Source organism: Nicotiana tomentosiformis, chromosome 3, assembly GCF_000390325.3.
Source record: "Nicotiana tomentosiformis chromosome 3, ASM39032v3, whole genome shotgun sequence".
In the NCBI taxonomy this organism is placed as follows: domain Eukaryota; kingdom Viridiplantae; phylum Streptophyta; class Magnoliopsida; order Solanales; family Solanaceae; genus Nicotiana; species Nicotiana tomentosiformis.
The window spans coordinates 5,629,641-5,701,729 of record NC_090814.1 but is presented as its reverse complement, the minus strand read 5'-3'; the positions used below and the strand labels follow the sequence as shown (position 1 = coordinate 5,701,729).

At 39.1% G+C, this 72,089-nt stretch overlaps 2 protein-coding genes, 1 non-coding gene and 1 pseudogene across 3 annotated transcripts; 2 read left to right on the top strand and 2 right to left on the bottom strand.

The window, feature by feature from the left end:
* Positions 1-30,856: 30,856 nt before the first annotated feature.
* Positions 30,857-31,919, bottom strand: LOC138907297 (uncharacterized). The gene is made up of 2 exons (XM_070197891.1): positions 31,342-31,919; positions 30,857-31,187 (listed from the first exon to the last, which is right to left on the bottom strand). Exons 1-2 carry the CDS (start codon positions 31,917-31,919, stop codon positions 30,857-30,859), a joined length of 909 nt encoding a protein of 302 aa, XP_070053992.1.
* Positions 31,920-39,547: 7,628 nt separating this feature from the next.
* LOC117276601 (small nucleolar RNA R71) lies at positions 39,548-39,654 on the top strand. Its single transcript, XR_004506866.1, has one exon. It is a non-coding gene; the product is annotated as a small nucleolar RNA R71 (small nucleolar RNA).
* Positions 39,655-46,234: 6,580 nt separating this feature from the next.
* LOC138907296 (uncharacterized) lies at positions 46,235-48,234 on the top strand. Its single transcript, XM_070197890.1, has 2 exons — positions 46,235-46,342; positions 47,869-48,234. Exons 1-2 carry the CDS (start codon positions 46,235-46,237, stop codon positions 48,232-48,234), a joined length of 474 nt encoding a protein of 157 aa, XP_070053991.1.
* A 4,614-nt stretch (positions 48,235-52,848) lies between these two features.
* LOC104095518 (tetrahydroberberine oxidase-like) lies at positions 52,849-54,585 on the bottom strand (annotated as a pseudogene).
* Positions 54,586-72,089: the final 17,504 nt, after the last annotated feature.

Here is a 72,089-nt window from a genome sequence, read left to right as displayed (position 1 = left end):
AATTTCACTTTCTTGTATTCTATCGTGTGGAATTGATTCAACTTGAAACATAACTATTTGAATTCCTTCCACGCATTTGTGTGCACATGTGAACGCTTGGTATCAACTGTGTATCGCTGGCTTGTGATTTCATGAACGAGGTTCGAGATGAGTATTCTGTGTTTTATTGACGGGCCAGTCTGGAGGAATTGACGCCGGCGTTAGACCGTAGCTTAGGCTCGGTAGTTTCGGTTGTGAGAACTTGTACATTCAGACCCCTATATCCGCTAATGTCCCCACGAGTAGAATTTGTTGCTCGATGAGCGATTGAATGGCTATATGATAAGTATGATGTGACTGCGAGATGTGTTCAGATGGGTTAAATATGATGAATAAAGGTTGCTTATGATTCAAGAGTTTGCTATTGGGTACTTGATTTCTATCTTGATTCGACGTATAGTCTCGAGTTGTGAGTGTATTGAAAGATCTTTCACGTTGTTAAATTATGGGACAAATTAAATTCTTATGTCTTATCAATGAGTTTGGAGTCAAGAAGAGTAAGTGATTGTGTATTAATTGTGGTTATGAATGGGTATTCCTAATGTTGATGGCTCGAGAAAGATGATCTTCGAAGAGGCTTAGAGTCGGTAATATTTTATTGGTTCAGGTGCGACGGAGATGCATTTTGATTTGATGTAACAATTGGGCAGCAAAGTGTGACGGGAAGTGTTTCGCAGTGGTTGAAGTACTAGCAGGTCAAGTAGGAGAAGTAGAGATTGAGAAGTTGCTCAAAGGAGATGGTTTAACCGAAGTAAGAGTGGCAGATTAGTATATGGATTCTGTGGTTGGGTAGTCGCGTACCTTGAGAAAGTGTAGAACGGTTTGGAATTATGATAGAATGTGATTTGGCCTACGGACTTTATTTGGAGTGATGATTGCTATACAAGGAAAGAATGAATATGCCACAAAAGAGTTTATTTGAAATAAAGAAGGATGTAAAGGTTTGATTATCATTTGAGGCGCAATATGACTTGAGTTTGGAAGGTATTGTTGAATTTTCAGTTGATGTCAATAGGGAAAGCGCAGACTTATACAAATGGTGGGCGAGCATGAGCTCAGGAGAATTTACTGATTACGTGGCCGTTGCACCTAGTGCAGCGTCGTTAAAATATGTCGGTAAGTTATTCCACAGGTGGGTTATCTCTTGTGAGCAGTTAGCGGTGGCGTGATGTTGATGAAGCTTCTGCGAGGAATATTACTTGCTAATTGATAAGAGGTCGAGTGTGTGACTGTGGCTAGTAATTCAGAATGTTCATGAAATGCTTAACAAAAGACTTCGAGAAAGTCTGGCGGGTTGACAGTGCGAGATCTTGGAAATTGAGAAGGGGAAATCCTTGTGGATGAAATTCCAGCATAAAGCTAAGCGGGGGAGCTTGCTATTGACAATTTCATGGTTATGTGTTAAATTTTAGTTTTGGTACGAGGCACACTTGTGGATTAGTTATAACTTGCAGAGGTTGAGATCGAGGATGACTCGAGTAAAGAAATTCCTGAATACAGGTTATATTGTACTTTATGAGTATATGAAAATCATGGGATGATCGAGTTATTATTGTTGGATGTAGTATGCACGAAGTATGAATTTGATTGGTGACGTTAGGGCATGTTACTTCTTTAAATATGGTAAAGCTAAGGGAGCACGTGTCTTTCGGCCCGTTCGGGTGGTGCAATTTAGATTTGAGCAGAGTGGAGGACTCTCTAGAAGGCTCTAATGGGTTCAATATTTATATATAGCAAGTGAGAATTTCTCCGAACTTGTGCATGGAAAAAAAGAAAAGAGATTTGCATATGATGGCGCCTGGACTTACGAAAATTCTGTATGACTATGGATTCTACATTTTTGTATGAGGAAGGTAAGAAGAACAATTTTAAATTCACATAAGGTATTTTCAGAGTGAGTGTTACAGTTGTGGTATTTATGGAGGTGCTTAAGAAGAATACAGCTGCTTAAGGACCGTAGGGCATTGTGGTTCTATGCTAAGGTTTGTGGGGTGAGTTGTGGCTAAAGATCGTGGCGATTTAGCAAGGAGAAGTATCAATCTGAAGACAAATTCGGAAGGGACTCAGAGAAATAGGACAGCTTGGTAGTAGGTTGGATCAGTATGGTAATATATATGATCGGTTCTTTTGGGTGCTTATGATGTGGGGGTTTCCTACAGGTGCTTTGTGGCAATACTCTTGGATTTGACGACCTGCGTGGTTGGGTTGAGTTAGAGAGATTCGGTTCTAATAGCTTGGTGGTGTGCAAATGGGTTTCGAAGAGTTCTTAATGGTTTTACCACGGTTCGAGGAGTATATTTCCTGCTGGCGTGAGGAATATGTTGCCTATTGGGATTTTCTCCGGGAGGAGATCAAATGGAAGGTTTCTGATTGATCGGGTATGTATTCTGCCTGTGACTCAGAGTGATTATGAGATTCTTGTACTCTTCACAGGATGGCATGGTAGACACGGTGTATTGTGTGGGGTTGTGATTTGCATGTGCAAGGTCATAGTTCAGTCTTGAAGGGAAGGACATGAATTCGTAGGTAGCATGGACGGTTTCAGGTGACTAGGTAGATGATATTACTAATCGGTATGGCCTGATAAGGATATACATTTCAGAAGGGGCAATGTGTTTTGATTCACAGATACTTCATTGGTATTGCGGCACTCTCCTGGTTGATCGACTGCTAATATTTGAATTTTTTTATATGGCACGGGAGAATTATAAAAGTATTCCCCGTGGGATGATCGTGTATGAAAGATGTGTTAGACATTCGGCAGTGGAGTTGGGATCAGATATGGTGATCGTGTGCTCTATGGATTTGAAGACTGGGAGTTCTCAGGAGCAGATTGTATCATGGTTGTGGACTGTGAAGTCGTGGCCGAAGCTAGCCAGATGATAATATGTGTTATGATTCAGTCATTGTGGAACATCAGGGTGTTATTTATCTATTTGTGGGTGACTAGAGCTGATTTGGGGGTCCATTGGTAGGCCCAATTAGGATGTGTATTCTACACCGAGTCGGATTGGTTGGTTCCATACTGTTATTGCTGAGGGATGTGTCATTCGGTTGATGTTGATCTTATCCGTGGTATGAAATGATTTGTGAGTTACTCTTCTATGCTACGAGAAGTTGTGTTTCATTGGTTATATGCACACATGGTGCGGATCTATTGGGGGCCTTATGGCAGAATTTGAGCGAGATGAGTATTTGGGTATTAAATGATCGATTGCGTATTGGTTATGTTCTTTCAGGCTTTGTGTGGCATTTTTATCATTTGCCTCTCCGTCGTTATTGATTTTGAGCAGGGTGGCTCGAGGTAGATAATATGGACCAACGTTTGGATGGGGGCACGCATTGCAGCGGAGTTATGTTAAGGTATGAACCTTAACATAACTTTGAGTCATTTTCCATGACTGAATACATTTGAATTATTGCGTATTGGCGCACGGATGGCACAGTTTGTGGCTCTGAGTTATATTGGTATGGCATGTTTGCGGGATAGTTTTGTTTAATAATATAAGGTCATTGGACCCAGAATGGGTACTGTCAGGTTTGATTACGGTATATTTGGGAATATGACATTGAAAGTCGGCTAAGAAAGGGATTATGGTTCTGGTTGGGGCGAGAGAGCTCCAGGACGTGCTGATCTGATAAGAGATTACGAGATTCTACGTGTTTCTTTTATTATTGACAGTGTACGAAGTTTTTGGGGTGATGTTTGGTTCGATATGGGGTTTAATGCTAGTACTTGGTTGGTTTTGGAGTAGTTACTATGATCAGGAATGGTGCCACGAGCATGCGAGTTGTGTAAAATATTAGTTGATTATATCCGTGGTTATAGTTATGGCTCGATGCAGCTCGTTCAGTCTTATACAATGTGTAGATGTGAGATTCGGGTCTTGAAAAGAATTCTGGATGTTAGAAATTTGGCACCAAGGTTTTTGGGCTCGGGTTAAATTAATGATTTTCAGTTATGTTGTGTGGTGAGGCCTATATAGAATAGGGTGACATAAGATCACCCCCGGGTATGTTCATGGTAAGATGGAATAGTGATTTGATGGCCTGGAAACAACTCCTGGCACGTTCGAGGACGAACGCATGTTTAAGTGGGGGAGGATGTAATGACCCGGCCGGTCGTTTCGAGAGTTATAGCCCCGTTTCTCCCATTTTTGCTTCTTTTTGTGTCCTTCAGCTATAATGTGTTATACTGGGTTAGTTGGTTTGGGTCCTGAGTGATTTCGGAGTGAATTGAGACACTTAGTCTCTAAAGTAGAAGCTTAAATTGGAAAAGTCAACCGGATGTTGACTTATGTGTAAACGATCTTGGATTTGAACTTTTATGGTTCTATTACCTCTATTAGGTGATTTTGGACTTAGGTGTGCGTCCGGAATGTGATTTGGAGGTCCGTAGTGGAATTAGGCTTGAATTGGCGAAAGTTGAAAATTTGGCGATTTTTGGTGGCCAGTGGAAAATTTCATATCAGGGTCGGAATGGATTTCCGGAAATTGGAGTAGGTTCATGGTTTCATTTTTGACGTGTGTGTAAAATTTGACATCATTCGGATATGGTTTGGTAGGTTTTGGCATCGTTGGTGGAATTTAGAAATTTAGAAGTTCTTAGGCTTGAATCCGAGGGTAATTTGGTGTTTTGATGTTGTTTTGAGTGATTCGAAGGCTCGACTAAGTTCATATGATCTCATGGGATGTATTGGTATGTTTGGTTGAGTTCCTGAGGGCCTGGGTGGTTCCGGGTGGTTAACGGAAGGTTTGGAACTTGGAAAATGCAGCAGAACTACAGCTGCTGGTGTTTTTCGAACCTGCGGAGAGGGAGCCGTAGGTGTGAGACTGCAGAAGCGCATGGGAGGTCAGAGATGCGGGAAGTGTTGAGTTGGACTGGAACAGTAGGTGCGAGACCTGGGCCGCAGATGCGGAAAGGAGGAAATTGGCTGGCTCCGCAGAAGCGGAGGGAGATGCGCAGGTGCACAAGCGCAGATGCGGAACCTGGGATTTTAAGTGAGTTCCGCACCTGCGATGGGATTTTCCGCATGTGCGGCGTCGCAGAAGCGGATAAGGTGACCGTAGATGAGGTTTCACTGGGCAGAATGTATAAATGGAGGTATTTGTGATTTTTGCTCATTTCCACCATTTGTATCTCGGACTTTAGAGCTTTTGAGGTGATGTTTGAAGGGGATTCAAGGATATTCACTGAGGTAAGTCCCTTGAGCCTAAGTACCCTCAACTTTGGTGTTTTTCCCATTGTTTTCTCATCTAATTCGTGAGGTTTTGAAGTGAAAATTGGGGGTTACGGCTTGGGATTTTGGAGCGCGTAATTTGAGGAATTGAGGGACCAAATGATGTCGTATTTTGATGAGTTTCATATTGTTAGACTCGTGAGTGATTGGGCTTTCAGGTCTTGTGATTTTTGTCGGATTTTAAGATATGGGCCCGGGGGTCGGATTTGAGTCAAATTTAGTAGTTTTCTTGTTAAATTGATTCCTTTAGCATATATTAATGGTATTGTACTGCTTGTGGCTAGATTCGGGATGCTCAGAGGCCGATTCGAGAGAAAAGGGCATTTCAGAGTAGAGAATTGCTCGGATTGACGTAAGTAACAGTTGTAAATCTGGTCCTGAGGGTATGAAACCCCGGATTTTGTGTCATGTGATTATTTTGGAGGTGATGCATATGCTAGGTGACGGGCGTGTAGGCGTGCACCGAGGGGATTATGACTTGGTCCGTCCCGTGAAACTGTAAAGTTGAATAAGTTGTTTTTAGCTATATGCTCTCTATGTGTTGTGGAAATTTGATTGTAAGTCATATTAGAAACCATGTTTAGGCTATATGTTGGTACTGTTGGGACCCACAGAGGTCATGTACATGTTGAATTGTCTGCTAAATTGTTGTTTTGTACTCAGTCACAGTTTACTTGTTTATTTTATCTCAGTCTCTATTGTTCATTATTGATGCATCATATTATTGTTATTTGGGCTGAGTATCATGACTATTGAGAGCCCGAAAGACTAGAGAGATTTATGACTAAGTGAGGCCGAGGGCCTGGTTGTGAGATATTATTATAGCACGTGAGTTGTCCGTGCAGATCCATATATTATTATACTATAGCACGTGAACTGTCCGTACAGCACGTGAGTTGTCCGTGCGGATTCAGAAATGATATTATAGCACGTGAGTTGTCCGTGCAAATTATAGCGCTTGGGCTGTAGGAGCCCCTTATGAGTCTGAACACCCCTAACACAGGTACCTACTGAGTGCGAGTGTGGAGTGCCGAGTGCTGAGAGATTGTGAGGCTGGAGTGATTGGGAGGACTGAGTGATGTTAGCCCGAGAGGCAGTATATGATTTCATCATCCATGCTCATAGTTGCTTGAGTCCTTGTCTGAGAACTGTTGAAAGATATTTTTAATTGACTTACTTGAACTTGATTTAAACAAGCTGATTTGACTTAAACTCTAGTTGCAAAGTATGCCGCACTTTACTAAATTTTTGTGATATGAATGGTACTTACATTTAGCTCATCACTACTTCTCAGCCTTTATTTACTTCTGTTGCTTAGTGAGTTGGTGTACTCACATTACTCCCTGCACCTTGTGTGCAAATCCAGGCATTTTTGGTCACGTTAGTGGCTGCTGATATTCCTGTAGCTGATCATTGGAGTTAACAAGGTAGTTTCCCAGCGATCGCAGTCCTGTTTTCTTCTTCTTTATCTTCCCCATAGTTGTATGTTGGATTTTTCCCAGACTATGTTAGTCTTATTGTTGTCAGACCAGGTTTAGTAGTTGCTCATGACTCAGTGACACCCTGATGTTTGGGGTTGTTCATTCCGCGTTTCTATTTTTGAGTTCAACCCTTGTTTCTTTTATGAAATTTTGCTATACAAGACATCTTTTGGCATATCTTTGAATGAATTATTGTAGTATTATGGGAGTCGGTTGGCCTTGTACCATCAATAGGCGCCATCAAGACAGGTTTGAGTTTAGGGTCGTGACACTTAGTTCTCTATGGGATTCGACTCCGGACTTTTAGACCGGATTATATTTGCAGCGACCGCTGTACATATTGCTAGGTTTCAAGTTTGAACTTTTATTTTATTTTATTTTGTTTTGTTTTTATTTTTGATTAGAAACACATGGCATCTTGGAACTATGAGAGTTTTGATGTTGGTAATTATAGTTTTGATCCTCCTTATGCATATTGTGGAGGGTGGTAACCACCCATGGCAAAAATTTCAAAACGTTCCTGAGAGCGAGTTATGTGCACCAACTCAATCTTATTTGTGGAATATGTGTGATGTGTATGGTGGTCAAAATAGTCATTTTCATGGCTGTGCTTATATTTCTTATCCTCCTCCAACCCCTTACTGTAATGGTTCTACTTTTTCTTATGAAGTTAATAGGAACAAAGAACCTGGGGATGCAGACCTGAAGGAGATCAATGATATGTTAAAGTGCCTTTCGTAATAAAATAATGAGAAACAACTTCAGATAGAAAGGCAAGAGGCAACTATTCGTAACTTGGAGGCTCAAGTGAGTCAAGTGGTTGAAGCTTTTATTGCTCAACAAGCCAATATTGGGGATCGTAGCGAAGAAGAGTGTGAATTTGAGGTGATAATGGAGGAGGTCAGAGTAGAACATCAACAACCTAGCCAACTACAATTTGAGGATGTCGATGTTGAAGACGTGAGACTAGAGCAGCCAAAGACATCGAGGATATAAATTTTCTTGACTCTAGTATCATTGATGTGAGGATGTTGAAAGTCCTGAAGTTCATGTGTTTGAGCGCAGTGGTCCTCACTCAAAAATAATTTTTCACATTGTGCTTGGATGATGATATGGAAATAGAGTCATCCGGGCCGATTGAGGAGTCAAAGAATGAGGAACACGGTGCCTACATTCTGGAATTTTTCTTGCCACAAAGACAGGACTACATACCTCATCTAAAAGCCAAGAAGTGTAGAATAGTACAATGGTTGCTTGGACCAATTAGATTTGTTCCTCCACTCCTGGAGCATAACCGAAAACTTGAAGCCAAATTGGGGGTTCAATTCATAAGCTCGAGGTGGAGGCAGAAAGTGGTTCAAATCTGTCGCGACGTTAAATCAAGCGCTTGTTGGGAGGCAACCCAACTTTACTGCTTTCTTTTATTTTTAGTTTTGTATAATTATTTTCTTATTGTATTATCTTTGTAGTGCCATTTTACTTTTAGGAATATGGGAAGCATAGCTATTGGAATAATGCAACATCAAACCATATGGTTTGAACTAAGTGTGGGGTGCTCGCACAAAGGAAAAAACCCGGGAGAAGTCTGAGTACCCCATGAGCTGCTAGTGCTTCGGCCTTTGGCCTATAGGGAGTTTCTTTTACCCTCTAATTATTTATGTTGTGCATTGGGGACAATACACAATTTTATGTGTGGGGTGAGGAGATTGTCTGGGTGACTTTCTATACTATGTTAGTTGCATTAGTTTAATTGATAATGTTTTTTTTAGAATTTGTTTTTCTGAACTTTTCTCAACAATGGATCTCCTAGACAGGTTTCTTGAAGGATTTAAAGTCTAAGCAAAAAAATACAAAATATTAGAAAATAGAAAAATACAAAAACATGTCTTTTTTTTTTCTAGGTAGTAGCAATCCCCCGTGGCTTTTTTTTGTGCCTCGGTTCTTTTTCATGGGATGTAACTTGAACCGGGTAGTCGTTTTAATTTTTATTTTTTTATTTTTACTTTTAAAGTAGTATGTAGGAAATAAAGGAGAAGAACTGATATGATTTGCATCCTTGGACTTATTTGATGGTTGCATACTTAGGTTCTGGCATGCGTTTCACGTTTCCTTAGTTTTAAATATATGATGATACCTTGGTAAAAATGAATAGCATGTGTTATGACTCTTATGGCTCGTTTGCTTGACTTGTGTTCACTTTGTGCTTTATGCTTAATATATCTCTTGGCTCTGTGAATACTTGTTTGATTGAGAGTCCGAATAAAACCGTCATTAGGGAGTCATGTGTCATGTGAGAAGTGAGTTCTTTGTATAGTCCATGTTAATGCATTTGAGTCTAGAATTTGCCCGAAATGTGAATTGAAGCAAAATCCTAGGTGTTGCTCGATTTGAAAAGTGATGTTAGGCTTTCTTTGATCTTTTTGAGTTTTGTTGCTTATCACAAATAAAATCATACCAAATTACCCTTTTGAGCCTATTAGCCTTTCTTTTGGCACTCGCATTACAAAGCCTATCCCCTTTTATTCTTAATTGAATCATTTTGATCCTTAGACCTCTTAAAGCACTTGAATTGTAGAGAGAGCACTAAAAAGAAATAATGATCAAACTTGGGGTAGCTTTTGAGTGGAACCAATAGAAGGAAGAAATGTGCACTTTGCTTTAAATGAAAATCCACTTGCGGCAAGAAGAAGAAAAAAGGGAAGAATAATAATTGAATAAATAAAGATTTCTTATTTTTGCTAGTGGATGTGATATGAAGTAATGTGTAAAGAAGAAGGAAGAATATTTTGGGGTGAACTATCTTGTGATGATTGAAGTGGATTGAAGGAATTGCGCTTAAAAAATTGAATATGTGATGTGTTAAAGTGCTTAGGAGGGTTAGCCACTATATCCTAAATATATTCTACCCGTTCCTTAGCCCACATTATAACCATAATAAAGTCCAAGTTGATTTGGACCGAGCATGCCTACATTAGTATAGATTTACATAATGGGCAAGCCTATGGTACTTTTTGCGTGCATGTGACTTCTTTGAGAGAGTGAGTGATTTTTCTTCATATGTAGGAGTCCTTAAACTATATTCGATCATGTGATTTGGATGTGGACTGCTTACTCTTTATTTTATTATGAGGGCACATGGTTTCACAAATGATAGGTAACATTATTAGACCTCTCTGTTAGATTAAGTATTCAAGCCTCGGGTGCATTGTGACATTGAGTTAGTTTTCGAGGCTAGGATTGTTATAACCATATTGTTCATGTAGTGGATGTTTTGAAATTGGGCACAAGTATGGGAAGTGTATTTTGACAGCATATGCTACAACTTAATTGTTGCTATTAACCATGGTCATAGGTGTAGTATGTTGTAAATGTATGGCTTGGGTCCGTGATGAGGAAGTGTTTAGTTGGTTGACTCGAGGGTGAACAACATTTAAGTGTGGGGTGTTGATGTCGTGAGATAATTCTATATATTTTGACATTATTTACCCTACTTGATTGTTGTTTGGATGATAATTTGTGCGACGATTGCGCTTAATAGAGCTTATTTCATGTGTAGGAATGCTTGGACATGAATTGGAGAAACGTTGCATGAAATGGTACCTCAGAGCTACAAAATGGAGCAATAAAAGAAGACGTGCAAGGCAACAAAAATTCAGTGCCATGGACAGTGCCTTACACAGTAACAACAATTCCATAGACAGTGCAAGGCATTGTCCAGGGCACTGTCATCAGTGCCATAGACAGTGCCTTGCGCCGAAAAGACATTGTACAGACAGTGCCTTGTACCGAAACGACAGTGTTACAGGCAGTGCAAGGCACCAACAATGCCATCCGAAAAAAAAAGTTTAATTCCTCATTAGTATTGGACATGTAAATTCGGCCCTTACCCTATAAATACCCCTAAAAGTTAGTTTTTGAGAGGTAAGATATCATTAGAGAGGTTAGACATCATTAGAGAGAAGACATCATTAGAGAGGGAATCGACCTAAGGAGGCAAGAACACACGGAGCAAGGCGGAGAATTCTTCTACGAGTTTTTCACTTTCTTCTTCCTATTTTCATTATTGGTTATAAATTCTAGTATTGTAGTTTTGCATACTATGATGAATAGCTAATTTTTTATCTAGGGTTTTGATGAAACCTTTTGTAGGATGAATTCTTGATACGTTTTGATATAATTGAGTTATTGAACTTTTCTATTTGTTCAACTGTGTGCTTATTTTAGAGCTCTCAATTAATTGAAGAGTACATATTTATTATGTATCAAGAAAAAGAGTATTGCTTGAAAAAAGTACATATTTAGGTGGTTGTTGAACAACGTCACTCCTAATATATATGAGAGATCAATACGGCGTGTTTAAAGGCGGGATTAGAGATAACGAAGCTTTGACGTGATCATAGAGAGCGGTGAAAAAGTACGAGCTAGCGTAATTCGAGAGAATATGACTAGTACATTATTGTAGTTGCTCGAGAGAGAATTACGATAAGTCGAGTGCTCATGATTAGTAAAGGATACTTAGCCGATATTATAGGAGACGTAGAGAGAAGGATTCCGACAATTAGGGAAATCATAACTCTGGGCCTTCTTAATCTTGTCCCCAAAACCTTAGTATCTTTAGTTCTTAATTTACTATTTTAATTTACTAGTTAATTAGTAAGAAAATGGAATCTTGATATTTATAAATTAGGAGTTATTCGAGCTTATATTCTTAGTGATACTTAACAGTTACAACAAAACCTTAGTTCTCTGTGGGATTGGACTCCGGACTTTTAGAGCGGATTATATTTGTAGCGACTGCTTATCCTTTTTAGGACTAGAGTTGGATCAAATTTTGTAATGTCATCAGTGGCTTCAACTTAGGACAAATCACCTGGATTAATGATAATTCCTCCAAGCTAAAACCGATACAAGAACCAAACAATCTCCATAGTTTTAAGGCTGTAGGAGAGGTTAGAAATAAATGTGACATGATCTCCTGTTATGGGCTTCTATAGCACCAGAACCTTGATGGCAAATGAAAACCCATCCTCCTTACTATATCATGAATAGTATCTTAGCATACCAAAGTAAAAAATGAGAAAAAGAAAGATAGTTGTATGGTTTCCTTGCTTTGGTGATCTGAGTTAAAACCAAAAGGGAGTGTTCGTGGTTGGTGATCAGGGGGGAAACCAATCTGATAAGTTTGTTGGACGATCGAGAGAAAACCAACCTAGTTACCTTGGAGGTGAACGTGGAAAAATGATACAATATAAGCTCCCTTATTATAACGACCCAATCGGTCATTTTGTGTAATTGCGACCCGTTTTCCCTTTTGATGCTTCACACGTGTGTGTTTATGCTTTTACGACTCACGGGGTTGATTGGTTTCGTTCTGGGAAGATTTCGGGTTGATTTAGACCCTTTTGGTTCTTGACTTAGCAGCTTAAGTTAGAAATATTTACCAAACTTTGACTTTCATGAAAATGACCCTGGAACGGTATTTTGATTGCTCTGATAGCTTCGTATCATAATTTTGGACTTGGGCGTATGCCCAGAATCGAATTCTGAAATCCGTAGGTTGATTTGTGTTATTTTTCTGAAATTTGGTAATTTGAAGTTTAGAAGTTTGACCGTAGGTTGACTTATAGGTATCAGGTTTGGAACTCTATTTTGGGACTTGGAATAAGTCGGTTATGCTATTTAAAACTTGTCTGCAAAATTTGGTATCATTTGGAGTTGAATTGATAGGATTCAGACGCTTAGTTGCAATTCTAGAAGTTCTTGAAATTTACTTTGAAATTCATCTATTTTAGTGGCCGATTCGTAGTTCTAGATGTTATTTTTATGTTTTGATCACGCGAGCTAGTTCGTATGATATTTTTAGACATGTGTGGATGTTTGGTTTAGAGCCTCGAGGGCTCGGATGAGTTTCAGACATGTTTTAGAATGATTTGAACTGAAAACAGGAATTTGGTGTGCTAATGCCTCTCGTGTCGCATTTGCAAACACTAGGTTCGCAATGGTGAGCTTAGCAGGGGGGTCTCAGGTATTGCAATTGCGATACCTGGCTCGCATTTGCGAAATAGCTCAGAAATTGGGTAGTTCGCATTTGCAACAAAAATGTCGCATTTGCGAGGAGGACAGGCTTCGCAGATACGAAGCCAATGTCGCATTTGCGACCTCCTCTTAGGCTGTCAGAGGCTGCATTTGCGAGGAATCCTTCGCAATTACGAACCAGTGTCGCAATTACGACATTTGCAACTGATCAAAAGGGCTGGGAGTCGCGATTTTTCAACATATTCTCTCGTTTTAGAACCCTAGACTCGGTAGAAGGCGATTTGCAGAGGGGATTTTTATCTATAAATATTAGATAAGTTATTCTAATCAATTTTAAACTATATTTCATGATTATATCTTAGATTTAACAATCAAATTTATGTGAATCAAAGAGGAAAATTTGGGAAACTTTGTCAAGTTTTTGATTTTTTTTTGGAGTTTTGAGAGTCGATTTGGACTCGGATTTTGAAACTAATCGTATATATGGATTTGTGGGGTTATGGGTAGTTGGAATCTACCGTTGGACCCAAATTTTGACCGGGCGAACTCCGAGTTGATTGTGGTTGACTTTTTGGAAAAAGTGTAAAGATCAAAGCTTTATGTATTGTAATTGTTTTCCCTTGCATTGTTTGATGATATTAAGTCAATTTTGATTAGATTTGAGCTGTGTGGAGGCGGATTTAGGGGAAAAGCTATTTTCGAGGGTTGAGTTGGGCTGGTTGAGGTAAGTATCTTGCCTAACTTTGTGGGGGGGGGGGACTACCCCTTATGATTTGGGATTGATTGTGTCATTTATGTTATGTGAAAGTCGTGTACGCAAGGTGACGAGTGGATACAGGGTTATATGTGGTATTTGATCGGTTAGAATATTTAGACTCTTTGCATACCTTTAATTGAATTGTCCTATCATATTTTAAATTCTCATTGTTAACCTACTCTTACATATGTTAGTGTATCCTTACATGCCTTATCTAACTTGTTTAGTACTTGTTCTAAATCTTACCTGTTGTTTTGCTCTTATATGACTAGTTGAAGTTATTGCATTCCTTATTGCCTTGTTACATCATTAATTGTTGAATTACTTGTAATTGAAGTTGTTATTTATGCAATAATTTCTTAGTGCGTTATTGGTGTTGAAGTTGTGGAAGTCGTTACCACATTGAGGCGAAGTTGTTAATTGTTGAGATATATTCCTTATTGAGCAATTCACATTCATTGTTATTTTTGATATTCTTATATACATTGTAGTTGAGCCATGGGCTATTGTTGTGGAGACATTGATATTGTTGATATTTTGCTAAGTTGTGGCATATGGGCACTTGTGTTGCGAGTTGTTATTGTGTTGTGATATTGATGCGCATGTGGCAGTGTAAGGATAGGGATTAATGTGCACGCGGAGGCATAAGGTGGGATTTATGTGTGTGGTTCTAGTAAGGGAATTACTTGACGCCACACGGTGGCATAAGGTGGGCTAAACTGCGTATAGCTATTTCGGGAAAACTATTTTCAAAACTATTTAAATGTAAGGCTCACGCGGCGGTATAAGAAAAGATTGTGATTGAAATTGAGAAATGTTTAATTCAAGGCGGTACCTCGGTTGTGATTCTTATTGTATATGAGGTGGTACCTCGTTTGTGATTCTTGTTGTTTATCTCATGTTGTAAAGAGTTATTGGTTAAACAGTTCTTGTTGCTTTCATTCTTCCTCGTCTTATCAGTTTTTCTCCGTATTTTACCATTGTGGTTCTCTTTATTTGTTTCCTTCTTGTTACCTTTATGCTTACAATCCTGTCATTAGTCTATGTTATTAACCTGCTTCATTATCACTTATTTCTATGTTTTCCGTTACTTCTCGTTGTTATGTTTCATTCTGTTTATTATGTCTTAGTAGGTGTCTTAACCTAGCCTTGTCACTACTCTACCGAAGTTAGGCTTGATACTTACTGGGTACCGTTGTAGTGTACTCTTACTACGCTTCTGCATATCTTTTTGTGCAAATCTTGGTACGTCTATAGTGCTGGACGTCAGTGATTGATTGTAGCTATTTTCCGAAGACTTCAAGGTATACCTGCTCGACGTCCGCAGGACTCGGATGCACCTTCCCTTATCTTTCATTCTGTTGTATTTCTTATTTGGACAGTGTTGTAGTAGATATTCCAGATTACTCTGTAAAGCCTATGACTCAGTTCCACCGGTTTTGGGGATAGTGTTGTTGAGATCCTATTTTGGAAGTTTATATGAGTTTATTAGACTTGCTTTAGTATTTTCGTTGATTATTTCTATTAAGTTATTATTAAATGTTAGGCTTACCTAGTCTTAGAGACTAGGTTCCATCAGGACATCCTAAGGTGGGCAATTGGAGTCGTGACAAATTGGTATCAGAGCTCTAGGTTCATAGGTGTTACGAGCCATAAGCAGGTTTAGTAGAGTCTTACGAAATGGTACGGAGACATCTGTACTTATCTTCGAGAGGCTACTGATAAGTGGGGATTTTGACTGCTTATTAACGCCTTTTAGCTTATATTTTAGTCCAAAAGCAATAGAATTGTGTTCCCGAAACTAATAAAATTGTGCAAAATTGCAGGAATGCTGGAAGTTTGGTCCCATGAGATGAAATCCGACTAAAAAAGGAGTGTTCCGAAGCACAAGGCAATAAAGGGCGCAAAAGCACAAATGTACGGACCGCAGAAGAAATTGCAGACAACAGAATTCCATCTACAACCCCAAACCAAGGAGAGAAGTTTAGCAGAACTTTGCGCAAAGTGCTGACCGCACATGAATTATGCGGCCACAAAACTAGGCTAAGAGTCGAAGATCAGAGAGTATGCAAAAAGACCAAGTCGAGAAGCCTCTGTGAATTGAGGACCGCACAAGAATTGTGCGGTCGCAGCCCAGAAATATGCGGCCGAAGAATTCCACTTCCTGCCAAATGAAGATATCTACGATCCGCACATGAAATTGTGCGGCCGCAGAACCTCCCGAGGGGTATTTTTGTCCGTGATTTTCAGCCTTGAAAAAATAGACGAGTTTCACAAATTTAGGTTAAGTTTGAACGTCTGAAGTACTGTAGCCGTTTCTCTTTACTACTTTAGGAATTTTTATATTACTTTGGTGTATTTACATTAGATTTAATCATTTTAAGCTTCTATTATAAGCTTAATTAGTTTTTCTTTCTTATTCTCTTCAAATCCTATTATGAGTAGCTAGACCTTTACTAGGGTTGTGACCCAACCCTAGTGTGTAAACCTTATGGGTATCTAATTTAATGCTTGTTTATGATTGGGTGTTGATTATTTAGCTTAGATCATGCTATAATTGTAGAATTAATGGTTGCAAATATTAGTTCATGCCTATTTGACTTAGTCTCTACTTGAGAAAGAGGGACCTAGTCTAGAATAACTTATCTAACAAGGAATTGGGTCAATTGAGAGATTGATTAACCCAATTAAAGGGTTCAACCGAGATATAGTAATAACCCGAATTGAGCTCTTATCAACTATTTTGGGTGATACTCATTTGATCTTGAGAAAGCCAAATTGGGAAAAACCACTCTCTGACCGAGAGGTATTGTGTGGGTAATATAGAGTTGAGAGCTATAATACACCCCAATCAACAAAACAAGCATAAACGTTTTTATCTCATTAGGCAAACACTTAGGTTATTGTCACAGCCTTATGCCGTTTTCCCATTTGGAAAAACCCTAAAAACAATTATCTCTAGTCTATTTTCTTTATCTTGCAATCATTAGATTAACAGTAGAAATAGAAAACAAATCCTTGTTGTGGAAGTGCAATCTAGATAATCCAATTGCTCAATTGAAATATATATCCCTAACTCCCATCCTCGCTCCGAATGGATTCCACCCCGACTCCTAGTTGGGTATTTATTATTGCATACGACCATTTCATATCTCTATTGAGTTGTCCTTTGGACTTGATCAATATTTTGGCATCGTTGCTGGGGAGTTAAAAATGGTGTTAGCTATATATTTGGATGTGTTTTTGGAATATCTTCTTTTCCTTCATTGTTATTAACTTGTTTGATAAATCGTAGGTACAACCATGACGAACAATGAGCTCGAAAATTTGCCTTTGAGCCTCAAGTTAATAGAAGAGGCCAAGTGCCTCATGATAATGTCCCTGCTCCACCTCCACCTCCACCACGAGTGTCTCCACACCCGGTGTTACCCAATGAAGGATATGCTAGTGCAATAGCCCCTCCCCGTATTAGGGCGGGCAACTTTCAAATAACCAATGTGATTCTCACTTTGCTAGAGCAACGAGGTTTCTTCACCGGTGCTCCAAGTCAAAATGCATACAAACAGTTGAAGGGGTTTGTGGACACGTGTTGGGGGAGCAAGCAAATAAATTTCTCCGAGGATGCATTTAGGCTACGATTTTTTCCTTTCTCTCTATGAGGATAAGCTTTAAATTGGTTGGAATGTTTGCCGAACCATTCCATTTACACTTATGATGAGTTGGCGTAACAGTTTATTTCTAAGTTCTTCTCTCTGAGGCACATGGCTACACTCAGGGATGAGATTTTGGCATTCAAGCAAGAGCCAAATGAACCACTATACGAGATATGGGAACATTATAGAACAATGGTTAAGGAATGTCCCAACAACGATATGGCGGAGAATATGATTCAACAAACTTTCTATCGTGGGATTAACACAACCAACCAATGTGTAGTGAATCAACTTGCCGGTGGAAACTTCATGACTACGCCTTATGCGGAGGTGTGTGAGATTTTAGATGAAATGGCGGAAACATCATTGGCATGGCAATCCCGGGCTAATGTTCCACAAGGTGATTCGAACGTGATCCACCTTCACAAAGAGTTACATGACCATGGGCAAGCCATTGCCGAATTGACTACCACCATGAATCAATTAGCAAAGGCTCAACTTCAACAAGTGCAAAATCCTAAGCAAGTCAATGACATGGAGGGAGTGAACATGATGGTGAACAAAAGACGGACCAAGGGTCCACAAGTGCAACATCGAGTGGAGAATTATGTGCAAGAAGATAGTGGTTTTGATCAAGATGATTCTTACAATGAACAAGAAGAGGAGGTGCAATATGTGAACAACCTTCAAGGGCAACGAAACAACTTTCAAGGCCCAAACCAACAACAATTGCGACCTCAAAACAATCAAGGCAATTGGAATTCTAACAACCAAGGAAATTGGAATGGAAACAATAAAGGGAATTGGCATAACAACAACAATCAAGGAAATTAGGGGGGGGTTACAATCAAGGTGGATGGAACAATAATCAAGGAAATCGGGGGTCGGGTTTTCAAAGGCCCCCGATGTATAAACAACCGAGCAACCCACCTACTTATCCTTCCCATGGTCCAAGTTCTTTAAACAATTAGATGGGGCATATTGAGAACATGTTCAAACAAATGATAGAAAAGAATGCCGATTCGGATGCCCAACTTGCCTCACACAACACATCATCTGCAACTTAGAAGTTCAAATGGGGAAAATAACTCAAGCTCTAAATTTTTATCCTAAGGGGCACTACCAAGTGACACGGTAGTAAACCCAAAGGATGTAAACAACACGGGGCATGCCATAGCCATTACTACAAGATGTGAAAAAAGGTGGGAAAGCACCCACCTCAAGTGAAAAGCAACTTGTGGATGATGAACAAGTGGTACAAGAAGAAGAGGTCCCGAACAATCTGGTGCAATCAAATGATGAAGTTCGGATTGATATTGAGGATAGTGTGGAAGAGACTCAAGAAGAGGTGAACCCATCTAGTGATCACATTATTGACATACCGGAGTCGGTAGTGCAAAAGGCTAAGAAACCATTGCCTAAGCCTCCACATCCATACCCTCAAAGACTTGCCAAGAAAAATGGCGAGAATCAATTCAAGAAGTTCATTCAAATGATGAAGAGTCTCTCAATCAATATGCCATTAGTTGAAGCTTTTGAGCAGATGCTCGGTTATGCAAAGTTTATGAAGGATCTCGTGACAAAGAAGCGGTCGATGAATTTTGAAACAATCAAAGTCACTCATCAAGTGAGTGTAATTGCGCATTCAATGGCTCCCAAGTTGGAAGATCCCAGTGCTTTCATGATTCCTTGTACAATTGAAAGTGCCGAGTTTGCAAAATCTCTTTGTTATCTTCGAGAAAGTATCAATTTGATGCCCTATTCGATTTTCAAGACCTTGGGAATTGGGCAACCAAGACCCACCTCTATGAGATTGCAAATGGCTGATCTTACTATGAAGAGACCTTTGGGAGTGATTGAAGATGTCTTGGTTCGTGTTGATAAATTCATTCTTCCAGCAGATTTTGTCATTCTAGATTGTGAAGTTGATTATGAGGTGCCGATTATTCTTGGAAGACCTTTCCTTGCTACGAGGAAGGCTCTTTGTGATGTTGAAACCATAGAATGCACTTTCCGGTTTAGTGATGAAAAAGTGGTGTTCCATGTGTGTAAGTCCATGCGGCAACCGAATAGCAATGAGGTGTGTTCTTTTGTGGAGTTGGTGACCGATGTTATTATGGATGACACAAGTGCTATGATCAATGTTGGTGATATGATGGAGGCCGTCTTGCTCAACTTTGATGATGACGAGATGGATGGCTTCATGGAATGTGTGAACTCTTTGCAAGGAATGGGGTCGTAGAATTATGCACCCCGAAAATTATCTTTGGATCTTGAAAATAGGAAAACTCCTCCTACAAAGCCTTATATTAAAGAGCCTCCTACCTTGGAGTTAAAACCATTTCCTCCACATCTTCGGTATGAATTTCTTGTCCCTTGTTTTACTCTACCGGTTATTCTTTCCCGACTAACGTGTAGGTAGATTCTACATTGGCGGTGCTACAAAAGAGGAAGAAGGCTATTGGGTGGACATTGGCGAATATATGGAGAATAAGCCCCGAATTTTGCATGCATAAGATCAACATGGAGGAAGGCGCCAAACCATCTATTAAACATCAAAGGAGACTCAATGAGGCTATCCAAGAAGTTGTCAAAAATGAGATTATCAAGTGGTTGGATGCCGGGGTTGTCTACCCCATCTCCGATAGTTCATGGACTTCTTCGGTTCAATGTGTCCGGAAGAAGGGGGGCATGATGGTGGTCACCAATGACAAGAATGAGTTGATTCCTACAAGAACGATGACCGGATGTAGAGTGCGTATGGACTATCGCAAGCTCAACAAAGTCACAAGGAAGGATCATTTTCCACTTCCTTTCTTAGATCAAATGCTTGATAGATTTGTCGGCCGTGCTTTCTATTGCTTTATTGGTGGGTATTTGGGCTACAACCAAATTTTTATTTCTCTGGAGGATCAAGAGAAAACAACCTTTACATGTCCCTATGGTACTTTTGCCTTCAAGCGGATACCATTTGGTTTGTGCAATGCACCGACGACTTTTCAAAGGTGTATGATGGCTATCTTCACGGACATGATGGAGGACTACCTTGAAGTGTTCATGGATGACTTCTCGGTGGTTTGATATTTTTTTGATGATTATCTTGCAAATTTAGATAAAGTGTTGGCAAGATGTGAAAAAATAAATTTGATGCTCAATTGGGATACGTGTCATTTCGTGGTCGAGGACGGCATTGTCCTTGGGCACAAAATGTCAATGAATGGAATTGAAGTTGACAAGGCAAATATTGAGGTGATTTCTAAACTTTCACCCTAACTTCGGTGAAGGGTGTACGGAGTTTCTTAGGCCACACGGGGTTTTACCGGCGTTTCATCAAAGATTTCTCTAAGGTGGTGAACCCGTTGTGAAAGCTTCTTGAGAAGGATGCTAAGTTCAATTTGGATGATGATTGCATGAGATCTTTTGAATTGTTAAAGTTCAAGTTGAAAACTACCCCCATTATCACCGCTCCAAATTGGAGTGTCCCTTTTGAACTCATGTGTGATGTAAGTAACGTAGCGGTTGGGGCTGTTTTGGGGCAACGCATCAACATAATTTTTCACCCGGTCTACTATGCTAGTAAGACCATGAATAATGCTCAAGTCAACTACACCGTTACGGAGAAATAGCTCCTTGCTATTGTGTTTGCAATTGAGAAGTTCTTCCCGTACTTGATGGGTGCAAAGGTCATTATCCACACGGATCATGCGGCACTTCCTTATCTTATGAGCAAGAAAGATTCAAAAGCACAGTTGATGAGATAGTTGCTTTTATTGCAAGAGTTTGATATTAACATCCAAAATAGAAAAAGGAGTGAAAACCAAGTGGCGGACCACTTGTCTCATTTGGAGGAGGAGGGGAGGCCACATGATGGCCTTGAAATCAATGACTTCTTGCCCGATGAGCAACACTTGGCTATTTCAATGAAAGATGTACCATGGTTGTCGTATCTAGCAAATTTCTTTGTGTGTGGAATCATCCCAGATGAGTTCTCTTCAAACCAAAGTAAGAAGCGCAAACGGGATTGTCAAGAATATTATTGGGATGAACCATACCTTTTCCGGATTTGTACAGATGGGGTAATTAGAAAATGTATACCGAAAGAAAACAAGGTAAAATTCTTGGGGCTGTTCATTCTTCTCCATATGGTGGTCATCATATTGGAGCAAGAACGGTGGCCAAAGTGCTAAGTTGCTAGTGAGCTAGTGAAAAGATGTGATGAATATCAACGGGCCGGTGGAATCTCAAAGAAAAATGAAATGCCTCTCACTACTATTCTAGATATTGATATTTTTGATGTGTGGGGTATTGACTTCATGGGTCCTTTTGTGAGTTCTTGTGGAATCACCTATATCTTGGTCGCGGTTGATTATGTTTCCAAATGGATTGAGGCCATTTCTCTACCCAATAATGTGGTGAGAAGTGTGGTGGCGTGCTTGAAGAAGAATATTTTCACAAGGTTTGGTACTCCGCGGGCCATTATAAGCGATGGGGGTCATATTTTTGCAACAAGACTTTTGACATTTTACTTGGCAAGTATGGTGTTACTCATAAAATCACAAGTCCCTATCATCCACAAGCTAGCGGTCAAGTGGAAGTCTCCAACCTGGAGATAAAGAGTATTTTTTCCAAAACGGTGAATGCTAATCGGACGGATTGGTCCAAGAAGTTTGATGATGCACTATGGGCTTGTCGGATGGCTTACAAAACACCTATCGGAATGTCGCCATACCAGTTGGTGTTTGGAAAAGCTTGTCATCTTCCTGTGGAACTAGAGCACAAGGCCATGTGGGCTCTAAAGAAGTTAAATCTTGATTGGGATGTAGCCGCTAACTTGAGGGTTGCACATTTAAATGAACTGGATGAGTTCCGGTACCATGCTTATGCAAGTTCGTCCATGCACAAATAAAATATGAAATATCTTCATGACAAATACATTTGGAACAAAGAGTTCAAGGTGGGTGATCTTGTATTGTTGTTCAACTCAAGGTTGAGGATGTTTCCCGGGAAGCTAATGTCTAAATGGAGAGGTCCTTTAGAAATTGTGGGTGTGACACCTTTTGGTGCATTGGACTTGAAGAACAAAAATAATGAAGTATTCCGAGTCAATGGTCACCGGGTGAAACACTATTTGGTAAAAGTTGGAGATAGCCACGTCGTGGCGGTCATTCATTTCAATTGATGGTATTCTGCATCGTGTCGCGACGTTAAATCAAGCGCTTCTTGGGAGGCAACCAATGTTTTTTTCTTCTTTTATAGTTAGGTGTTATGTTTGTGCTAACTTGATTTGAAGTGTGCTAAAGGTCTGAGGGTGACTTACAGGAACTGTGTACAAAAATGTGGCTAAGTGTTGAAAGAATTGCGGCCCGCAGTTGATTTGTGCAGACCGCACATTTATGGTTGTTGTAGCAAAAGTGTACTGCGGCCGCACAATTAGCTTGCGGACCACACAAATGAAAAGTTGGAAATGAAAACTCTCTAAAGTTTAATATGTCAGAGAAAAGGTCAATGTTCGACTGCAAGAGGAAATCTACGGCATCAATAAGAAATCTGCAGCCACATACAAAATTATGCGGACCGCAGATGAAGAATCAAAACCGAAGACCCAGGTAACCGAGTGCAGACCGCAATTGAAATTGTGCGGCTGCACTCGCCCTTCATTACCTTAGCAAAAACAAGTAGTATAAATAAAGGAATAGATGCGACTGAGCACAAAAATAGTACCCTCGTGCAATTTCTTTGTGAAGCTATCTGTCCACACACACAACATATTTGATCAGTCACTCTTCACACTCATTCATCTGGTATGCTTCAATTTCTTTTTAATCTTTTTCTTTTAATTTGTAAACTTTTAGTCATTTTTTAGGCCATTTGTAAATAAAATTCAATTGTTCGTTCATGTGGAGGTAAATATGTAGTGGGTTAACTAATACATTCTCTATGGGGATTGGGTCAACATATTTTCATGCCTCTATGTTGTTGCCATGTCAAAATTTGCATAAAATTTGCAAAACCTAGATAGAAAAACTGATTGTTCGTAGTTTTTGACTTCTGCGGCCGCACCTAAAATTGTACGGTCTGCAGATAGTGGACCGCAGATTTTCCATCGCAGTCACAAGACAACCCTTTTACTGTCATCAGAGAATCTACATGTTTTGCGGACCGCAGATTCTTCTGCTTTAAGCATGCTTTAACTGTGAACCTCACTATGTTTCTTGGTGTATACTTTCATATCTCCTTGTACATCAGAACATTGAAGTGCAACTAACAATCGCCTTTGCTTGATATAGATAATGGTTCAATCTAGAGGCAGATGCGACACTTTTAAAGGGAGGAGTAAACCTTTTAGGGGTCGAGGCAAGAGTGCCTTACCCCTCGGCCAACAAAGGACAATAACAAACAAAGCGACAACCGACAGAGGGAAAGGTGAAGATCTCTTTGAGTTGAGCTCTTATGTCTCGTCTAGGGAAGCATCAGAGGGAAACTAAGCCTCTGTTCAAGAGCAGTCAGCCGTATAGTCAAGGCCTCCAACTCAGGGATGAGTCGTCCTCATCTCATAGCACTTCTGAGGGATCGGAAAGTGCTAGTCAGGCTTCTGAGCCATCAGCTACACCTGTTCCTGTGGCACAAGATACTCCAGTTCAAGATATTCTCGATGATGGAAGAGGGGGTGATGCTACAGCTGCCGGTCTTGAAAGGTCAAACAAGATAGAAGTCTGGGAGGACCATTTTTTTAGCTTGGCCTCCTTCACCAACTTTCGTACATGGTGGCCAGTGAGGTCGCTTACTCTTGAGCGATAGTTTCAGCTAAAAGATTTGGAGAGGTACAACCCAGCAATGCTGAGACAGTTCAAGGAACGCAAGGGGTGGATGTGGTTCACCCAGAGTGTCGTGGATGCCAAAGAGTACCTTGTTCGTGAATTCTACGCCAATGTGGCGCAAATCAAAAAGGGGACAAATGTCACCAAAGTGCGTCACCTCAAAGTGAGATTTGATCAGAATACACTCAACAAATACTTGGGTTTTGAAGATGTTGAGCCAAATGAATATTTGGAGAAGCTTGAGATGGGAGATGCAGCCCGGCCTTGGTTAGCAGAGATTCTAGCAGCACCAGGGCCACCACCACTATTGATTACCGCTGGGGTTGCTATCTACAGGAGCACGCTGAGTTTTGAGACAAAGGGGTGGCAAACCTTTATTTGCAGCAGACTGGACCCGTCCCAGAATGAGACTTACCTTCTGATTCCTCAGGCAGTCTTGGTTTCTTCTATTATGGTCGGGTACCCTATCAATGTGGGGGCCGTGATGTCGGCCAACATCTCAGTAAATTCTCGGCAATATGACTCATCCTATCCGTATCCCAACACTATAACAGAATACCTCACAGATGCAAGGGTCGAGCCGAGGGATTATGACAGAAAGGTGAGGTCGAAGAAGTCTTATACTTAGTATTCACTGATGGATGTGAACAACCCGTAGAAGAAAGTTCAGGCTTCTACCACTACGGGCCAATCTGATGAGCGAGCTATGGTAGATGTTGATGCAGTTGTTATTCCATCCACTTCGGCCGAGCCTTCCTCCAGTGCCACAGCTATGCCTCTGCCATCATCCACAACCTCTTTTGTAGTTCATGCTACAGCTTCCACTTCGGCTTTGAAGCCGGTGCCTATGCCTACTGCCCCACTTTCTGCGTTGTGAGTCTCCTAGACATTGGCGAGCCTCAACAACTAGATGTAGATAGCAACTGCAAAGTTGTTTGACTTATTTAGTATTTTTGCAGCACAATCTACTTCTCAAGCACCTCAGTTTCCCCCGATAGTGGAGGAGACATTGAAGAAGATCCTAGAGAAACATAACACTATTATGGTGACCTTGGTGTAGGACGGGTCAGTGATCGAAGAGCTAGGAAAAGAAGTAAAGAAGATGAGAAAGTCTCAGGCCAACAAGAAGTCAGTGGACAAGCTCCGGAGATAGGTGACCAGGCTTGCTACAACCGGAGATCTTTCATTTGACATGCCGATTGACCCACACCATTCAGGCCCAGATCCTACAGCACCAATAGCACCGGTGGCACTAGCTAGCCAGTCTGAGGAGCCAGATCTTGTTGCCGACACTGCCGAGGCAGTGCATCAGATGTTCACTTACAAGAGCAAAACATACACTTAAATATGTTGGCTAGTCGAATATAGTAAAATATAATATCGTACCCACAAGGATTGGAGTTAAACAATATTATCGTACTTTGTAGCTAGATTGCTATCCAAGATGATCAGCAGTGTAGAATTATGTGATTAAAAACTAAAATTAACTAAGAATCTAAAGCTAATTGACGAATGCCAATCGAAATAAAAGTAAGCAAGGAAGATATCAATGGGAGAAAATAGGGGTTGATTGGATAAGTGTACGATAAAGGTCTGGGATTTAATTCTAGTTACTTCACTCCTAATGTTCAAGTGAGTCTCTCAAATTCACTCAATTATTAGTTCAAACATTTAGTAGAAACTCCTCTCTCGCTTAAATCTCAACCTCACAGTATGAACCAATTTAAGCTCGGTGAAGATATGCACGACTTCGTAGTGGAATGGTCTTTAGGAGAACCTCTTTCGATTATCCCCCTAACTAGGTTTAATGAACAATTCAACTAGCCTCTTTCAATTACTAAGAGGAATTAATGAATTCAACCAACAAGATAATGCAAGGATATCACAAGTTATGCCTCTCTTGATTACATGAACATGTGAATATAGATGCAACTATTAAAGCATCCAAAATGATTCAATGCATAAAACCTAGAGTTATAATCCGCAAATAAATATCAATACACCAAATCCATCAAACCATAAAGGGAACTACTCCATAGATATGGAGTAATTCATCACCAAAATGTTTAAAGTAAAGAAAAACATAAAACGATCCAAACTCGTGTCTTGAGTAGGATTGAATGATGAATTCCTAGTGCTTTTGCTTATCCACTTTCTCCTTAGACTCCTTAGGTCTTAGATGTGTCAAAAGTCCCAAAAATACCGTTTTTCCATGTATTTATACCAAGTAGGATCGGGCCCAGACGAAAATACATTCTCCCGCGCGAAATAGGAAAATACTCTGTAAAATTTGCAGAGGCACGGCGCATGGGGAAACGCGACATGAGGGTCATTAGTGGGGATTTCCATAGAGTTGATTTCTAATAGATGGCCGGATTTTACACATGCGCGGTTCCCCATGCGCCGCGCTAGTGTAGTTTTCTCAGAGTTCGACTTTTTGCTTCGATTTTGACATCTAGACTTGTTCCTCGACCCCCTAACACAATCCCGGCTTAATCACTTAGGCTTTTACTGAGACTTCAAAGCTCCAAATCACTCGAATTAGCTCCATAACATTTACATATCTCGAAATTTCTTTACAAGGCATAAAACACAAAATTAGTGCAAAATACTAGCGATTAAAGCTCAAACTCAATTAAAGTGCAGTAAATTAGAGTGCAATAAGAGACTAAAACATGAGATTATAGCCTACCATCAACACCCCACACTTAAACCATTGCTTGTCCTCGAGCAATCAAACTACACTTCATATTGACACGACCTTTTTAAACAACTCTCATAACTCATGAAACCAAGAATATTTAAAATATATTAAGCACAATAACGTAACATCATAGCCTCAAAATATGACTCAAAAGCACCACGCATTATTTATAACCCGCTCACTTACTCTAACACAGAGATCAACGACATTACCTTTCCTTCATGAATCAAGTGCCCTCACCACAATAGAGAGTCGTTCCACACACAATAGAAATTAAGAACAATTATGAACTCAAGATAGAAAAAATTCACTCACTCTCAAAAACAACATTCCTATGCCACAAACGATGAACCATAGGCTTGCTCGTAGTGTACTACTTAACTAATCGAGCACATTCAGTCAAAGATTAAGTAGAACTTTAATTGGTTGTAATGCGGGCTGCGGGATGGGTAGGATACATTTATATATAAGAGTGACTACACCTCCCTAAGCACTTTAATACATATATTTCACCTTTCAAAACCCCATACTTATGTCAAACCAAAACTCCACCTTCACATCAATATACATTAATGTAAGGCCCCGTAAAATTTTGCAAGGTAATTTAAGGTTTCGTGGTGCCGAAGTAAGCTTACGTGTTTGAGGGTTGTAGAAATTCTTCAGACTCTCTGCGGTACGAACTTTTTAGGTCTAACAGTGCACTAAGGAGTTAAAGGAAATTATTGGCAGAAAAAGGCGTTTCTGCGGTCCATTATGCAACTGCAGAACCACTCTGCGGGCCGTAGAATGGCCGCAGAGTGAGGCAGGACTGGGCAGGTTTGGGTGTCATTCTGCGGTCGACTATGCGACCGAAGAACTGTTCTTCAGGTTTATTATGCGACCGCAGAACAAGTCTGTAGGCCGCATAGTGACCACATACCCAGGCAGAGTTGCCCAGTTCCAGAGGTTTAATTTGAGGTTCATTTCACGTACCGCAGATGCATTATGCGGTCACATATGTGACCGCAGATCCTGTTCCGGATCTTTATTTTTGGTTTTTTATAACCCGACCCTACTTCGTTAAATAGGCGATATGTACCATTTTTTAAGCAAAAACCTGATATTTTGAGGGTTAGAAAGTGCCCTAGAGTGGGAGAGAGTTCTTCAACAATTTGTTCTTCAATTCTTGCTAGAATCTTGGAAGATTAACAAGGAAAACTCATTAGGTCTTCATCCTAGAGGTAATATTCTACACCCTAACCCTTCATTTCGAAAGTTAACTAGTAATGGGTAATTAGTAAGATAATTCTTGGGTATGGGAGTTGGTTATTTTGCATGCATGTGTTATCAAGGGGTGTAGGAAGATTGTTGAGCTAAAAATTGTAAAGAAGGAGTTGTGGGATGATGGAATCCTCCATAAAAGAACCTTGAAACCTTAATGCACACCTAGTATTTGATAAAATACTCAAATAAGGTAGAACCATGATCATCTTACTAATTTTGGTTCAATTTGTTACATTTCTAAAATAGATCGAAGTTGCTAAGATTTCTGAAATATTTTAGAGTTTAAGGAAGCTCAAGTACGGTATGTTGGCTAAACTCCTCTCTTATAATTGAATCCCACGGTATGTAAGTCCCGAGTTGTTCATTATAAAAGTGACTATTCCGAATAAGCTTGTGTTGAAAGATATATGTTCAATATGTATCCCAAATGCTTTTATCATGTTATGTTATCATTTGAGAATGTGTTCAAAGTATGGGCTGTGCATTAATAATGTTGCGACTTCAAGTCAAGCTCAAACGAAGGCTATTATGCCAAATTTTGTGAAACATCTCTAAGTGCCTAAGACTCTTAATTGCTTATATGTGTACTAAAAACCTAGAATTGAATTGTTGTTGTTGTTGTTGATGACGATGATGTTTGAAAGTGAAAAGGTGAGCATGAAATACCAAATACGGCCGACGTGCCAAAAATGATTTTATAATTGTGTCCATTAGTGCCAATGAAATGAAAAGATGTGAAAGAAGTATGAAATGATATGATTCGTATAAAAAGGTTGATGCCTCGAATGAGACGGCCTAGCCGATCGGGTCGTGATCGGACGCCATGCCGCACACATGGTGCTTATTGTGCTGGAAATTATATTTGTGGTTGATGTCTCTAATGAGATGGCCTAGCCGATCAGGTCGTGATCGGACTCCGTGCTAAAAGTACAGTGGTATTGGTATTGTGAATATTGGTATCGTGAATGGTGGCATATTGGTATTAAAGATCTCCCAACTTAAGATATGGAAATTAATATGAACACTATCTTGATCCTAATTTGAGGTCTGATGTTGTTTGTGGCTTCCACTGATATTATGATTGTTCTTCCTCGTATTATTTATTATTCTATTGAGAGCGTGTTTTGTCATTCATACTAGTACTATTCCATATGTACTAACGTCTCTTTTACCAGGGGTGCTGCATCTTCAATAGATACAAGTGGTTCCACAGCAGGAGACACTGATCAGTGATAGCGGTACACCCTCTTCCGAGCAGACTTGGTGAGCTCCACCTCATTTCGGGGTCATGTATCTTTTGTTCCTTGTGTATTGTGTTTGAGGTATAGTCGGGGCCTTGTTGCCGGCATTATCATAATACTCTCATGTATCGATTAGAGGCTCAGTAGACATAGTGTGGGTTGTATATTGGTGTTGGGGAAGTCAAACAATGTTATGTTGTGTTTGAATTACTTGTTCCATTTCAGACCATGAAAAATGTGTGTGAAATTTGAGACTTTAAAATGAAGTAACTAATGGTGATAATTTGGTATTATATACATAATCTCTTTAAGGTCTAATCAACGAAAATATGTATTCTCTTTATTCATAAGTGAGTTTGGGTAAAAAGTATCTAACAGGCTTCGCACTCCCCGAGTTCGGGGCGTGACAATTAATTCCCTACTTCTTTAAGCACAATTACATCAAGTTACCACTTATCAAAGAATCATTGCACAACAATACACCAATTTTTTCTTTCTTTTTCAATTCAAGTGGCTCTTACCTTTTCTAAAATAGTGCACCTTTCTCCTTATTTCATTAGTTCCACTCAAAAGCCAAACCAACCACCGCACACTTAAACTTTTACAAAGTTCATAATCAATTCAAGTGCTTACTATAGGTAAATGGTTCAAATAGATGGTCAATTCAAACAAATTGGTAAGAGTTGTAATGTGGTTCCTAAGAAACACGATTACAGACTCAAAGGGGTTAACTACGATACATAAAAATTAGGTGGGTAAAAGCTTATAACTGGCTCAGCAAAGAAATGCCTAAATCACTTCCAAGACTGAATAAAACTACTATTTCGCTTTGCAAACACACGGGGCAAGTTCTAGACATAAAATGCAATGCACAGAATAACACAAAACCTCACACACACATGGCACATAACTCATTCAGGATCGAACTATCAAGACACTCTAGTCAACGCAGTTAAGCAAAGTTAAGATCATACACTTTAAGGCACCTATACAAGAGTCAAAAATCAAGCCTAAGTGTCACAACTAAAGAACTCAATATTCTCAAGGCATAATAAATTTAAGAGATATTTCTTTCAATTCAAATCATAGCACAAGGTTTCCTACTATTCTACAAAATAAAAACTAACTACACCCGGTTCAAACAAAACCGTTGAAAAAGAACCGCGGCACAAAGAAAAACTAAGGGGAAATTATTACACTACCTAACAAAATAAAATCTTTTTGTCTTTTTCTTTCGACTTTAATCACTCAGGAAACCCGTCGAATGATATCCATCGTCGGAAAAAGTCAAAATTTTTAAATTTTTATGGTTTTTCTTATTTTTCTATCTCTAACTACCAAAACAACAAAACTAAATTACTAATACAGATATATACAACATACAATTTTCCCCACCCCACACTTTAAGTTGTGGCATATCCCCATGACACACAATTAAAAAGTATAAGGTAAAAGAAACTTCCTTGAATTTTCAGTCGGGGTCTGAGTCGAAGTCGGGCTCCATTCCATGCGCTTGAACCAATGCACATATCCATGCAGACAACTTCTTCTCAGCCTTCTTGGGGTATACCCCACACTTATCTTTTCCACTCGTTGCAACCTTTTCTTTCGAGCTCTTCAGTTTCTACTCAACACTTGCAACTGGCTTCTCCTTCTTCACCCCTGTTTCTACATTCATCTCAAATGTCACAATCTCCTCACCCACTCTAAGCATGAGTCTTCTCTCGTGCATGTCTAAGGTTGCTCTACTAGTTACTAAGAATGGCCTTCCTAAGGTGAGAGGGACCTCATTATTCTCCTCCATATTCACTACTATAAAGTCTACAGTAAATACAAACTTATCTACCTGCATTAAAACATCTTCCACTATCCCCTCGGGTATCAGAGTTGTTTGGTCAACAAACTGCAAAGATATTGGTACCGACCTTATCTCTCCAATCTCACTCTCCAGCTTCCTGTAAATAGACAAAGGCATTAGATTAATTGAGGCACCAGAATCACATAAAGACTTATCAAATTTAATAGAGCCTAAAGATCAAGGTATAGTAAAACTCCCCAGATCTCCACACTTTTGTGGGATTTGTTTTTTGCAAGATTGCACTGCAATGCTTTGTGAGCTTGACTACTGATGTTTCTTCTATCTTTCTCTTCTTTGTCAGGATTTCCTTCAAGAATTTTGCATAAGATGGCATTTGGGAGAGCACCTCTGTGAATGGTAAATTTACATTAACTTGTTTCATCATATCCAGAAATCTCACAAATTGCGTGTCCAGCTTCTCTCTATAAAGCTTTTGGGGAAAAGGTAGAGCAGGCATGTGCTTGCTCTCTTCGGATTCATCCCTTCTTGAATTCTCTTCCTTCTTCTTTTTCTCAATTCCCTTCTTGCCTTTCATCTTCTTATCAACTTCATCTTCAAGCTGCTCCCCACTTTCCTTTTTAGGTAACACCTCTTTTTGGACTGGAGTGGGCTCTTTGACTACTTGTCCACTTCTCAGAGTTACAACATTTACCGTTTCCTTGGGGTTTCTTTCAGTATCAGCTGGCAGAATACCTGGGATTCTCTCAAATAATATGGTTGCAATTTTTCCCACTCGCTTCTCCAAGTTTCTCAAACTAGTTACAGGTTCTTTCATAGCTGAACCATGAGCATCTAATCTCTCATATGTCTTGACAATGAAAGACTTCATTAGATCTTCTAACCCAGGTTGAGTGGATTATTGAGGTTGAAACTGCGGCCTCTGCTGATTTTGGAAGCCTAGGGCTCTTTGTCACTGGAATCTAGAGTTGTTTTGTTGCCATGCATTTGTAGTACCCCCAGGTGAACTCCACAAAACATCGAGGTGCTTTTGACCCATGCATTGAAGTTATAATTTCCCACACCATTTACTTTCTTAGTTGAGGCCTGACACTCATGAGTAGGGTGTCCTCTTCCACATATATCACAAGCTGCGTGATTCTCACTTTGTATTGAAGCTAAGGTCAGCTTCCTTATCTCTTTCGCCATGACATCAAGTTGTACCTGCACAGATGTGTTAGCATAAACCTGGTGAACACCATTTGCCCTTCTTCTTTCAATAATTTCAGAGGGCCACTGATTTGCATCTTCGGACAATTCATCCAGAATAGTGACTATCTCCTCTAGTGTCTTTTTCATCAAAGGGTCTCCAGCTGCATTACTCGATGTTTTACGTGAGGCCAGTGTCAAAGCATCCCAAAAATCCTGGAGTTGCATCCAGAGTACAATTCCGCTATATTGACACTTTCGAACTATTTCCTTAAACCTCTCCCAGGCTTCAAACATTGTTTCAGTATCTTTCTAGAAAAAGTTATGGATCTCTCTTCTAAACTTGCCCGTCTTAGCTGAGGAGAAATGTTTATCAAGAAATTTCCTGGTCATCTCCTCCCATGTTCTAATTGATCCCTGAGGCAAGCTTCGAAGCCACTACTTCGCATCATCTTTGAGTGTGAAGGAGAATGCCCTTAAGTAAACTGCATCTTTTGAAACACCATTATATTGAAAGGTGTTCATAATCTCCTTGAATTCCATCAGATGTGCGTTTGGATCTTCGTTCATCTTCCCTCTGAAGACACAACAATTTTGAAGAGTTTGGAGCAACCCTTGCTTCAATTCGAAATTGTTCGTTGCCACTGGAGGTGGTCTAATGCTTTATAATCCTTGGTTGTAGACCGGTCTAGCATAATCACCAAGTGGTCTCCCATCCCCGGGAGGTATAATTCTGAACTGGTCTGCACCCACGGGTTGATTCTGAGCAATTCTCCGAGCCCTTTCCTCTTCATAAACAAGTTGTGCATTTCGAAGAATTGTTTTATCGGCATCCCTTGTATCTTTTTCTCTTTGCTGGGCTGCCTCTCTTGTAGCCAAATCAACACTATCATCATCTCCTGCCATAATCTCTTTGGTTGAGGATTGCCCAACCTTCTCAGTATTCTCGGGGAGATTTCTTTCCTTTCTCAGTAGGATTGAATGATGAATTCCTTGTGCTTTTGCTTATCCACTTTCTCCTTAGACTCCTTAGGTCTTAGATGTGTCAAAAGTCCCAAAAATACCGTTTTCCATGTATTTATACCAAGTAGGATCGGGCCCAGACGAAAATACATTATCCCGCGCGAAATAGGAAAATACTCTGTAAAATTTGCAGAGGCACGACGCATGGGGAAACGCGACATGCGGGGCATTAGTGGGGATTTCCATAGAGTTGATTTCTTACAGATGGCAGGATTTTACACATGCGCGGTTCCCCATGCGCCGTGCTAGTGTAGTTTTCTCAGAGTTCGACTTTTTTGCTTCGATTTTGACATCTAGGCTTGTTCCTCGACCCCCTAACACAATCCCGGCTTAATCACTTAGGCTTTTACTGAGACTTCAAAGCTCAAAATCACTCGAATTAGCTCCATAACATTTACATATCTCGAAATTTCTTTACAAGGCATAAAATACAAAATTAGTGCAAAACACTAGCGATTAAAGCTCAAACTCAATTAAAGTGCAGTAAATTAGAGTGCAATAAGAGACTAAAACATGAAATTATAGCCTACCATCAACACCCCACACTTAAACCATTGCTTGTCCTCGAGCAATCAAACTACACTTCATATTGACACGACCTTTTTAAACAACTCTCATAACTAATGAAACCAAGAATATTTAAAATATATTAAGCACAATAACGTAACATCATAGCCTCAAAATATGACTCAAAAGCACCACATATTATTTATAACCCGCTCACTTACTCTAACACAGAGATCAACGACATTACCTTTCCTTCATGAATCAAGTGCCCTCACCACAATAGAGAGTCGTTCCACACACAATAGAAATTAAGAACAATTATGAACTCAAGATAGAAAAAATTCACTCACTCTCAGAAACAACATTCCTATGCCACAAACGATGAACCATAGGCTTGCTCGTAGTGTACTACTTAACTAATCGAGCACATTCAGTCAAAGATTAAGTAGGACTTTAATTGGTTGTAATGCGGGCTGCGGGATGGGTAGGATACATTTATATATAAGAGTGACTACACCTCCCTAAGCACTTTAATACATACATTTCACCTTTCAAAACCCCATACTTATGTCAAACCAAAACTCCACCTTCACATCAATATACATTAATGTAAGGCCCCGTAAAATTTTGCAAGGTAATTTAAGGTTTCGTGGTGCCGAAGTAAGCTTACGTGTTTGAGGGTTGTAGAAATTCTTCAGACTCTCTGCGGTACGAACTTTTTAGGTCTAACAGTGCACTAAGGAGTTAAAGGAAATTATTGGCAGAAAAAGGCGTTTCTGCGGTCCATTATGCAACTGCAGAACCACTCTGCGGGCCGCAGAATGGCCGCAGAGTGAGGCAGGACTGGGCAGGTTTGGGTGTCATTCTGCGGTCGACTATGCGACCGAAGAACTATTCTTCAGGTTTATTATGCGACCGCAGAACAAGTCTGTAGGCCGCATAGTGACCACAAACCCAGGCAGAGTTGCCCAGTTCCAGAGGTTCATTTTGCGGTTCATTTCACGTACCGCAGATGCATTATGCGGTCACATATGTGACCGCAGATCCTGTTCCGGATCTTCATTTTTGATTTTTTATAACCCGACCCTACTTCGTTAAATAGGCGATATGTACCATTTTTTAAGCAAAAACCTGATATTTTGAGGGTTAGAAAGTGCCCTAGAGTGGGAGAGAGTTCTTCAACAATTTGTTCTTCAATTCTTGCTAGAATCTTGGAAGATTAACAAGGAAAACTCATTAGGTCTTCATCCTAGAGGTAATATTCTACACCCTAACCCTTCATTTCGAAAGTTATCTAGTAATGGGTAATTAGTAAGATAATTCTTGGGTTTGGGAGTTGGTTATTTTGCATGCATGTGTTATCAAGGGGTGTAGGAAGATTGTTGAGCTAAAAATTGTAAAGAAGGAGTTGTGGAATGATGGAATCCTCCATAAAAGAACCTTGAAACCTTAATGCACACCTAGTATTTGATAAAATACTCAAATAAGGTAGAACCATGATCATCTTACTAATTTTGGTTCAATTTGTTACATTTCTAAAATAGATCGAAGTTGCTAAGATTTCTAAAATATTTTAGAGTTTAAGGAAGCTCAAGTAAGGTATGTTGGCTAAACTCCTCTCTTATAATTGAATCCCACGGTATGTAAGTCCCGAGTTGTTCATTATAAAAGTGACTATTCCGAATAAGCTTGTGTTGAAAGATATATGTTCAATATGTATCCCAAATGCTTTTATCATGTTATGTTATCATTTGAGAATGTGTTCAAAGTATGGGCTGTGCATTAATAATGTTGCGACTTCAAGTCCAGCTCAAACGAAGGCTATTATGCCAAATTTTGTGAAACATCTCTAAGTGCCTAAAACTCTTAATTGCTTATATGTGTACTACAAACCTTGAATTGAATTGTTGTTGTTGTTGTTGATGATGATGATGTTTGAAAGTGAAAAGGTGAGCATGAAATACCAAATACGGCCGACGTGCCAAAAATGATTTTATAATTGTGTCCATTAGTGCCAATGAAATGAAAAGATGTGAAAGAAGTATGAAATGATATGATTGGTATAAAAAGGTTGATGCCTCAAATGAGACGGCCTAGCCGATCGGGTCGTGATCGGACGCCATGTCGCACACATGGTGCTTATTGTGCTGGAAATTATATTTGTGGTTGATGTCTCTAATGAGATGGCCTAGCCGATCAGGTCGTGATCGGACTCCGTGCTAAAAGTACAGTGGTATTGGTATTGTGAATATTGGTATCGTGAATGGTGGCATATTGGTATTAAAGATCTCCCAACTTAAGATATGGAAATTAATATGAACACTGTCTTGATCCTAATTTGAGGTCTGATGTTGTTTGTGGCTTCCACTGATATTATGATTGTTCTTCCTCGTATTATTTATTATTCTATTGAGAGCGTGTTTTGTCATTCATACTAGTACTATTCCATATGTACTAACGTCTCTTTTGCCGGGGGTGCTGCATCTTCAATAGATACAAGTGGTTCCACAGCAGGAGACACTGATCAGTGATAGCGGTACACCCTCTTCCGAGCAGACTTGGTGAGCTCCACCTCATTTCGGGGTCATGTATCTTTTGTTCCTTGTGTATTGTGTTTGAGGTATAGTCGGGGCCTTGTTGCCGGCATTATCATAATACTCTCATGTATCGATTAGAGGCTCAGTAGACATAGTGTGGGTTGTATATTGGTGTTGGGGAAGTCAAACAATGTTATGTTGTGTTTGAATTACTTGTTCTATTTCAGACCATGAAAAATGTGTGTGAAATTTGAGACTTTAAAATGAAGTAACTAATGGTGATAATTTGGTATTGTATACATAATCTCTTTAAGGTCTAATCAACGAAAATATGTATTCTCTTTATTCATAAGTGAGTTTGGATAGAAAGTATCTAACAGGCTTCGCACTCCCCGAGTTCGGGGAGTGACAATTAATTCCCTACTTCTTTAAGCACAATTACATCAAGTTACCACTTATCAAAGAATCATTGCACAACAATACACCAATTTTTTCTTTCTTTTTCAATTCAAGTGGCTCTTACTTTTTCTAAAATAGTGCACCTTTCTCCTTATTTCATTAGTTCCACTCAAAAGCCAAACCAACAACCGCACACTTAAACTTTTACAAAGTTCATAATCAATTCAAGTGCTTACTATAGGTAAATGGTTCAAATAGATGGTCAATTCAAACAAATGGGTAAGACTTGTAATGTGGTTCCTAAGAAACACGATTACAGACTCAAAGGGGTTAACTACGATACATAAAAATTAGGTGGGTAAAAGCTTATAACTGGCTCAGCAAAGAAATGCCTAAATCACTTCCAAGACTGAATAAAACTATTATTTCGCTTTACAAACACACGGGGCAAGTTTTAGACATCAAATGCAATGCACAGAATAACACAAAACCTCACACACACATGGCACATAACTCATTCAGGATCGAACTATCAAGACACTCTAGTCAACGCAGTTAAGCAAAGTTAAGATCATACACTTTAAGGCACCTATACAAGAGTCAAAAATCAAGCCTAAGCGTCACAACTAAAGCACTCAATATTCTCAAGGCATAATAAATTTAAGAGATATTTCTTTCAATTCAAATCATAGCACAAGGTTTCCTACTATTCTACAAAATAAAAACTAACTACACCCGGTTCAAACAAAACCCTTGAAAAAGAACCGCGGCACAAAGAAAAACTAAGGGGAAATTATAACACTACCTAACAAAATAAAATCTTTTTGTCTTTTTCTTTCGACTTTAATCACTCAGGAAACCCGTCGAATGATATCCATCGTCGGAAAAAGTCAAAATTTTTAAATTTTTATGGTTTTTCTCATTTTTCTATCTCTAACTACTAAAACAACAAAACTAAATTACTAATACAGATATATACAACATACAATTTTCCCCACCCCACACTTTAAGTTGTGGCATATCCCCATGACACACAATTAAAAAGCATAAGGTAAAAGAAACTTCCCTGAATTTTCAGTCGGGGTCTGAGTCGAAGTCGGGCTCCATTCCATGCGCTTGAACCAATGCACATATCCATGCAGACAACTTCTTCTCAGCCTTCTTAGGGTATACCCCACACTTATCTTTTCCACTCGTTGCAACCTTTTCTTTCGAGCTCTTCAGTTTCCACTCAACACTTGCAACTGGCTTCTCCTTCTTCACCCCTGTTTCTACATTCATCTCAAATGTCACAATCTCCTCACCCACTCTAAGCATGAGTCTTCTCTCGTGCATGTCTAAGGTTGCTCTACTAGTTACTAAGAATGGTCTTCCTAAGATGAGAGGGACCTCATTATTCTCCTCCATATTCACTACTATAAAGTCTACAGTAAATACAAACATATCTACCTGCATTAAAATATCTTCCACTATCCCCTCGGGTATCAGAGTTGTTTGGTCAACCAACTGCAAAGATATTGGTACCGACCTTATCTCTCCAATCTCACTCTCCAGCTTCCTGTAAATAGACAAAGGCATTAGATTAATTGAGGCACCAGAATCACATAAAGACTTATCAAATTTAATAGAGCCTAAAGATCAAGGTATAGTAAAACTCCCCAGATCTCCACACTTTTGTGGGATTTGTTTTTTGCAAGATTGCACTGCAATGCTCTGTGAGCTTGACTACTGATGTTTCTTCTATCTTTCTCTTCTTTTTTAGGATTTCCTTCAAGAATTTTGCATAAGATGGCATTTGGGAGAGCACCTCTGTGAATGGTAAATTTATATTAACTTGTTTCATCATATCCAGAAATCTCACAAATTGCTTGTCCAGCTTCTCTCTATAAAGCTTTTGGGGAAAAGGTAGAGCAGGCATGTGCTTGCTCTCTTCAGATTCATCCCTTCTTGAATTCTCTTCCTTCTTCTTTTTCTCAATTCCCTTCTTGCCTTTCTTCTTCTTATCAACTTCATCTTCAAGCTGCTCCCCACTTTCCTTTTTAGGTGACACCTCTTTTTGGACTGGAGTGGGCTCTTTGACTACTTGTCCACTTCTCAGAGTTACAACATTTACCGTCTCCTTGGGGTTTCTTTCAGTATCAGCTGGCAGAATACCTGGGATTCTCTCAAATAATATGGTTGCAATTTGTCCCACTCGCTTCTCCAAGTTTCTCAAACTAGTTCCAGGTTCTTTCATAGCTGAACCATGAGCATCTAATCTCTCATATGTCTTGACAATGAAAGACTTCATTAGATCTTCTAACCCAGATTGAGTGGATTATTGAGGTTGAAACTGCAGCCTCTGCTGATTTTGGAAGCCTAGGGCTCTTTGTCACTGGAATCTGGAGTTGTTTTGTTGCCATGCATTTGTAGTACCCCCAGGTGAACTCCACAAAACATCGAGGTGCTTTTGACCCATGCATTGAAGTTATAATTTCCCATACCATTTACTTTCTTAGTTGAGGCCTGACACTCATGAGTAGGGTGTCCTCTTCCACATATATCACAAGCTGCGTGATTCTCACTTTGTATTGAAGCTAAGGTCAGCTTCCTTATCTCTTTCGCCATGACATCAAGTTGTACCTGCACAGATGTGTTAGCATAAACCTGGTGAACACCATTTGCCCTTCTTCTTTCAACAATTTCAGAGGGCCACTGATTTGCATCTTCGGACAATTCATCAAGAATAGTGACTATCTCCTCTAGTGTCTTTTTCATCAAAGGGTCTCCAGCTGCATTACTCGATGTTTTACGTGAGGCCAGTGTCAAAGCATCCCAAAAATCCCGGAGTTGCATCCAGAGTACAATTCCGCTATGTTGACACTTTCGAACTATTTCCTTAAACCTCTCCCAGGCTTCAAACATAGTTTCAGTATCTTTCTAGAAAAAGTTATGGATCTCTCTTCTAAACTTGCCCGTCTTAGCTGAGGAGAAATGTTTATCAAGAAATTTCCTGGTCATCTCCTCCCATGTTCTAATTGATCCCTGAGGAAAGCTTCGAAGCCACTGCTTCGCATCATCTTTGAGTGTGAAGGAGAATGCCCTTAAGTAAACTGCATCTTCTAAAACACCATTATATTGAAAGGTGTTCATAATCTCCTTGAATTCCATCAGATGTGCGTTTGGATCTTCGTTCATCTTCCCTCTGAAGACACAACAATTTTGAAGAGTTTGGAGCAACCCTTGCTTCAATTCGAAATTGTTCGTTGCCACTGGAGGTGGTCTAATGCTTTATAATCCTTGGTTGTAGACCGGTCTAGCATAATCACCAAGTGGTCTCCCATCCCCGGGAGGTATAATTCTGAACTGGTCTGCACCCACGGGTTGATTCTGAGCAATTCTCCGAGCCCTTTCCTCTTCATAAACAAGTTGTGCATTTCGAAGAATTGTTTTCTCGGCATCCTTTGTAGCTTTTTCTCTTTGCTGGGCTGCCTCTCTTGTAGCCAAATCAACACTATCATCATCTCCTGCCATAATCTCTTTGGTTGAGGATTGCCCAACCTTCTCAGTATTCTCGGGGAGATTTCTTTCCTTGCTCAATTGTCGCAGTTGTTTCTCTATTTCTGGTTCATATTGTAGTAGTTCCTTCCCAGAGGATCGAGTCATGCACCAATCTAACCTGTAGTCTGCGCACAGTCAAAGAACACCAAGGGTAAAAATGAAAAAAAAAATAGAATAAAACAAAAAAAGAATCCTGAATTAGCACTACAAACTATTTCAAACACTATTGATAGCCAATCCCCGGCAACAACGCCAAAATTTGACGAGCGCAAAACACACACTTAAATATGCTCGCTAGTCAAATATAGTAAAGTATAATATCGTATCCACAAGGATTGGAGTTAAACAACATTATCGTAGTTTGTAGCTAGATTCATATCCAAGATGATCAGTAGTTTAGAATTATGTGATTAAAAACTAAAATTAACTAAGAATATAAAGCTAATTGACGAACGACAATCAAAACAAAAGTAAGCAACGAAGATATCAATGGGAGAAAATAGAGGTTGATTGAATATGTGTACGATAAAGGTCTGGGATTTAACTCTAGTTAATTCACTCCTAATGTTCAAGTGAGTCTCTCGAATTCACTCAATTATTAGTTCAAACATTTAGTAGAAACTCCTCTCTCGCTTAAGTCCCAACCTCACAATATGAACCAATTTAAGCTTGGTGAATATATGCACAACTTCGTAGTGGATTGGTCTTTACGAGAACCTCTTTCAATTATCCCCCTAACTAGGTTTAATCAACAATTCAACTAGCCTCTTTCTATTACTAAGAGGAATTAATGAATTCAACCAACAAGATAATGCAAGGATATCACAATTTATGCCTCTATCGATTACATGAACATGTGAATATAGATGCAACTATTAAAACATCCAAAACGATTCAATGCATAAAAACTAGAGTTATAATCCGCAAACAATATTAAAACAGCAAATCCATCAAGCCCTAAAGGGAACTACTTCATAAATATGGAGTAATTCATCACAAATATGTTTAAAGTAAAGAAAAAGATAAAACGATCCAAACTCATATCTTGAGTGAGGATTGAATGATGAATTCCTTGTGCTTTTGCTTCTCCACTTTCTCCTTAGCCTCCTTAGGTCTTAGATGTGTCAAAAGTCCCAAAAATATTATTTTTCCATGTATTTAAACAAAGTAGGATCGGGTCCAAACGAAAATACCTTGTCCCTCGCGCAATAGGAAAATACTCTGTAAAAATTGCACAGGTGCGCCACATGGGGCGACTCGCCATACGGGCAGTAGTTTTCTCAGAGTCTGACTTTTTGCTTCGATTTTGACATCCAGACTTGGTCCTTGACCCCCAAACGCGATCCCGGCTTAATCCCTTAGGATTTTACCCAGACTTCAACTCTCCAAATCACTCGAATTAGCTCCATAACATTTACATAGCTTGGAATTCTCCTACAAGGCATAAAATATACAATTATGCAAAACATTAGAGATTAAAGCTCAAACTCAATTAAAGTGCAGTAAATTGGAGTGTAATAAGTGACTAAAATACCAGATTATAGCCTACCATCATTCACCAACCCAGCCACACCCAGAGTTGAGGATGATGAGATTCAGTTGGATGAGACTGAGGGTGGTGACATTGCTAGGGATGTAGAGATGTCCAAGGATCCATAGAGAGTTTTCTTCACTCTTTCGCCTCTTTTAATCTTGTTTTGTTAAGCATTAGGTACAATGCTTATCTTTATTCGAGGGGGTGAAGTTTATTGCTCATATTTGATTCATTCTGAGACACTTGGCCTGTAATAACTTGAAATTATTCTCTTTTTTTCTTATTATGTATATATTCTCTTTCTTTCTCTCATTATGTGCAGTCATTCTATCTTCAGTAGTTTTTGCTTAGTAGCTTCTTTATTTTTGTTTATTTATTAGTTCTTTGTTTGATTTAGTAGCTTCTTTATTTGATTTAGTAGCTTCTTTTTATATTTTAGTAGATAATAAGACTTTTATTTTCTTAATGCCATGGTTCTTTCAAAAGGTAGTTGTTGTGTGAACCAGGTGACTCGTCCCAACGATGGATGGCGTGACAACCTTCTTAAGGGAATGAGTCTGTTTTTGGTGTTTAGGTAATAATAGTAGTTGTAATGAATAAAAAGACCTAATTAAGTCATGCTCGAAGAGTCAAACATGCTTCAATTGGTACCAACACACTTAACTATGTGCTTATGGTTAAAATAAGGTTTCTGAAAGAAATAACTCTAGTTAGTGACTTCGTGACTCTTGTGTTGACTTTGGCTCATCGAGTGGTTTAATTGGACCATAGTGATTTTTAAACTTGAATGTGGTCGTTTTGGGCCCTCGACTATATCCTCTTTAACAATCCGGTTGTGTGAGGGGTGAGATGAATTGTTGCTAGTCCAAGTATCCGTGCGAAGAGTCTAGAACTTTCCCTGAATGTGTTTCAAGGCGAAATCCTAAGTTTGCTTGGTTTTAAAAGTTATTGTAGGCCCTCCTTGGCCCGTTTGAGTTTTCTATTTCTAACCAATGTCATTATGCCTAGTCAACCCCTTTGAGCCTCTAGCCTTTCTCATTTAATAACCATGTTACAAGTCTTTACCTGTTTTGTCGTGACCCTCTCTTGGCACCCGAGCTTTCCTTAACACTCATGTGAAAAAAATGGCTAAAAACATAAGTTTGGGGGAGAGACGAGGAACTTGAAAAAGGTATCAAGGCACAAAAAGAGAGAAGAAATGATCTCAATGAGAAGAGAAGGCACGAAAAGAAAAGAGCAAAAAGAAATATGCAAAAAGTGAATAAGTGAAAGGGTTGAAGGGATTCAAAAAGAGGTCATGATCCCAAACATTGAGAAATCAAAAAGGGAGAAAAAGAATGAAATGATCAAGAAAGAGTGATGTTAAGTCTCTCTAGTTCCCAATGAAAAGAAAGTGCCTCTAAGAATTGACAAAGTGTGAGCCGAGAAATGAAAAAATGGAGTGCTTAAGGAAAGGTGTAACCACTCACCCATACTGTATCCAACCCTAATACAAAAGCCTTCATTACATCCCGAAAGAGGTACTACTTGATTTCAAGCCGAGTGAGCTTACATTAGTGGTGATCTACATGAGGGGAAAACCTATGGTACTTGAAGTCGTACTTGCGACATTCTCTTGAGAGAGATGAGTAAACCTTTCATAAATATTTGGATTGAGTGCTAAACTTCAAGTGAGCTAGGCAAATGGAAAGTAGAGAAGGAAGAGTTTAGAGTCCACCATGACCTACATGATAGAGCAAGAGTCCTTGATGAGTAAAGTCAACTCTTGAAGCTCGAATGTCCCATTAGAACTATATGTGCAGGAATATTTAACTTGTTGCCTTGTTGATAATACATGAGTAGTGTGGGTAATTGTTGGTCCCCACTGATGTGTGGATAGCTCACCTTTGACTCGCTGAAATGTCCATTAACTTTTGGAGGTGGGAACTAATTTATTTGTTTGAGGACAAGCAAAGATTCAAGTTTGGGGAAGTTGATAAGTGGGGATTTTGACTGCTTATTAGCACCTTTTAGCTTATGTTTTAGTCCAAAAGTAATTGAATTGTGTTCTCGAAACTAATGAAATTGTGCAAAATTGGAGGAATACTGGAAGTTTGGTCTCTCGAGATGAAATTCGACTCAAAAAGGAGTGTTTCAAAGCACAAGGCAATAAAGGGCGCAGAAGCACAAATGTGCGGTCCGGGGAAGGAATTCTGTGGCCGCAGAATTCCATATGCAGCCACAATCCAAGGAGAGAAGTTTAGCAGAACTTTGCGCAAAGTGCGGACCGCACATGAATTGTACAGCCGCAAAACTGGGGTAAGAGTTGAATATCATATAGTAAGCAAAAAGACAAAGTCCAGAAACCTCTGTGAATTGCGGACCACACAAGAATTGTACGGGTGCAAAAAAGTTGCCTTGCGGCCGCAGAACTCCACTTCCTGCTAGATGAAGAAATATGCGGTCCGTACATAAAATTGTGCGGCCGCAAAACCTCCCTAAGGGTATTTTTGTTCGAGATTTTCAGCCTTGTATAAGTAGACGAGTTTCACAAAATTAGGTAAAGTTTGAACATCTGAAGTTGTTGTAGCCATTTTTCTTTACTACTTTAGGAAGTTTTACATTGCTATGGTGTATTTACATTATATTTAATCATTTTAAGCTTCTATTATGAGTTTAATTAGTTTTTCTTCCTTATTCTCTTCAAATCCTATTATAAGTAGCTAGACTTTTACTAGGGTTATGCCCCAACCCTAGTGTGTAAACCTTTTTGGTATCTAATTTAGTGCTTGTTTATGATTGGGTGTTGATTATTTGCCTTATTTCATGCTTTAATTGTAAAATTAATGGTTGCAAATATTAGTTCATACCTATTTGACTTAATATCTACTTGAGAAAGAGGGACATAGTCTAGGATAACTTAGCTAACAAGGAAGTGGGTTAATTGAGAGATTGATTAACCCAATTAAAGGGTTCAACCTAGAGATAGTAATAACCCGACTTGAGCTCTTATCAACTGTTTTGGGTGATACCCATTTGATCTTGAGAAAGCCAAATTGAGCAAAACCACTCTCTGACCGAGAGGTATTGAGTGGGTAATGTAGAGTTGAGAGATATAATACACCCCAATTGACAAAACAAGCACAAACAATTTTATCCCATTTGACAAACACTTAGGTTATGGTCACAACCCTAGGTCTTTTACCCATTTGGAAAATCCCTAAAAACAATTATATCTAGTCTATTTTCTTTATCTTGTAATCATTAGATTAATAGTAGAAATAGAAAAAAAATCCTTGTTGTGGAAGTGCAATCTAGATAATCCAATTGCTCAATTGAAATATATACCCCTAACTCCCATCCTATGTCCCAGTGGATTCGACCCCGACTCCTAGTTGGGTATTTATTATTGCATACGACCGTTTTATATCTCTATTGAATTGTGCTTTGGATGTGATCAACTACAGAACTGTTAGGAAAACTCCACTTCTTTGATTCCTTATAGTGCGAATTGGTTGACTTCAAAATCTAAATCTTTGACTTTCTATTCTTTAATAGATGGTGAGGACACGTACTGATGGATCTGACGATCAAACACCCGCGCTCCCTGCTAGAGCCATGAGAGGCCAAGGTCAGGGCACGTGGTGCAGCTAGAGCACCTGCCCGAGCTGCGGTAGAGGAGCCACCAGGAGCTCCAGTTGGGGGAAAGGCACCTGAGGCACCTGTTGCCACCCCTGCACTTCAGGATACCCCAGTACAGTTCTTGAGCATGTTTAGTACTCTAGCTCGGGTGGGGTTGATTCCACTTGCACCAGCCACATCTCAGGTTGGGAGATGAGCTCAGACTCCCGCGGCCCGTACTCTAGAGCAGCGGTTCCATGTTGATCAAGTCCCAGAGGTTATGCCAGCACAACCTGTTATTCCAGTTCAACCTGAGGGTAGGGCAGTGGCATCTGAGGAGGCATAGCTTAGACTTGAGAGGTTCAAGAAGTATCATCCTCCTACATACAGTGGCTTAGATTCAAAGGATACATAAGGCTTTCTAGAGAAGTGCCACCATATTCTCCACACCATAGGTATTGTGGAGACGAGCGGAGTTGCTATCACTACATTCCAGCTATCAGGAGCAGCATATTAGTGTTGGAGAGTTTACGAGGAGGTTAGCCTAGCTGATGCAGCTTCACTTACATGGACTCAGTTTTTAGAAATATTCTTGAGAGAGTTTGTTCCCCAGACCCTTCAGGATGTATGGCGCGCAAAGTTTGAGAAGCTGCGCCAGGGTACTATAACAGTGTTAGATATGCTGTCAGATTCAGTGATTTGTCCTGACATGCACCTGCCTTGGTTTCTACAGTCAGGGAGCGAGTCCGCCGATTCATCGAGGGACTCAACTATGTTATTAGATTCAGCATGGTTTGATAGTTTGAGATAGATACCCCGTATCAGCAGGTGATAGAGATCGCACGGAGGTTGGAGGGTATGCGGGGCTGTGAGAGACAGGACAGGGAGGCCAAAAGGCCTTGTGGTACTGGAGGATTTAGTGGTGGCCATGCTGCAGCTACAAGCCGTCAGACGCAGACATCACAGGTATGGTTCCGGTTTGTAATAGATATGTATCAGTCATATTTGATATGGAATCCACTTATTCATGTGTCATATTACTTTGCTCCGTATTTGGATATATCTCGTGATTCTTTGAGTTCTCATGTTTATGTGTCCATGCTTGTGAGAGATTCTATTATTGTGGAACTGTGTGTATCGGTCGTGTTTAGTTGTTATTGGTGGTTTTGAGACCAGAGTTGATCTATTGTTGCTCAGTATAGTAGACTTTGATGTTATCTTGGGCATGGACTGGTTGTCGCCATATCATGCTATTCTGGATTGTCACGCCAAAACAGTGATATTGGTTATGCCAGGCTTACCACAATTGTAGTGGAGGGTACTTTGGATTATGTTTCTAGCAAGGTTGTGTCATTTCTGAAGGCTCAATGGATGGTTGAGAAGGGGTGTGATGCTTATCTAGACTTTGTGAGAGATGTCAGTGCTGATAAGGGTTTCATTCGGCCTTGTGTGTCACCTTGAGGTGCGCCAGTTTAGTTTGTGAACAAGAAGGATGGCTTTATGCACATGTGTATTGATTATCAGTAGTTGAACAAGGTTACAGTGAAGAGCAGGTGTCCATTGCCGGGCATTGATGACTTATTTGATCAGCTACAGGGTGACAACGTGTTCTCGAAGATTGATTTGCGGTCAAGGTATCATTAGTTGTAGATTCGGGATTCAGATATTCTGAAGATTGCCTTAAGGACTCGGTATGGTCACTACGAGTTCCTTGTGATGTTATTTGGGCTGACCAACGCCCCACGACATTTATGCATGTGATGAATAGTGTATTCCAGCCATATCTTGATTCATTCATCATTGTATTTATTGACGACATCTTGGTGTACTCCTGCAGTCCAGAAGATCAAGAGCAGCACTTGAGAATCGTGCTCCATAATTTGAGAGAGAAGAAGTTGTATGCAAAATTCTAAAAATGTGAATTCTGGCTTGATTCGATGGCGTTTATGGGTCATGTTTTGTCGTGTGAGGGGATCTAGGTAGATCCGAAGAAGATTGAAGTAGTTCAGAGTTGGCCCAGACCGTCTTCGGCTACTGAGATTCAGAGTTTCCTTGGTTTGGCCAGGTATTATCACCGTTTTGTAGAGGGTTTCTCATTCATTGCTGCACCTATAACCAGAATAACCCAGAAAGGTGCTCCTTTCAGATGGTACGAGGAGTGTGAGGCGAGATTTCAAAAGCTCAAGACTATTTTGACCATAGCCCCAACGTTGGTGTTGCCTACGGATTCGAGGTCTTACACTGTGTATTGTGATGTGTCACGTGTTGGGCTTGGCGCGGTGTTAATGAAAGACGGTAGGGTGATTTCCTACACGTCTCGGCAGTTAAAGGTCTATGAGAATAATTATCCGATCCACAACTTGGAATTGGCAGCTATTGTTCACGCATTAAAAATTTGGCGACACTATTTGTTCGGTGTCCCTTGTGTGGTCTATACCGACAACCGAAATATTTAGCATTTTTTCAAATAGAAGGATCTTAATTTATGGCAGCAGAGATGGTTGGAGTTTCTTAATGACTATGATATCACTATTCTATATCATCCCGAGAAGGCCAATGTGATGGCCGATGCCTTGAGTCGAAAAGCAGAGATCTTGGGCAGTTTAACATATCTACCGGTAGCAGAAAGGCCACTAGTGCTAGATGTTCAGGACTTAGCTAATCAGTTTGTTAGATTGGATATTTCGGAGCCCAGCTGGGTTATTGTTTGTGTGGTTTCCCGATCTTCCTTATATGATCGCATCAGAGAGCGTCAATATTATGATCCCCATTTGCTTGTCCTTAAGGACACAGTACAGTACGACGATGCTAAGGAGGTTTCTATTGGAGATGATGGTGTGTTGCGGATGCAGGGATGATTATGTGTGCCTAATGTGGATGGGTTGCGTGAGATGATCCTTGAGGAGGCCCACAGTTCGCGGTACTCCATTCATCCGGGTGCCACTAAGATGTATCAAGATTTGAGACAACACGATTGGTGGAGGAGAATGAAGAAATATATAGTGGAGTATGTGGCTCGGTCCCTAAATTGTCAACAAGTGAAGTATAATCATCAAAGTCTTGGCGGTTTGCTTCAGAGACTTGAGATTCCCGAGTGGAAATGGGAGCGTGTTACCATGGAATTCGTTGTTGGGATCCCACGGACTCAGAAGCAATTTGACGCGATATGGGTGATTGTGGATAGGTTGACCAGGTCGGGTCATTTTATTCCGGTGGTGACCACCTACTCTTCAGAGAAGCTAGCTCAGGTCTATATCCGTGAGATTGTTCGACTTCACGGTGTGCCGGTATCCATTATCTCCGATTGAGGTATGCAGTTCACATCGCATTTTTGGAGAGTTGTGCAGCGTGAGTTAGGAACATGAGTTGAGTTGAGTACATAATTTCACCCCCAGACGGACGGGCAGTCCGAGCGCATTATTCAGATATTGAAGGATATGCTTCGTGCCTGTGTTATTGATTTCGGGCATTCTTGGGATCAGTTCTTGCCACTTGCGGAGTTTGCCTACAACAACAACTACCAATCAAATATTCAAATGGCTCCTTATGAGGCCTTATATGGGAGATGGTGTCATTCTCCAGTTGGTTGGTTTGAGCCGGGAGAGGCTAAGTTATTGGGCACGGTTTTGGTTCAAGATGCCTTGGAGAAGATCAAGTTGATTCAGGATTGGCTTCGTACAACCCAATCTAGATAAAAGAGTTATGCTGATCGGAGAGTTCATGATGTTGCATTCATGGTTGGATAGGGATTTTTGCTCTGGGTTTCACCCATGAAGGGTGTGATGAGGTTCAGGAAGAAGGGCAAGTTGAGCCCTAGATAGATCGTTCCTTTTGAGACCCTTGAGAGAGTCAGTGAGGTAGCCTATAATCTTGCATTGCCACCTAACTTATCTACAGTTCATCCGGTGTTCCATGTTTCTATACTCCAGAAGTATTATGGTGATCTGTCTCATGTTTTAGACATCAACTCAGTTCAATTGGACAAAGATTTAACTTATATTGAGGAGCCAGTGGCTATCTTGGATAGACAAGTCCAGAAGTTAAGATCAAAGAACATTGCTTCAGTGAAGGTTCAATAGAGGGGTCAACTGGTCAAAGAGGTGACTTGGGAGACCGAGCACGACATGTGGATTCGTTATCCTCATCTATTCATCACTTCAGATATGTCTTTATGCACGTTCGAGAATGAACATTTATGGTTTTATGATTACGGGATTGACTGGTTTTATTTCGAGAAGATTTTCGGTTGATTTAGACCCTTTTGGTTCTTGACTTAGTAGCTTAAGTTAGAAATGTTGACCAAACTTTGACTTTTGTGAAAACGAGGGCTCCGATAGCTTCGTATCGTGATTTTAGACTTGGGCGTATGCCCGTAATCGAATTCGAAAGTCTGTTGTTTGATTTGTGTTTTTTTGCCGAAATTTGGCAATTTGAAGTTTAGAAGTTTGACCGTAGGTTGACTTTTAGCTATCGGGTTCGAAACTTGATTTTATGACTTAGAATAGGTCTGTTATACTATTTAGAACTTGTCTGCAAAATTTGGTATCATTTGGAGTTTTATTGATAGGTTTCGGATGCTTAGTTGCAATTCTAGAAGTTCTTGAAATTCATGCGTTTTGGTGTTCGATTCGTAGTTCTAGATATTATTTTTGTGTTTTGATCGCGAGAGCTAGTTCGTATGATATTTTTAGACTTGTGTGGTTGTTTGATATGGATCCCCGAGGGCTTGAATGATTTTCAGACATGTTTCAGAATGGTTTGAACTGAAAACAGGAATCTGGTGTGCTGATGCCTCTGGTATCGCATTTGCGAATACCAGGTTCGCAATTGCGAGCTTAGCAGGGGGTCTTAGATATCGCAATTTCTAAGTAGCTCAGGAATTGGGTAGTTCGCATTTACGACAAAAATGTCACATTTGCGAGGAGGACATGCTTCGCAAATGCGAAGCCAATGTCACATTTGCGACCTTCTTTTAGGCTGTTAGAGGCTCCATTTGCGAGGAATCCTTCGCAATTGCGAGGGTTCGCAATTGCGACATCTGCAGCTGATCAAAAGGGTTAGGACTCGGGATTTTTCAACATATTCTCTCATTTTAGAACCCTAAACTCGGTAGGGGTGATTTGGAGAGGGGATTTTCATTTACAAATATTGGGTAAGTGATTCTAATCAAATTCCAACTATATTTCATGATTATATCTTAGATTTAACATAAAATTTATGTGAACCAAAGAGGAAAAATTGGGATTGTCAAATTTTTGAAAAATAAGAATTTGAGTTTTGAGAGTCGATTTGGACTCGAATTTTGAAACTAATCGTATATATGAACTCGTGGGGTTATGGGTAGTCGGAATCTATCCTTGAACCGGGGTTATGACAGGACGGGCCTCGAGTTGACTTTTTGGGAAAAGTGTAAAGATCATAGCTTTATCTATTGTAATTATTTTCCCTTGTATTGTTTGATGATACTAAGTCAATTTTAGTTAGATTTGAACCATGTGGAGGTAGATTTTAGGAAAAAAACTATTTTCGAGGGTTGAGTTGGCCTAATTGAGGTAAGTATTTTGCCTAACTTTGTGTGGGGGAACTACCTCTTAGGATTTAGGATTGATTGTGTCATTTATGTTATGTGAAAGCTGTGTACGCAAGGTGACGAGTGGGTACAAGGTTATATATGATATTTGACCGATTAGAATATTTAGATTCTTTCCATGTCTTTAATTGAATTGTCCTATCATGTTTTAAATTCTCATTGTTAACCTACTCTTACATGTGTTAGTATATCCTTACATGCCTTATCTGACTTGTTTAATACTTGTTCTACCTCTTACTTGTTGTTTTACTCTTATATGCCTAGTTGATGTTATTGCCTTGTTACATCCTTAATTGTTGAATTACTTGTAATTGAAGTTGTTATTTGTGAAATATCTTTTTAGTGAGTTATTAGCGTTGAAGTTGTGAAAGTTGTTATCATATTGAGGCGAAATTATTAATTGTTGTGATATCTTCCTTATCGAACAATCCACATTCATTGTTATTGTTGATATTCTTGTATACATTGTGGTTGAGCCCTGAGCCATTATTGTGGAGACATTGATATTGTTGATTTTTTGGCAAGTTGTGGCATATGAGCACTTGTGGTGTGAGTTGTTATTGTGTTGTGATATTTATGTGCATGCGGCAGTATAAGGATAGGGGTTAATGTGCATGCGATGATATAAGGTGGGATTTATGTGCGTGTTGCTTATAAGGGAATTACTTGAAGCCACACGACGTCATAAGGTGGGCTACAGTGCGTGTAGCTATTTTAAAAAAAATATTTTCAAAACTATCTAAATGTAAGGCTCACGCGGCGGTATAAGGAAATTAAGATTGTGATTGAAATTGAGAAATGTGAATTCGAGACGGTACCTCGGTTGTGATTCTTATTGTATACGAGGCGGTACCTCGTTTGTGATTCTTATTGTTTATCTCATGTTGTAAAGAGTTATTGGTTAAACAGTTCTTGTTGATTTCATTCTTCTTCGTCTTATCAGTTTTTCTCCGTATTTTACTATTGTGGTTCTCTTTATTTGTTTCCTTCTTGTTACCTCTATGCTTACAATCCTATCATTAGTCTATGTTGGTAACATGCTTCATTATCACTTATTTCTCCGCTTTTCATTACTTCTCGTTATTATATTTTGTTCTGTTTATTATGTCCTAGTAGGTGTCTTGACCTGGCCTCGTCACTACTCTACCGAGGTTAGGCTTGATACTTACTAGGTATCGTTGTGGTGTGCTCATATTACGCTTCTGGATATCTTTTTGTGCAGATCCTTGTACGTCTGCCCGTGATGGACGTCAATGATTGATTGTACCTGTTTTCCGGAGACTTCAAGGTATACCTGTTCGGAGTCCGCATGCCTCGAAGTCACCTTCCCTTATCTTTCATTCTGTTGTTTTTATTATTCAGACAGTGTTGTAGTGGATATTCCAGATTACTCTGTAGAGCTTATGACTCAGTTCAACTGGTTTTGGGAAGATTGTTGTTGAGATCCTATTTTGGAAGTTTATATGAGTTTATCAGTCTTGCTTTAGTATTTCTGTTGATTATTTCTATTAAGTTATTGTTAAATGTTAGGTTTACCTAGTCTTAAAGATTAGGTGTCATCGCGACATCCTGAAGTAGCAATTCGGGTCGTTACACTTATCACCCAATGGGACTGGATTATACACAATAAAAATTCCATGCCTCTTTACCTTTCTACACTTCTGCTCTCGTACTTCATTTCTTCATAGAACTTACAGTCATCTTCTGCAGTTACATGAATGAATGCTTTAAGTCGACCAAATTGACTATATTTTATTATACACAATTCACCCCCTCTTGATAGCTTGTGTTTCCTTTTTTGTTATTGCATATTATATTTGCTATAAAAAAGCAAGTATGCACATCGTACACACTCACATACACATATATATAGATTAGTACTAGACGTAGAAAACAAAAAAACTAAACACTACAGCGTATTACGAATGCAACATTTAATCAGTACCAGTATTATTTCTAGTAATACATCTACCAAACAACCCCTTGCCGAATTAAATACCATAACTACTTTACTTTGACCTTTTCTTCCTCCATATACTTAAATCACCTTTATTCTTGCTCCACCAAGGGAGGAATGCTTTGTTCATTCATAAAAAAGTTTGAAGGATCCACCTTACTCTTTACTTGAACCAATCTATCAAAGTTGTTTTTGAAATACTTAATTCCCCAAACCTTAGCTTGTGCATAGCTTGTGTTTCCCTTCTTGTTGTTCACTCCAATATCAAGATCCCTATAATTAATATAAGCAGCTCGTGGGGATGCAGAAACTAAAGGTTCCATATGGGCATAAAGCCTTCTCATCCAACTTATGTGCCTTTCAGCTTCTTCTTCTTTTCCTTCTTCATCCCAAAACATTAGGTATTGGATTTCATACAAATTTCCAGCTCTATTTGGGAATGGAAGCTCATTCTCTAAAATCTCATCCATTATACCACCATATGGAGTCAATATCATTTGTTCAAATTTAGCTTCACCTGCATTGAAAAAATCCCATATCCCTTCTAGTTGTTGTACTGAGATTGGCTTTTGCACGTAGTCCGCTTTTGCTTCTGAGTAAAGCGTTGGTGGTAAACCCCTAGTTATTAGAACATCAAGAGATTCTCCTCTTGGGAACCCTGCAAAATATAAGGTAGATTCAATCCAGCTCATCTCAATGCAATTTTCTCTTGCTAATCCCAATTCAGGGAAGTTTTCTTGCATGATAAGAAGTAATCGGTCGATTTCACCGAGGAATATAGAGATGAATGAAGCTAGGAATATATTTTGTTCATCTTTATGGATGAGGATTCTAATGTACAAATCTTGATGGAACTTCGACGAGACGTATTGCCATTTGTGCACAAGTTTTGTGGCATTTTGTTCCAAGGTTCTGTCAATAGTGAACACTATTACCTTTTCAGGAACATCCACCAATTTGATTTTCCATGCAAGAACAAGTCCAAAGGTATTATTACCTCCACCTCCTCTTATAGCCCAAAAGAGATCTTCCCCCATTGATTTCCTATCAAGAATCCTTCCATTAGCATCTATTAAGCGTGCATCTATAACGTTATCTGCTTCTAGGCCATATTTCCTAAGCATAACCCCAGTGCCACCTCCACTAATATTACCACCAACACCTATTGTCGGACAAACACCTGCTAGAAACCCTAGGGTTTTACTTTTCTCCGATATTTTATAATAGAGTTCGCCGATAGTGGATCCGGTTTCAACCCATGCAGTTTTATCATCAACATTGATAGTGATATTTCTATGGCCAATCAGATCAATTAGGACAAATGGATCCTCTGATACATAAGAAAGGCCTTCATAATCATGCCCTCCACTACGAACCCTAACATGTATGCTACTTTCCTTAGCACAAAGTATGACTCGTTGGATTTCAGCTTGGGGTCACAATTACAAGAGGTTTAGGGGTTTTATTCGTATTGAACCTAAGGTTTTGTAGGGAGAAATGCAAAACGGATGAGTAATTTTTGTTGTTTGTGGTGTAGAGGGGGATATTTTGGTCACTAACAGATAAGCATTGAAGGAACTTCTTTTGAACATCAGTTGAAGCTGCGCATAAAGATGATGAGAAAATAAGAAGTGAAAGATAGGAAAGCAATGATATCGTCATATCTTTGATGTTTGAGAAAGAATATTGCAAGAACCTCTATTTATTTTTGTTTACCCGAAAAAATCGGATAACGTTAAATTTAGATATGATTCTAAGGGTATGTAAATTCCTTTGATACAAAATGACAATACAGGTATTTTTACTATAAAATGGGAATGATGGACGGGAAGACTGAAAATGAATTCGAAAAACAAGCACAATGAAATCTTAATATATCCTGAAGGACCTGTGTCTATTGCAGTCTATCTCCCTTTTTATAGTAGAGGGTCACTGTTTTATCTATAACAACATAATAAAATAATACATATAGTGGAGGACCCATAATGGTTTGTCTCTTCCTTGATTCTCGCCAAGATTCTCTCCCTTGGTGCGGTTGTAACGGCTCTTGTGTGCGAGCTTGGCACTGACTCGAGCTCGGTGTTAGATCGAATCCCCAGTCTTGGTTCAAGCTCGGTTCTGCCTTGGGGCATCGATATTCGGGGCCTGTGTCGATCGGTGTTGCCCCGTAGTCCGATTCGGACACGGGCTCGATAATGATATTGAGTTTTCCCGTTGATTGGTCTTATGGCTCGAAGCTCGACGTCTCTACTTCGGAATTGGTCCGAGCTTGTCATGTGGATACCCTTCGATTGAAACGTCATTGTCTCGACCGGTCTTTATGACTAAGAATTGGTTTTGACCATACATAATTTCCCTCCTGTATCCACGCTACCAAATAACTGTTCCTTAATCTCAAATTTAGATTTGAATTTGGTAAAATTAAAGGTTTTTGCTAACCAAAGTTGGACCAATTTTCCTGTATATTGTAGAACACATTTTCGTCGTCCCATTTGGATCTTAGTTGCAAAACAACCATTTGGCAGTACCATTTAATTATGAAAATTAAACATGAACAAATAGATGTTCATGCTTGCTCATTTTAAATTTCCTAATAAATGCATTCACAAAGGAAAGCAAAATCATCACTGATTTCTGTAGAGTTAAATAATCTTTTTTGTAACTTTTTATGTTACTAGAGATATATTTATTAATTAAAAGAAAAGGACATAAAATAGATTTTATTCCGGAATTAGGGGTTCTAAATTATATAATCTTCAAAAACACAAAATATCATTTGAGATGATTTTAAAACTTCCCGAGTAATGTAGTAAACTATTTTTCTCCTTTTATTTTATTTCAAGGAAACCACCTTGTTTCTATCTTGAAACTTTAGGTAAATTATTTATTAATGACCATAATTCTTGAATATATCCAAGAGATAAGCAATTAACGGAAAGAAGGAAATAAAAGGAGACTCTCCCTTGTACATTGACACAAAGCATGAGAAAAATGAAAATTTTGGCAGTTGGATTGGCCTGATTGCGTAGAACTCTCACTTTTCGAGTATGATTTTGACTTGTTCAACATGTCAAAGTTGTGGTGGAGCTAGAAGTTTTATTGAAGGGATAGATATATAGAGAAATAAACTCACAAAAATCAAAAGGATATCAATATATAGTTAGTATATATATATATATATATATATATATATATATATATATATATATATATATAAATAAAAATTACCTAATTATACTGTATAAATTTCTGTAGAAGTGACACCACTAAAATATTCTCCGCCACTGGTCAAAATTGACACCAATGCATAATTTGGCCGGTCATTCAGGGGCTTAACTTATATCGACAAACAATGTATGGTGAAAGAAAAAAATTTATTGATCCTCACCGGACAAAGATACTTACAAGGTACTGTCTTACATTATCATACTATATTTAAGATAATTATAAGTGATTGTTCATGACGTATACTCCATGGATTCTTCCCTATTTTGGTAACACAATAACCTTAACCACTAAAATAGAGTCCAAATAAATTAGCAAGTTAAGAGAGTCATTCAATTTGTAATCCACAGACCAAAGCTTTTAGGTTTAATATTTGTGTGATGATCAAAGTAATGTTTGTAACAATAAATCAACTCTCATTTAGTGTAAAACCTCAAGAGAAGAAAGGAGGAAGTCCACATAGAATGTCCAAGAGTCTTCCTTTTGTGAACTAACAGAGGTTGCTCAACGAAATTTGTGGTTTATAATCAAACTTTAATAAGATGTCTTAAATTCATTTAATAAAATTTTATATATTCTCATTTGATTATTTTTGCAAAAAAGATGGTGTACGTACCATCTTGTATGTATCTTGATTATTCACGCAATTACTTGCTAGCTCCCACTCTTAAAAATATTTGGTAACTCTACTCAAAAGACTTATATTATAATACTTTTTATTGGTTGATTAAGATAATATTTTTATAAATTCTTATAATGTAATAATCTCAATTTTGTATTACTAACTAGATATCAAAATAACATCATACATTTGGGATAATATAAGTCTATTATGAAGTGAGAATATTATTAATACATTCTTTATAAGAAATAATAAACTCTAAAAGATACTACATGCAAGAGACTCTATGTTTTAATTATTAAAGTCGTATCAAATTATTTATTTTCATCATGGTATGTTTATTATAAGATTCAAGTTATTTAACTGAATAACCTCTTTCACATTCTAAAAACGCAAGTACTAAAAAATATAATATCTTTTATTAATATTTTATATTATGCAAATAATCTATAAAATAAAAAACTTTTGGTCCTTCATTTTTGTGGGGCCTATAAAGTAATTGTTTTAGTGGCCTCCCTATCGTGAAAATAGCACGGTCTAGTTAGTTTTCGGACTGGTAATTGAAAAATAGCCAGCGTTTGCAACGTCAATGAAAAATAGCCACTATTTTGCTGCAACACGGAAAGTTTTAGCATAATATACTGGAGATTGGTGCACCTGTGTATGAACTTCCAGCATATTATGCTGGAACTCCAACACACGGAAAGTTCCAGCATAATATACTAGAGATTGGAGCACCCGTGTATGAACTTCCACATATTATGCTGGACCAGTATATTATGCTGGAAGTCCAGTATATTATGCTAGAATATTTTTCAGATTTTGAACAGTATTTTTGTTCAGATTTATCTTTACATGAAAAGTGACTAAATTTCGATTAATGTTGAAACTGTACCTATTTTTCAATTACCACTTGTAAATCTGGCTATTTTTGAACTTCACCCCTCCCTATCTAGCCGACCCTGTAAATGTTTGTCTAAGTGGTCTAAACAATCAATTTGGGACATTATTGGAAGGACCAAAAAGCTTGAAGAACAAGTTGCTATCCCAGAAAATGCTGCTATTACTAACAACACTGTGGAGAATAGGATAAAATTTTGAATCAGGACATTGTTGAGTTAATCTGCTATTACTGACAACACTGATGGTCATTGAAGGAGACAATCAGATTACCAAGGAAGTTGTTTTCTTTTTCCAGAAACAATTTTGTTGTGAAATTATTGCTAAAGACCTACATGATACGGTGACTGTTTACCCGTAAAATGGTACAGTTAAAATTGTAATGTGATTTATAGACACGTGAATTAGTTTGATCCAAAAATATAAAATAACTATGAACATAAATGAATTGACTAAGTAAAATTAAATAAAATACAAGTCTGACTATATGATGAGCCCCTCCAGAGACGATAATAAGAACGATGTTTAAGGAAAGAAAGAAAGAAAGCAATTTTATATTGTAAGAGTAGATTATAGGTTTTGATTAGGCAAAAAGGCCTAACAGCCCCTAAACTTGCATAAGATTTTCAAGCCGGTGCATGAACTTTCGTCGCTCCCATTTTAGCACCATCACTTAATGACTTGAGTACTATTAAACACATGACCGTGCGTGTTGTCCAATTGCTGCTGACGTGGACAAAATCTAGTACTTTCTACTGCCATATCTTTCACTCATTCATAGTTTTTATTGTGGTCCTACTAATTTTCTTCGGTCATTATTTTGTGACGTGTATTTTGCAGGTCCCTCTTTTATAAACTAAATAATTAATTTAGGCCATTTTGCTATTTATTTTTCTTCTCTTCTGGTTCATAGTAAACACCAACTCTGCTCCACAGTGAACTACCGCACCACCTCAAACCACCAGTCTCATCACAATCTCCTGACCGAGAAAATGCCTCCTCACTCAAATAAACCACCTGGCCACCCATAAATCATAATAGACAAACAAAAATAGTCCTCTATAATTTTATTCCAGCAACGCACCACCACCACCAGAATCATGCTATTAACACAGCGCCACCAACTAAAAAGAAAAATCATATGCTAGTCACCGCCTTCTTCGAAAATATCAGCTCCTTTCTCATCTCTGATTTTTTTTTTAATTTCTTCAAAAGTATCTCACCGGTTCTTCTAAATATTTCATCAATATTCCTCTGCTTGAAAATCCATAAATGAAAATTAAAGCACGTGTTACTCAGCTCTTAACCTCGTAAATTACAGAGAAATAGAGATGTACAACAAATTTTTAATATAGAAATGATTGGTAGATTCCAAATTGTAATTCAATATCGCAACTTTGACCGCATCCTTGCCATCAGACCCACCCACCGCAAATCTAAACATCTAAAGAAGGTGAAATAAGAAACGAGAAAAAGGGAAGAAAAATAATAGCGGAGGGTGGGAATCGGGAAGAAAGGGGTAGGCATAGGGGATTTTTTTAAATTTTATTTTTTTGTCCTTTAGTATTTGTTTTCTGAATTTAGTACTTTTTTAATTAAAGTAAGTCTATTCACGCGCTCTCACAGCGTGATTAACACATACCTTGACCACATCAGCCGGGTCTTTGCCACATAACCATGGTTAACGGTCAAACGAATTTATTATTATGCAAATGAACAAGTAGAAGTATCTAAATAGGAAAGTCATAAGTTCATTTACTGGGTTAACAAACGGGTACAAGTTTAAGTGGCCCGGAGGCTATTTTGCCTTTTGAATATAAATAAATTTTGGTGTCCAACTATAGATACAAGTTTTCCTATTTATCGTTCTATTCAAGGAGACAAGATCCCCAAATCAAGTTCTTCTTGGATGAGAATAAAACTCCTATCGATGGCTACATAACGGTTGAACATTAATACAAATATTCTCTGTAATGGCTGCTCATCGAATGCTATCTTTTTTAACCGATATCTTCTTTTCAAATTTTCGTTCCTGGTTCCAATGCCTTTGGAACTTATCCTGCACCAATCACATATCTGTATCCGGTGCCAACTATTTGCTGCCTTATATCTTACATGTCTCTAAATACACGTGTCATCTTGTCATTCGTTCACCTGTTACTTACTAATTTTACCCCATACAGATAATTCTCCTACTTTTTGGTAATAAAACTTTGTGTTACCGGGAAGTAGATAAGACCCTTTGTTTTTACGGAAAAATTCCTGAACGGTTTCTGATATGTGAAAGGACGCACGTCTTCTCGTATTTAATGACCCGAATACGTGTTATCCCGTGATTTGACAAATTTTTTTGCCAATTTTCTAGGTAGTCATGACTATGAATTTTACCGTCTATAAAATTCTCCACTACTCATCACTTTTACCTTTCACTTTTACAAACTCTTCTTCTTCTTCGAATTTCCTTGGAACCCTACTGCAAATTTCCATTCTTCTAAGTAAAATATTCTTAACCAAATTTTCTTCCTTCGTGTCTTCTATTAATTCCGCCCTCGGAAACTCTGATTTTCTCTTCGGTGGTGGCCCTAAGAAGAACAAAACGAAGGAAGTCGATCTCGAATCCAAACCTCCTACCATTAATATCACCATTCCTCTCCAACTCAACTCCCAGTTGGACCTTCAAGTCCAAAAAGAACCTATTAATCCCAAAAGCGATAGACACTGGCCTGGTAGCACGTATCCTTCTTCCATTTGTCTTGCTAACATTTTCGTCGTGAAGGAAGATTGCGATTGAAAAAATATTGTAATCCTTGCCCCCAATGAGGTGGAAAGGGTCACCTTCTCTAAAACAAGGTTCATGTATGTTTATACATACCCTTTCATTTTGAGGTTGGATCAAGAAATTGACCGCATAATTTTAGAATTCTGCAACCGTTACCAAATCTGCTTGGCTCTGGTAGGCCCATAAGTATGGCGTATGGTGGCTTGCCTCCGAAAACTATGCTCCGAGATCGGGGAATCCTTAACTCTAGCACACTTAATCAACCTCTACTCTCCAAAGATCTTCCGTGGAGGTGTGCTAAAGCTCAACAAATGCGTCCACCACGCCATCCTTACCAGTGTTGATGATTACAACAATTGTGACTAGTTGGAATGGTTCGTTTTCATTGCTACCAGGGATATTCTCTCGACAACAGCACCCGTCATTCCTGAATTATGGAATTTTACTCATAACTCTTCGGATATCCTTTCCTTATTGCATTAAAAAGAACTTCTTTCTTTGCTAACTTTTATTTTTCTTACTCCAGCTACTCATTGGGAACCACGATCGATAAAACACCTGGCCTGGTGGGTACAAACAATTCTAGATATTTCCATACCAAACTCTCAAAGGTGGAAAGAAATGGACCCTAGATTTGGGTGGAAAATCAAGAACCATGGCAAGTAAAAGTTCTTCATTTTTCCCTTTCAAACTTTCAACGTGACTTAGAATCAATTTATTGACTCTTTTTTGCAATACATAGGTCTTCCGAAGGGATCTTCCATTTGCCCCGCCATTGAGGTTTTCGATGACCCAGAGGAAGCCCACCAACAATTACAAAATATCCGCAATCGAAAGAAAGCTCGTGAATCTGCTCTTGCTTCCAGTGAAAGCGCTCCCTCCCGGAGTCCCCAACCCAAGGACAATAAACCAAAGAGAATACATACTTCTACGGTTGGGACTCGGGAGAAGAGTTCAACAAAAGAAGTTCCAGCTGGACCAGTCACAATGGTCCTCGATAAAGAAGGAACCGATGATGAAGGAGTTCCGCTTCAAAGAAGATATAATTCTTCATCGGCTTAACCGGATACTCAGCCATGAGAGCTTCGAACACCCCAACTGGGAGAAGTTCAGGGACTCTTCACGGAAATGAAATGGGCTGAAAATGTTGTGTCTCGTTTACGGGCTCCTGTCGACGCTTCCATTCCGAGGAGTTCTACCTCAGATATTCCTCTGTCATCAACTTCTACACCAACCGAGACTGCAACACCTTCTACACCAGTTGTTGCCTCTCCACTGGACCCAACCGAACAGAGGGAAGATGTTCCTTCCCTATGGTATCCGATCATAGGAATTTAGGGAACACTCACCCGGCATCCACTCAAACCACTGGTGGAAAATGAAGTGTGATTCTTACAATTTTGAATGAGTGCCACCTACATTCCAAACCGGTGGAGGTCGCCAATTACCTGAAGCCTCTAGCCATGGCCAAAGATTGGCAAAAAATAAATTATATTTCTGCCGAGTGTCTGATAAACAACAACATGCACCGTTCAGCTCAGGTATCAATTTATCCATATTCTCTTACCTTTTTACTTGTTAGAATTTGCCTTCATAACTGTAACTTAACCTTTCTAGGCTAACCTCCTTGCTTGCAAAAGTTGATTGTGGACAAAGAAGAATATACTGCAGAACGAAATCAACTTATTACCAAAAGAAATTAGCTTGTCGAGCACCTCTTGATTTTGGAAGAAAAAGTTGCTCAAATGGGTGAACTTGAAGCCCGATTGGAGCAATCTGAGCAAGAAAGGATAGCCCATATCCAAGAAGTTGCTTAATTACATGAGGATCTAGAGGAGGCGAAGGTCAAGTGGGTTGAATTGCATGATGCTGTAACTGTCGCGGCCGAGCGTGAGTCTGCTTTTATGGAGCAAATCAATAACATGGAAGTTACTTATGCTCCAAAACCGAAGAGGCTTCTGCTGCCGAGGAGAAGAGAGCCAGAATGGAAGAAAGGTTCAAAAAGGTTATGGAGCAGAATTAGCTTCATACGACAACCAACACTGAACTTGATTCCAGGATCAATGTTGTGGGAACTGAAAATGATAAACTTCAATCCAAAATCGAGAAACTCCAAGCTAAACTCCAAGAACAAGAAGATTCTTTCCTCCTCGAGAAAAACTATGCAATTTATCAAATGAAGAGAAAGACTTTGAAGGAGGACAAAAAAGGCATTGCAAACATTGATGATTATATTGGCAAGGCTCATGGATTGGAGACGACTGCTCTTGAGAACCTCCATGCTCGGCCCGTTGCATCAGACTCTTCGAATACTAGCTTCGAGTATTCGGGAACAGAAGAGGAAGCTGAAGAAGAAGAAAAGGATAAGTATCAAGGCCTTGGTTCAAATGCAGAACAACCTTCACCTGTAAATTGAGCCGAAAATACTTCCCTTCCTCCAGACTCCGCAGAGAAAAACAACTGATGTATATTTTTTTTTATCCTTTGTAATTATGCCAAAACTTACTTATTGAGTTTGTCAGTTTAAGCAATGAAAGAACTCTTTTGCTTACTTATTATGCAAAAAAAATTCCTTTTACTTAACTGATAAAGTTCGAAATTCTCTTTGTTTTTATCTACTAACTTTAATCCTGGGCATTCACACTTTCGGTATCTACCTTTTTGACTATGAGGGTTTCATAAGAGAGTGCCCTTATGTTTACGGTGCTTTTGAAGAGGGCGTCTCATGTTCATTCCAGTACAAGCATTTGAAGTTTTAATTAACTTTCAAATAAAAAAGAAATTAACATATTATTTGGACAAGAAATAAGATAAAAACAAAAGGACTTTGATTTATTCCTTCCATGCTCAAAAGTACATTTACATTCTCTTAAGTAAATAAAGCTGCCAATACATGTGGTTAACTTGTACAACTTATTTCTATGGGGTTGATCATGAGTGTCCAGTCCTAATAAGATTTCGCTCTCAGTTCTAACAGTCTCTTGTCTTCGTCACACTTTTAGTGCTTTAATAAGCAATAGTTCCCCCCTCCCCCAGTGTTCGGATGCTAAGTATGAGAATTCGAACGCTCGAAGTCTGGTGCTCGCCGATGACCCTTTCTTCATAGTATGCTTTACATTGCTGCCTCATTAAAGACCTTGCCAGAAAAACCTAATTGGGACAAAAACTGGAGGAAGGAAAAAGAGTGCAGCACATACTTTCAGTATCAACAAAGATCTTCAGCAATAGTACCTTTTGAGTTGAGTCACGTTCCAATTGCTTGGCAATTTAATTCCATCTTGATTTTCAACTGATATGAACCTTTATGGGTTGTAGCTAAAATACAGTAAGGTCCTTCCCTCAGCTTCCCGACATTAACTTCTCGGGTGTTCTGAGTTACTTTTCTCAAACCCAATTCTTCGACTTTGAAATATCAAAGATTTGCTCTAAGATTGTAATATCTTTCCATCCTTTGTTTTTGTGCCACCATCCTCACATATGCCAAATTTTGATGCCCTTCAATCAACCAACTTAATCAACAATGCTTCATTATTTGCTTCTTCGTTTGCCCGGGAATACCTTATGGTCGGTTCTCCAATCTCCATCGGGATCAAAGCTTCTACAGCGTACACAAGTGAAAATGGCATTTCGCATGTGCTCGACTTTGTCATTATTCGATATGGCCATAACACACTCAGTAACTCATCTGGCCATTTACCTTTAGCATCTTCTAACTTCTTTTTAAGGTTTTGAATTATTATATTGTTCGTTGACTCTGATTGTCCGTTAGCACTTGGATGGTATGGTGAAGATGTGATTTGTTTTATTGTCAATCCTTCCGAAAACTTTGTGACTTTGGAACCTATAACTTGTGGCCCATTGTCACAAGCAATTTCTTTCAGTATTCCAAACCGACAGATGATGTGATCCCATATAAAATTAATCACTTCTCTTTCTTCAATCTTTTGGTAAGCACCTGCTTCAACCCATTTAGTGAAATAACCAGTTAAAACCAAAAGAAGTTTTACCTTCCAGGGTCCTTGTGGTAAGGGACCAAACTATGTCCATCCCCCATTTCATGAATGGTCATGATGACACCACCGAATGCAAAAGTTCCCCCGGTTGATGCACTAACTATGCATGATGCTTACATTTATCATATTTTGTACAAATGCCTTCGCGTCTTGCTTCTTCTGGGCCAATAGTAGCCAACCTTATCAATTTGAGAAACAATAAGTCTGCACCAGAATGGTTCTCGCACACTCCTTCATGAACTTCTCTCATCACTTAGTCTGCCACCGATGTCCTTAAACACCGAGCCAATGGTCCTTGAAAAGAGCTCATGTATAATTGATCATCGATAAGGCAATAATGAGCAGTTTTAGTCTAAAGTTCTCGAGATGCTTTTGGATCTTCAGGCAATTTTCCATGCCTTAAATATTCTATAAACTTATTTTTCAAATTCCAAATTAGGTTGGTTGAGTTAACTTCACAATATCCATTCACGTCTAATATCGAATTCAACAGTTGAATGACGGCACCAAAATCGGATCCTTTCATTTTCGTAGACAATCCAAATTGGCCAATGTGTCTACCTCCATGTTTGCTTCTCTAGGAATATGGATGATTGGCCATTCCCTGAACCGGGAAAGTAATACTTGAACCTTATTCAAGTATTGTTGTATGCGCTCCTCTTTGGTATCAAAACTTCCATACACCTGGTTCATTTCCAGTTGGGAGTCACACTTTATCTCAATTACCTCAGAGCCTAGTCCCCAAGCTAATTCAAGTACTACAACCAAAGCCTCATACTCGAGCCGAGGGTCTATCGGAAACAGCCTCTCTATCTCTATGAGGTAGAGGTAAGGTCTGCGTACACACAACCCTCCTCAGACCCCATTTATGGGATCAAACTGGGTTTGTTGTTGTTATTGTTGTTGTTGTTGTTGTAACCAAAGACTCGTACTCGGCTTCATTGTTAGTTAATGGTAAATTCTAATGGCATGTCTCAGGGTTTTTTCTGAAGGAGTGATTAATACTATCCCCCAACTGGACCCTTTTACGTTGGAAGCTCCATCCATAAACAAGGTCCAAACACCTGATACAGTCCCCGATACCAGCACTGCTTCTTTAGCAGCTAAAGGCATCAGTCCCGGACTAAAGTCCTCCATGAAGTTGGCCAAAACTTATGACTTGATCACAGTCCTGAGTTTGTATTCAATGTCAAATTCACTAACTTCGACTACCCAGCCAATCGACCCGATAATTCAGGCTTATGAAGAATATTTCTCAAGGGAAAGTTGTCACAACGGCTATGGGATGATATTGAAAATAATGCCTAAGCTTTCAAGAGGCGACTACGAGAGCTAGGGCTAACTTTTCAAGGTGCGGATAATGTGTCTCCGCTCCCGAAAAAACTTTACTGACATAATAAACATGAAATTACGTACCTTCCTCCTCCCAGACCAAAACAACACTTACCGCTACTTCCGAAACTGCCATAGAAACTAACAATTGCTCACCTTCCATCAGTTTTGATAGTAGTGAAGGACTAGAGATTTACCTTTTTAAATATTTCCATGCTTGTTGACATTCCGGAGTCCACATGAAATCGTTCTTCTTTTTCAAAAGCGATAAGAAATGATAGCATTTCACCGAAGACCTTGAAATAAACCTGCTTAGGGCCGCCAACATGTCGGTCAACCTTTGCACTTCCTTCACACTTGTTAATTGATTTAGAATATCCTTGATTGATTTTATCTTATCGGGGTTTACTTTGATTCCTCTTTGATAGACCAAAAACCCCAGGCACTTTTTGGAACAAACTCCGATAGCGCATTTTTTAGGATTGAGCTTCATGTTGTACTTTCTCAAAATATAAAATGTCTCTTGTAGATGAGCTAAATGATCTACTGCATTAAGATACTTAACCAACATATCATCAATATATATCTCCATTGTTTTACCAATTTTCTGTTCAAACATTTTATTGACGAGCCTCTGGTAAGTGGCTCAAGCATTCTTGAGTCCGAAAGGCATCATATTATAGCAGTATGTGCCAAAATTTGTGATAAACAAGGTTTTTTCTTGATCTTTCGGGTGCATCCTAATTTGATTATACCCGGAATATGCATTAAGAAAGCTCATTAACTCATGCCCAGGTGTAGCATCGATCATTTGATCATTTTGGCAACGAGAATGAATCCTTAGGGCATGCCTTATTCAAATCTATATAATCTACACACATTCTAAATTTATTATTCTTTTTAGGCACTACCACTACATTAGCTAACTAATCTGGAAAATTAACCTCTCGAATTAAACCTATATTCAGTAACCGGGTTACCTCCTCTTTGACAAATCCGTTCCTGACCTTTGCTATTGGTCGTTTCTTCTGCCTTACCGGAGGGAAGTTATGGTCCAAACTTAGCTTGTGGACAGCCCCTTCCAATAGAATACCTGTCATATCTGAATGTGACCACGCAAAACAATCGACGTTAGCTTTAAGAAAATTAATAATTTTTAATCTTAGTTCGAGACTTAATCCCTTCCCTAAGTGGAATTTCCTCTCGAAAAATCCATTAATAAGACAACTCGTTCGAGCTCTTATGGGGTTGACTTGGTTGCGTATATATACTCTGGTACCTGAAATGACCTTGGTACCTGATAGAAATCTGGTGATTTCTCTTCTTCATTATCTTCAATCGGGATGGAAGAGGGCACCGACTCCTGTAGTTTCTATTTGCTTGTTTTTTTCACGTGCTACTAGACAAGGTGACTGCATTCATTTCTTTTGCGACTGGTTAATCTCCTCTAATCTGCTTAATCCCTTTCGGTGTGGGAAACTTTGGTAGTTGATGATATGTTGATGGAACAACCTTCATTTCGTGTATCCAAGGTCTTCCAAGGATCACGTTGTATCCCATGTCGTCGTCTACCACTTCGAACAATATGGTCTTCATTACGCCTTCGGCATGTGTGGGTAGTAGAATTTCTCCCCGGTTTGTTACTCTTGTTAAGTTGAACCCGTCCAGAAGCTTTGTTGCCGGAACTATGTTTTCGATTAACTTTGCTTGCTCCAAAACTCTCCATTGTATGATATTGGCCGAACTTCCTGGATCAACCAACACATATTTAATTTTAAAATCTAAAACATTAAGAGATATTACTAGAGAATCATTGTATCGTAGAAGAAGGCCATCAACATCCTCATCCGTGAAGGTGATCTCATCATCTTCTGAAGCTTCTCAGATCCTCTTGCCATGAGTTACCGATAAAGTTTTCTATTTTGCTGCTAAAAATGTCACCTCATTTACTTCGTCATCACCAAATATCATGTTTAACGTCAGGCGAGGTGACATTGCAGCCGGTTTGTCTGGCTCCGCAGCGTCTAGGTTTTTTTCATAATTACTTTTGGCCCGATCACTTAAAAATTCTCTAACGTAACCATTCTTCAACAATGCTGCAACCTCTTCATGAAGGTGTCGGCAGTCCCCAGATCTGTGACCATGTGCCCCATGTAACTCACACCATAGATTAGGATCCCTTTGGCTAGGATCCGATCGAATTGATTTCAGAAATCTAACCTCCTTAATGTTCCTCATAGCCGACACCAATTCTACTAAGCTGATATTAAAGTAATAGTCGGACAATCGGGGGTATGCTGAATCTCGGGACCACGATGGTTCCTTCTCCCGTAGAGCTCTATTATTCCGACCACGATCCACTCTTCAATCGATATCAAACCTGTCAGATGACTGAAATCCTTTATTTTTACGCCCCTCAACCCTTTTATAAGGTTGAAAATAATTCCTAGAAGGCTTCCGATCTGCATCAAATCAGTTTTGAATTTCTCCTGACTCAAATCACGATTACGTTGTTTGAAAGACACCGAAGAATTGAGTTGATCATCTTCAATTCTAATCTTTGACTCATAACGATTATGGACATCTACCCATGTAGTTACCTGGAATTCCAGCAAGCTTTCCTTCAATTTTCTGGAGGCATCAAAGTTTAATGGATTAAGACCTTTGGTAAACGCTTCAGCTGCCCACTCATCTGGTACTACCTGCAACAACATCCTCTCCTTCTGAAACTGGATCACGGACTCTCGCAATAGTTTGGATTCTCCTTGAGCAATTCTGAGTATGTTCGCCTTTCTATCTTGGACTTTTCTTGCCCCAGCATGCGCTTTAATGAAAAAATATGCAAGCATTTAAAAAAAATCAATGGAATGCTTAGGTAAATGAGAATACCGGGTTGAAGCACCCTTCGTTAGGGTTTCTCCAAATTTCTTCAGTCCGATAGATTCAATCTCATGCGGGTCCAAGTCATTCCCATTACAACCATAGTATAAGTTGTGATACTCTTGTGGATCCGAAGTCCTATCATACTTCGGAATATCTGGAATCTTAAATCTTTTCGGAATCAATTTTGGGGTCATACTTGGTTTGAATGACAACTGTGTATACTTCTTTGAATTCAGTCCCTTTAACACTGGTGGTGCTCCCGGGATCTGATCCATCCTAGCATGGAATTCCTTAGCATTTTGGTCCATCCGTTCATTCGTTACTCTCATAAATCTAATTAGCTCGGTCTTGAATGGATCATTAGTGTTGTTGTCATTCCCAGATCCACTACCTGCACGACTTGCCTCATTCTCATTAAAAATGAACTCCTCTCTTGGAGAGACAGTACCGGTCCTTTGAACTGTTTAATTTGCAGGTACACTTGGAGGAATCCGAACTCCTCCATTGGAGTTATTGCAAGCAATCGAGAGGGATTTTTCAATTCTGCCATCACCTGGTCTTGCCTTGAGAGATGCTTCATAATTTCCATTTGTTGTTCTCTAAAGATCTTGACCGTTACAACATGTTCATCATCTGCATCATCAGGAGTTGGACTTCTCACATGTCGAGGATTTTTTTCTTCGCAAACCGGAGTTGTCTCACCTCCTTCGTTGTGAGTTTCACTAGTTGAATCATCATGATGGAACTTATTTCCAACATTATAGGAATTGTTCACATCGTTAGTTGACTTATCTAATTTTGTTTCGCTAAAGGAAAGAAACAAATTTTGTTAGTAAAAGATGAATGGATCAAAGCAATTACACAATTGTCTATGCTCCACGGTGGGCGCTAAACTGTTTACCCATAAAAAAGTACAGTTGAATTTGTAACATGGTTTATAGACACGTGAATTAGTTTGATCCAAGAATATAAAATAGCTAAGAATGTAAATGAATTAACTAAGTAAAATTAAATAAAATACAAGCCTGGCTATATGATGAGCCCCTCCGGAGATGATAATAAGAACGATGTTTAAGGAAAGAAAGAAAGCAATTTTATATCGTAAGAGCAGATTATAGCTTTTGAGTATAGATGATTTTTCGTGTCAAACTATGGATACACGTTTTCCTATTTATAGCTCTATTCAGGGAGACAACATCCCCAAATCAAGCTCTTCTTGAATGAGAATAAAACCACTATTGATGGCTGCATAACGGTTGAAAATTAATACAGAGATTCTCTTTAACGACTATTCATTGAATGTTATCTTTCCAACCTATGTCTTCCTTTCAAATCATTGTTCCCGGTTCCAATGCCTCCAAAACTTATCCTGCACCGATCACATATTTGTATCCGGCGCCAACTATTTTCTGACTCATATCTTACCTAACTCCAGTTACACGTGTCATCTCGCTATTTGTCCACCGCCACTAACCAACTTTACCCCATACAGTGTGCCACGACCCGGAATTCCCATCTTCGGGACATTGATGGCACCTAATATTTCACTTGCCAAGTAAGCCAATGTTAGAATAGTTTTTAACAATTTTTAACAATTCATATTAAATAATAACTCAGCAACTGAAATAACTGAAATAGAATAAGGAAAACCCTAATAACAACGATATCTAGATACAATCCCAGAACTTGTGTCACAAGTACACGAGCGACTAGAATAATACAAATAATGGTCTGAATGAAAGTAAAACTGTCTGAAATGAGACAAACAGCTAGGATAAGGTAGAAAGGGACTTTAGGGCTGAGAACGTTGAGCAGTTGTACCTCAAGTCTCCGTCACTAAATCAATCCGAGCAATCTACTAACCGCCGCAAGGACCGACTCCAAAAGCTGCACAAGAAGTGCAGAGTGTAGTATGAGTACACCCAACTCCATGTACTCTGTAAGTGTCAAGCCTAACCTCGACGAAGTAGTGATGAGGCTAAGGCGGGTCACTTACAATAACCTGCATGCAGTATAATAATAATAATAACAACAAGAAAGGAAACGCAGAAACGGTAAGACCGTTAACTGATGAAAATAAACTCAATCCCCAAAATAAGTTAAACTGGAAACATTGTTCCTCAGAACCTCGTATGGAAACACTGAAAGCTAACACAATGCAACAATGAATATAAAACACACAATCCATTACGACGTGCAACCCGATCCCACCGTACAAATATCGATCCTCCCTTATTTCACCATATTAATTATCAAGAATAACATATAAAATCTGTTGCGGCACGCAACATAATCCCACTATATAATTAGAATCAATATCATAGTCCTCCCTTATTTCACTATATCAAAATCACATATATAATCCGTTGCGGCGTGCAACCCGATCCCACCATATCAATATCAATCCTCCCTTATTCCACCCGTTGTGGCGTACAACCCGATCCATAAACAAAAATCAATAATTGTAATCAATTCAACAACTCAATTCAGAAAAATCTCTACGAATAAATAATATGAAAGCAAAGCCATAAAGGAACCTCATACCAAATCAAGGAACGCTACAATTAATACAAAGCAACAAGACAAGCCAAATAAATGATAGTTAAAGTGTACAAGTAAGACAAATAAGGCAGGTAGCAATTAATCATGAAAGCATGGAAGCAACTAACATTTTAATACAAGGATAATAAGTGACAAGTAGCAAGTTAAAGCATAGGAAACAATTAAAGCATGTAATAGTTAAGGCATGGAACAAAATAATTAAAGGAATACAGGAAAGCATGGAAACAATTATTTTGTCGGCGTATATACACTCGCCACCTTGCATATACATCGCTACACATGTATTTCACATAACACATAGCTCAAGGTTTCCTAATTTCCTCTAATCAAGGTTAGGCCCAACACTTACCTCGTTCCGCAAGGAAATCAAAGCTCAATCAGGGTCGTTCCTCTAAATTTCGCCTCTGATCCAATCGAATCAAAATTGACTTAATATCAACAAATAATACTAGGGAAATCAATTACAATACATAAAGCTAAGATCTTTACACTTTTCTCCAAAAGTCAACAAAAAGTCAACCCCGAGCTCGCTTGGTCAAAACCCGAGATTCGAACCAAAACCCAATTAATCATTCACCCCGAGCTCGGTTATATAATTAGTTTTGAAATTCGATCTCAACTTGAGGTCTTAATCCCAAATTTACAAAAAGCTCTAATTCTACCCAAATCCCTAATTTCTACCATGAAAATCCTAGATTTGATGTTGAAAACTTATGAAATGTAATGGGTAATTGAAAGGAAGTTGTCACGACCCAAAAATTCAACTAGTCGTGATGGAACCTAACCCAACCCTCTAGGTAAGCCAACTAATAACAATCCAATTCAATGAGATTTACTGAGAAAATAAATG

Coding starts and splice junctions, on each gene's coding strand:
- LOC138907297 (XM_070197891.1), bottom strand. CDS start 31,919: ATGAAGTCTTTCATTGTCAAGACATATGAGAGATTAGATGCTCATGGT. Junction 31,188..31,341: donor TCAGTAGTCAAGCTCACAAA/GCATTGCAGTGC, acceptor GTCTATTTACAG/GAAGCTGGAGAGTGAGATTG.
- LOC138907296 (XM_070197890.1), top strand. CDS start 46,235: ATGCGGGGCTGTGAGAGACAGGACAGGGAGGCCAAAAGGCCTTGTGGT. Junction 46,343..47,868: donor GTCAGACGCAGACATCACAG/GTATGGTTCCGG, acceptor AATTTATGGCAG/CAGAGATGGTTGGAGTTTCT.